The sequence below is a fragment of the Protopterus annectens genome, chromosome 4.part1 (assembly GCF_019279795.1).
Source record: "Protopterus annectens isolate FY-2018-M chromosome 4.part1, PAN1.0, whole genome shotgun sequence".
In the NCBI taxonomy this organism is placed as follows: Eukaryota; Metazoa; Chordata; order Ceratodontiformes; family Protopteridae; genus Protopterus; species Protopterus annectens.
In genome coordinates, this window is record NC_056734.1 from 742724450 (window position 1) to 742789380 (window position 64931).

General features: G+C 36.9%; 1 long non-coding RNA gene across 1 annotated transcript; it reads right to left on the reverse strand.

The window, feature by feature from the left end:
* Positions 1-5605: 5605 nt before the first annotated feature.
* LOC122801409 lies at positions 5606-44495 on the reverse strand. Its single transcript, XR_006364709.1, has 2 exons — positions 44151-44495; positions 5606-5752 (listed from the first exon to the last, which is right to left on the reverse strand). It is a non-coding gene; the product is annotated as an uncharacterized LOC122801409 (long non-coding RNA).
* Positions 44496-64931: the final 20436 nt, after the last annotated feature.

Sequence of the window (64931 nt, forward strand, 5' to 3'; positions counted from 1 at the left end):
AATGACTGCTAAAATCCTATATAAGGTGCATAGCAACAGGGCTCTCAACCCAACCCCTTTTAATGTCTCTTATGTGTACTTGAAGTCTTGTTTTGAATGCTGTTTTACTCTCTCCTATATAAAATTTGTTGCTGGGACATTTTAATGCATAAATTATCCCTTCTGCATCACTCACAGCCATATTTATGGCTCACTACAAGTTTCTCTCCATTAATTTTACCAAAACTGTTCACTACAAATTTACAACTAGAACACTTTCCACAGTGTATTATCCCACTTTATCTGGGGGGGTGCATAGCTACCATGCACCACCATGTCTTCTATTCTTCTTCCTTTTTTATATGAAATACACGGAGTAATACATATAATACATAATACATCAGCAAAACCCTTTAAATTCACAAAAAAAAGAATAAAAATCTTAATAAAGTAACTATTTTTGTACTCAATAAGTTATATGTAGTAACAAAATATCATGGAGTTTTACATAATACATCAGTAAAATCCTTTAAATTCACAAAAAAATACAATGAAATCTTAATAAATCCACTATTTGTGTACTCAATAAGTTATATGTAGTAACAAAATATATCTGTTTTCTTTGACTATTCTCTCTTCCTAGTCGGTTCTTATACATGGTGCAGATTTTAATGTACTGTTTAACTCCTTGAAGGCTGTCAATGGAAGCACTACAGATTTTATTACAATAAATTTAATTGGAATAAATCTTGGATACCTAGCCTGGTGGTTTGTGTTTTGAATAGTAAGTTGAGTTTCATTCTTTAAAAGATGCACATCTAGTGATAAACCTAGATATAAAGCAGGATTGAAAAATCTGAAATCTGAAACAGAATCTTCCTCAACCAACATTTTTCAAGTACTTAATTGGTTTTCCCATATCTCCATGTGACTGTGCACCTATTGAAAATTCTTTAGCTTTTAATATTTAACTGCTATGTAGTCCATGCTAATACAATTAATCTGCTCCATATGCATAAAGATAAATGCTCCCCTACTGCATTTTATCTTAGGATAGGTATACCACCCCTTACAGAGCCCAACTACATATCTGTACATCACTTACATCTTAGTTCAACTACATTACACTACTTGAAATACAAAAGAAGGGTGAAAAATATCCTTTCCTTACAATTCTTCAAATCTTTATGTAGATGTTTACATTACCAAATTTACCAAACATCTCACCTATCTAGCATAAATCTTTCTAAATAAGTAATTTACCAAACTTTATTACTCTTGCAAATACCTTTATCCATTAAATGCAACATAAAATAAAACTATTCACCTTAACAAACACCCAGTACTGTTTCCATTGCATGTTTATGTTTTACCTCAGTCACATTCACAACCACCCCATTCTCACCAGCAGTTCACCTCACTCCTCCCAGTCTGTTTTTCTTCTTCACAAATAGCACTATTCCCTTATGAATCCTACAGAACAAGAAACAAACTTCCAAAAACCTACAGTTTCATACAGATTATTCTAATCCTTATGTTGAGAAACAATAATGAGTCAAATCCAGGTCTCTTATCACTATTCTATTTACTTTTAAATATTGAAAGCTTCTAAACTACACAAAGTCAGCACCCTGTTTTGATGCTATAACCCCAACATTGCAACCACAAGCAAATCATGGATAAAACATGAAAACCCACTTGTTGCCACATTTTAACTACTACTTAAATGCCAGACCAGGCCAGAGAAAAAGTAGTAACTCTTTTTTTGTGATACAAAAGCAATATAATATATGCCAATATATATGCCAAAGTCACATTTCAAGCTAATGCTTCTTCAGATACCCTCTCAAACTGGCTTCTCATCCAAAATCCAACCAATAGCAACAGACAACATTATGTTGCGGCAGCTTACCTCTCTTCTCAGTCAATACCAGAAAAATTCCAAAATATTATACAAGATATTAAACTCCTACTAGGAAAACAAAAACAACTAGTACAACAACCCACATGCCCTAACCTGATATACAACAAACATTCACTCCTAGAACTAATTGTTTCTAACAACCTCTCTCTCTGAACTTTGATATAAAAATTATACTTCAATCTAGCAATGACCATTGCCAGATAAGTTTTTCCCTTCATACCACCCTTGAAAAATGTATACAAAACTTAATAATTTTGCCTAAAGACAGATGCTGGTAGAAACAAATTAAAATACACCCATTCCAAATTGGACTTCTCATTCATCTTAAACATTAATGACCACAGTCACTCACTAATAGATTAAGATATCTCAAAAACTCAGTTTCAATAATATCTACATTTTATAACCAAAATCAAATCAGTAGATAACCACTAAACCCAAATTACTTCTACAAGCCCAAGATAAAGTCTGGCATCTATGGAAATCCAATTCAGCTTTAGCAACAGACAAATATACACCAGACCCAAAATCATTCCAAATGGCACAAAAGCTAACATATGAAAAAAATGACAAGCCTTCTAATTAACTCTCTTAAACATTTCTGGATGCTAGTTGAGTAACAGACAGGAAAATAGAAACAGTCACACAAAAATAAGACAAGTATGTTTTCACCTTCTTATTTTCTCTCTAAATGTATGAACCTAACCACACACCCCTCCTCTGCCCCCAACACCTCTGATCCCCATCCATCTGAACCTTCTCTCTGCATTTCTCAATTTTAATTTAAGCATAAAAAAGTCAAACACATACAAACTCTCTTTCAAAAAATAGAAGCATGACAACCCCCTGTTTCTAAGGGCCCCTGTCCATGATTTATATATCACTGTACTAATTATCTTTCACTTGCTCTCTAGCATATACTCAGTCTCTGCCTAACTCAAAATACTATGCCAGATATCTGGAAACAGTTATAGTAAATGTATTCACTGAAAAAACAAACCCTGCCAAAGCGTCTAAGTACAGACCCATTTCTATTCTCTCCACACTAAGAAAAATTTAGATAAAATTATACACTTACAGCTGACACAATACTTAAGCACATACAACTTCCTCTCCCATAAACAACATGGCTTCTGATCAGGTCAAAGTACAATAACAGCCATTTGGTCACTCACTGATTAAAGTCATTAAGACACAGACAAAGGCATGTACACTAGTGCCATCCTTATTGACCATACTAAAGTTCTTGATATTGAGGACCATATCATACCCCTACAGTACCTTGTTGAAAGTGGCAACAGTCAAGATTTCCTAGCATGGTTTCAAAATGATCTGTCCATCTGTCACTTCTGTGTCAAAGTTCATTCCACCCTTTCACCCTCAGCTAGCTTTCAAAATGGAGTTAGACAAGTAGCCATATGTGACCCTTCTATTTTCCATCAATATAAACAATTTACCATTTCACCTGCCTCACCTTCCTTACTCTTCTACACAGATGACATGGTCCTACTTTGTACAAATCACTCCCTCATCACCCCCCTCCCAAAAAAATGAAGTCTGACTCTCTTTTGTTTTTTGTTAATTGTCTGGATCAACAACAAAAACTTTTGAGTCTTTTCCAGCAAAATAAATAACATGATTTTTGGGACCAAGTAAAATATAATCAAAACTTCACATCTATTACAAATTGTTGGTAATAAAAACACCTCATTAGGAGAGAGTATGTCATTCAACTCCCAATGCATTTTCTTGCCCCACTCCCCTACATACATCACTCTTAATCTTGGCAATACAAGGAAACATTTCACTCATTGCTCTTTTAGGCCACTAAAATATCCATTTTCTTATCAAAGCAGCAAGAAGAGAAATACCAAAGCTTCCCCTCCACATTTGGTATATGGTCTACCCTGATGATTCTGCATCAAAAAGAAACTTGGCACATATCCAGTCTCCAGTAATATATGTATATTTATAATACTTTCCTTAAAAAATGGGCACCACCACAAAAAATTTGAAACAGGCAATTGAATCTCAGTAAATCAAAGAAATTACCTACTCTTAGGGTCACAGCTATTCAGTCTCTTTAATAACAAACAATTCCAATATTTAACATCCAAACATATTAGCCAAACACCCTCATACAACTTCAGAATAAAAAAACAGAGAACCCCCTTATTATTACCACCTCCACTGTATAGACTACTGCTTTTTTAATATTGAAATCCAAACACTAGGACACTATCCCCCATATCAAGGGCACATTATCCTACACAACATTCTCTACACAACCAAAGACCCATCTCCCCATACTCAGCAAATCCCAATGTCATCCTACTGGATAGATCACCTCCTTTTACCAATTTTATACTAAACTACACATCAATTCCCTGTACACCTCTATCCACTATCTCAATCTATCTTTAATTCTCCTGCTTATCCCTCCATGTCTATTACTTCTTGTAATTCATAAGCCTTACCTTGTTCTCACTTTGAAAATACATGTATACTCCATACAATGCTGTGTACCTTTCAGTAACTGTACTAATTTGTACTAATTATCTCTAGAGTCTTATTTTTCATTGATATAAATCTCACCTGTTTGACACTTCCTTATTAATTTCTCAGGACAAGGATGGAATTGGTTATTTGTGATCGGTGCTCTACCCCTGTTATCAAATCATAAATTAAATTAAATGTAGTTTAATTAAATGATAACATTTGAGGAACCTATATAATAAAATACCCAGTTTGAAAATGCAGATATTCTTTGATTATGTCACACTGATTATTATTACATTATTTGATGATGCAAATTCACAACAAAGGAAGATGAGCATGTTCATGTTAAGCATTACTTCCAGGTGTGCTCTGAGCCATGAGGAGTAACTCAGAAATGGTGGATGTGATTCTTCATTGTGTTATCTATGAAATTAATTTCTACATTTCAACATGAGGAAAAAACATGCAATTTGAATGCTCCACATACATTACATTAATAATTTGAACTATCTATATATTGGTTTGATGACATATGACTCAAACAACAAATATGCCTGCATTCTTAGACTTTAAACAGAGACAGTTTAGAAAAAAGCCAATGAATATCCAGTGAGACAATGGAATACTTATAGTGTAATCTTGGCTAACCTATTATAATGTAACATCATGTTTCGTGTCTGCACTGACTCCATTTCCTGTTGACTTATTTCACACTGCCATTATGTTTTCAATCAGAATTAAAATATTGGCATGCACTTTGAAACTTGGACATTCAGCAAAAGGGAATACTTAAATAGTACCTACAAATAGGTTAATATACTTGTATGGTCTTATACATATACTCCTATGTTACTTATTTCATTACCGAAAAAATATAAAAAGATGGTGTACATGTTTTAGAAATCCACTTTCAACTGCTTAGCTGACAAAACAGTTGTGTTTGGACGTTGCTAATACTTCTACAATCATATTTTTGTTGGCCTTTGATGGATCCCAGAATGCATATTTTTGAAGCAATAAATGTCTTCTGTATAATACTTAATCTGATTATGTTTTTTAAGGATTTTGAGGGCTTACAAGAAGATTAAAGGAAGATGGTTAAAAAAATTTATTATTAGATGTGAGATAATATTGTAAATTATGGGTATAAAATCTTACCTTTACAGTCCACATCTCCATGTCGTAAGGAGCCAGGAATCATGCTTCCATTCTTGGTCGAACACCAACAGTGCCCAGTGCTACCATGGCACTGCTTTGGTTGATAATCACCATTCTCATCACACTGAGGTACAAAGGTTCCAGGAAATTTGTCTAATCTGCCTGGTACCTTTTGACACTTTCCTTCATTGTCTTAGAAAAAGAAAAATGTGTTTGAATAAGTAGGGTTAATTTACTTTAAAACTAAAACAAAAGTTAAAACATGAGCAAGTTTGTATAATATGTATCTTTGCATATGTCAGAGACTGCTCCATACTCCCCCTTCTCATTCAGTGCTTTCAGGGACTAGTTACCATAGACTGTGGGTAAGAAAAATTCTATAAATTCCTCCACCACCCCATTTCCCTACTCAATGCTGTTGTTCTCTATTTTCCACTGACCACTCTTTGGAGATAACTTGTTTCTACAATTCTAGCCTCAGTGATAGATTTACAAGGGCTGGAACTGTAAACAGAAGAGACAGAACAGATTCATTAAAGTTAAACTTAATCAAATCCTGAATCACTGACATCTAGAAATGTGACAACTGATGCTGCATCCAATCCACTGGTATCAGTATGCATTTCATATTAACATAATCCATGCAGCAGGCTCTCAGCTGTGCGCTTTCCATTATTAAAAAACAGCTGGTTGTGCTACAGTTTCTACCACTGAGTGATTCTTGGACATAACTGTCAAGGGACACTAGCTATGTCAGTAGATGTACAGAGTTTAACAGAAGTAAATATTAAACCACAAAGTTTAGCAATTTGTATAATTATCTACCTTTCTATAAACCAGCAATGAATATCAGAAGCAGTAAATGACACAGAAGTCATTTGATTTCCTTCAAAATAAACAGTCAGCCATCAGCAGGGTAATTTTATTCAACTGAATACTTAGCTGAAGCAACAACATCAAGCACATTAGAACAAAACACAAACCACCAGGCCAGGAATCGAAGATTTATTCCAATAAAATCTCTAGTACTTCAGCTCACAACCTTCAAGGAGTAAAACCATACATAAAACTGCACTCTATATATATATATATATATATATATATATATATATATATATATTAAATCACACCATCATTATTCAATTAACACTAATTAAATCATTTAAGAAAACTCCACCCTATTTAATAAGAAATTTTCAGTTGCACTCTGTATTCAGTCCATGAGGAATTAAAGGGCCATATTTCAATATAAAAATTTACTCTGTTCAAAAGCCTATCTTTTATATTCACATTACCCTATTGACTACCATGTATTTGTTCTAACACAATGCCTTGCAACACCCCAACTTCACGATCATGATGCATTTTAAGGTGCATAGCAACAGGGCTCTCAACCCAACCCCTTTTAATGTCTCTTATGTGTACTTGAAGTCTTGTTTTGAATGCTGTTTTACTCTCTCCTATATAAAATTTGTTGCTGGGACATTTTAATGCATAAATTATCCCTTCTGCATCACTCACAGCCATATTTATGGCTCACTACAAGTTTCTCTCCATTAATTTTACCAAAACTGTTCACTACAAATTTACAACTAGAACACTTTCCACAGTGTATTATCCCACTTTATCTGGGGGGGTGCATAGCTACCATGCACCACCATGTCTTCTATTCTTCTTCCTTTTTATATGAAATACACGGAGTAATACATATAATACATAATACATTAGCAAAACCCTTTAAATTCACAAAAAAAAGAATAAAAATCTTAATAAAGTAACTATTTTTGTACTCAATAAGTTATATGTAGTAACAAAATATCATGGAGTTTTACATAATACATCAGTAAAATCCTTTAAATTCACAAAAATACAATGAAATCTTAATAAATCCACTATTTGTGTACTCAATAAGTTATATGTAGTAACAAAATATATCTGTTTTCTTTGACTATTCTCTCTTCCTAGTCGGTTCTTATACATGGTGCAGATTTTAATGTACTGTTTAACTCCTTGAAGGCTGTCAATGGAAGCACTACAGATTTTATTACAATAAATTTAATTGGAATAAATCTTGGATACCTAGCCTGGTGGTTTGTGTTTTGAATAGTAAGTTGAGTTTCATTCTTTAAAAGATGCACATCTAGTGATAAACCTAGATATAAAGCAGGATTGAAAAATCTGAAATCTGAAACAGAATCTTCCTCAACCAACATTTTTCAAGTACTTAATTGGTTTTCCCATATCTCCATGTGACTGTGCACCTATTGAAAATTCTTTAGCTTTTAATATTTAACTGCTATGTAGTCCATGCTAATACAATTAATCTGTTCCATATGCATAAAGATAAATGCTCCCCTACTGCATTCTATCTTAGGATAGGTATACCACCCCTTACAGAGCCCAACTACATATCTGTACATCACTTACATCTTAGTTCAACTACATTACGCTACTTGAAATACAAAAGAAGGGTGAAAAATATCCTTTCCTTACAATTCTTCAAATCTTTATGTAGATGTTTACATTACCAAATTTACCAAACATCTCACCTATCTAGCATAAATCTTTCTAAATAAGTAATTTACCAAACTTTATTACTCTTGCAAATACCTTTATCCATTAAATGCAACATAAAATAAAACTATTCACCTTAACAAACACCCAGTACTGTTTCCATTGCATGTTTATGTTTTACCTCAGTCACATTCACAACCACCCCATTCTCACCAGCAGTTCACCTCACTCCTCCCAGTCTGTTTTTCTTCTTCACAAATAGCACTATTCCCTTATGAATCCTACAGAACAAGAAACAAACTTCCACAAACCTACAGTTTCATACCCATTATTCTAATCCTTATGTTGAGAAACAATATTGAGTCAAACCTAGGTCTCTTATCACTATCCTGTTGACTTATAAATATTGAAAGCTTCCAAACTACACAAAGTCAGCACCCTATTTGGATGCTATAACCCCAGTTTTGCAACCGCAATTAAATCATGGATAAAACATGAAAACCCACTTCTTGCCATATTTTAACTACTACTTAAATGCCAGTCTAGGCCAAAGAAAAAGTGGTAACTCTTTTTTTTGATACAAAAGCAATATAATTGCCTGAGTCACATTTCAAGCTAATGGTTCTTCAGATTCTCTCTGAAATTGGCTTCTCATCCAAAATCAAGCCAATAACAACAAACCTCATTATGTTGCGGCAGCTTACTTCTCAGTCAATACCAGAAAAATTCCAAAATATTATACAAAATATTAACCTCCTACTAGGAAAACAAAACCAACTAGTACAACAATCCACATGCCCTAACCTGATACACAACAAACACTCACTCCTAGAACTAATTATTTCTGACAACCTCTCTCTGAACTGTGATATGAAAATTCTACTTCAATCTAGCAAAGAGAATTGCCCAGTAAGTTTTTTTCCCTTCATATCACCTATCACCCTTGACACATTTCTACAAAACTTAACGATTTTTCCTTAAGACAGATGCCGCTATAAACAAATTAAGATGCACCCATTCCAAATTGGACTTCTCGTTCATCTTAAACATTAATGACCACAGTCACTCAATAATATATTAAAATGCATCAAAAACTCCTACTTTTCAATAATAATCTACATTTTATAACCAAAATCAAATCAGTAGATAACCACTAAACCCAAATTACTTCTAAAAGTCCAAGATAAAGCCTGGCATCCATGGAAATCCAATTCAGCTTTAGCAACAGACAAATATACACCAGACCCAAAATCATTCCAAATGACACAAAAGACAGCATATGAAAAAACGACAAACCTTCTCATTAACTCTACTAAATATTTCTGGATGCTAGTTGAGTAACAGACAGGAAAATAGAAACAATCACACAAAAATAAGGCAAGTATGATTTCACCTTCTTATTTTCTCTCTAAATGTATGAACCTAACCACACACCCCTCCTCTGCCCCCAACACCTCTGATCCCCATCCATCTGAACCTTCTCTCTGCATTTCTCAATTTTAATTTAAGCATAAAAAGTGAAACACAAACAAACTCTCTTTCAAATAATAGAAGCATGACAGCCCCCTGTTTGTAATGGCCCCTGTCCATGGTTTATATATCACTGCACTGATTATCCTTCACTTGTTCTGTATCATATACTCAGTCTCTGCCTAACTCAAAATACTATGCCAGATATCTGGAAACAGTTATAGTAAATGTATTCACTGAAAAAACAAACCCTGCCAAAGCGTCTAAGTACAGACCCATTTCTATTCTCTCCACACTAAGAAAAATTTAGATAAAATTATACACTTACAGCTGACACAATACTTAAGCACATACAACTTCCTCTCCCATAAACAACATGGCTTCTGATCAGGTCAAAGTACAATAACAGCCATTTGGTCACTCACTGATTAAAGTCATTAAAACACAGATAAAAGCATACTTACTAGTGCCATCTTTATTGACCATACTGAAGTTCTTGATGTTGAGGACCATATGATACCCCTACAGTACCTTGCTGAAAGTGGCAACAGTCAAGATTTCCTAGCATGGTTTCAAAATTATCTGTCCAACTGTCACTTCTGTGTCAAAGTTCATTCCACCCTCTCACCCTCAGCTAGCTTTCAAAAAGGAGTTAGACAAGTAGCCATATGTGCCCCCTTCTAGTTTCCATTAATATAAACAATTTACCCTTTCACCTGCCTCATATCCCTTACTCTACTACACAGATGACATGGTCCTACTTTGTACAAATCGCTCCCTCATCACACCCCCCCCCCAAAAAAATGAAGTCTGACTTTCTTTTGTTTTTTGCTAATTGTCTGGCTCAACAACAAAAACTTTCTAGTCCTTTCCTGTAAAACAGATAACATGATTTTTGGGACCAAGCAAAATGTCATCAAAACTTCACATCTATTACAAATTGTTGGTAATAAAAACACCTCATTAGGAAAGAGTATGTCATTCAACTCCCAATGCATTTTCTTGCCCCACTCCCCTACATACATCACTCTTAATCTTGGCAATACAAGGGAACATTTCACTGATTGCTCTTTTGGGCCAATAAAATATCCCCTTTCTTATCAAAGCAGCAAGAAAAGCAATATCAAAGCTTCCCTTCCACATTTTCAATATGGTCTACCGCCAGATGCTTCTGCATCAAAAAGAAACTTGGCACATATCCAGTCTCCAGCAATACAAGTAGATTTATAATACTTTCTCTAATAAAATGGGCACCACTACAAAAATTAGAAAGAGGCAATTGAATCTCAGTAAATCAAATAAATTACTCTTAGGGTCACAGCTATTGTCTCCTTGATACCAAACAATTCCAACATTTAACATCCAAATGTATTAGGCAAACACCCTCATACAACTTCAGATTTAAAAAAACAGAGAACCCCCTTATTATTACCACCTCCACTGTATAGACTACTGTTTTTTATATTGAAATCCAAACACTAAGACACTATCCTCCATATCAAGGGCACATTATCCTATGTAACATTCTCTACACAACCAAAGACCCATCTCCAGATACTCAGCAAATCCCAATGTCATCCTACTGGATAGATCACTTCCTTCTACCAATTTTCTACTAAACTACACATCAATTCCCTGTAAACCTCTATCCACTATCTCAATATATCTTTAATTCTCCTGCTTATCCCTTCATGTCTATTACTTCTTGTAATTCATATGCCTTACCTTGTTCTCACTTTGAAAATACATGTATACTCCATACAGTGCTGTGTACCTTTCAATAACTACTAATTTGTACTAATTATCTCTACAGAGTCTTATTTTTCATTGATATAAAGCTCACCTATTTGCCACTTCCTTATTAATTTCTCAGGACAAGGATGGAATTGGCCATTTATGATCAGTGCTCTACCCTAGTTAACAAATCTTAAATTAAATTAAATATAATTTAATTACATTATAACATTGTGAGGAACCTATATAATAAAATACCTAGTTTGAAACTACAGATATTCTTTGATTATGTCACAGTGATTATTATTACATTATTTGATGATGTAAATTCACAACAGAGGAAGATAAGCATTTTTATGTTAAGCATTAATTCCAGGTGTGCTCTGAACCATGAGGAGTAACTCAGAAATGATGGATGTGATTCTTCATTGTGTTATTTATGAAATTAATTTCTACATTTGAACATGATAAAAAGACATGCAATTTGAATGCTCCACATACATTACATTAATAATTTTAACTATCCATACATTGGTTTGATGACATATGACTCAAACAACAAATGTGCTTGCATTCTTAGACTTTAAACAGAAACAGTTTAGAGACAATGGAATACTTGTGTAATCTTAGCAAACCTATTATAATGTAATGCTTCGTGTCTGCACTGACTCCATTTCCTGTTGACTTATTTCACACTGCTGCTATGTTTTAAATCAGAATTAAAATATTGGCAGGTGCTTTGAAACTTGGACGTTCTACAAAAGGGAATACTTAAATAGTACTACAAATAGGTTAGTATACTTGTATTGTCATATACATATACTCCTATGTTACTTATTTCATTACTGAAAAAAATATAAAAAGATGGTGTACGTTTTAGAAATGCACTTTCAGCTTCTTAGCTTACAAAACAGTTGTGTTTGGGTGTTGTTTATACTTGTATGATCTTATTTTTGTTGCCCTTTGATGGATCCCAGATTACATATTTTTGAAGCAATAAATGTCTTCTCTACAATATTTAATCTGATTATGTTTTTAATGATTTTGAGGGCTTACAAGAGGAGTAAAGAAAGATGGTATAAAAAATGAGAACTGCATTTGATGTGAAGCTTAGATGTGAGAATAATATTGTAAATTATGGGACTTTCTCCCCTTATAAGTTAGACAATAAAGACAAAAATAATTACCCTCATCAGAGCATATGGGTTCATGACCTTTGGTCTTAGAAGTCTTAGCCTGGGACTCATGAACAATTGTGTAGTTTTTCCACAATGCCTACGCAATGTCCCTTTTAAACAGAGTCTTAGGAAGAGATGCTCCAAGCATTTAGAATAAAAATATTCTATTACATGCAATTTTAAAGAAAATACACACACACACACACAAACACACACACACACACACACACACAATAAAACAACATACACTAATTGTCTAATGCACGTGGTGCTAATGAAACCCTACGTTAACAATGCAAGCACAGAGCAATGGTCTAATATAAAGAATTCTAAGGGACACAATATTAGCATAAATATATTTGACAGTGGTATTCTGTTTGTCCAGCATTAAAATAGTCCATCTTTATGTTGCAAAATTAAAAAAGAGAGATAGAGTAGAGAATATAAGATGAAATATTAGGAAAGTGGAAGAACTGATGAGAAAGAAAAGTGAGATTTTAGTGAAACTGGAAGAAAAAGGGAGACATTTATAGAGATGGACATGAGAGAGTACAGTTGTGAATCTTGAGAAAATCTGTTGGGAAGAATCTGTCTAAAACAAAATCAGCTAGACTGGTTGTAAATTAAGTTCATAGGTATTGAAAAAATAAAGCTTTAGAAAAATTGCTTATTAAATATGTATATATTTAAAGATGAACATGGTGTGTTAAAGGACACAGCTGCTGCTCATATTCCTGCATGTGTCACAACTTTGTTCTCCAAATTCAGATCAACAATTATGTTAAGGTAGAATAGGAAATAAACAGATATCTGAAAGGAAAATGTCATAACTCTTGTGAAGTATTGATATCTAGCTGCTCCTGTGACAGATAATGAAACCCCGATCATTGCACTCTACAGAGATGCTAAATAAATTTTTAATCAAGTAATCAATAATACAGCACACAATTTGTCCTGTCAGCAATGCTGTTTAAGTTTTGGGTCTAACATTAGAAGCAAAGAAAATGCATTACTGCTTATATCACTATCTGTTTTAAAAGAGTGCTATATAACAACTTGGTGGTGTAATTTGCAAGAGATTTTACCAAAATGATTTTTTTTCTTGTATAATCAAGTACTTAGAGGCATTAAAAATTGCTGCCTAAAATAGGAACATTTAATAGTGCTTACCTCACAAATTAAGGAGGGCTGCAGAGGAAAATCCTAGTCTAAATTTATGTATCCCGATCCTGTCACCAAGACTATTGTTTAACTTGTAATTATATCTTATTCCATAGGCTGAGAATATGTTGATTTAGTGACCTGTGTCTAAGTGAGTCTTCTTATTTGTTGGAGAAGTTTAAGGTCCCTAGTGTGGATGTTTATAGAGCCACCAGTTTTGCAAAGAAAGAAAAGGTCAAATCAGATCTGGTCATTTGTCGCTAAAAGAGCAAGACACAGGTCACCTCAGAACAGCCTGTAGAGAGTTGGGCTTATCTACTGGGACAGCTGAATGATTTAATGACTTTGATTTTATCGGTAATTTTATCATTGAAGCCTTTCTAGTTGAGAATATGCCTTGATACGAAAGGGGGCAAATTCAAAGATTGGTCCAATATAAGAGAAGAGTTTAAAGGCAGGATGATGTCCTTGGATCCTGAAGACATTCCCTAGAAAAATAATTTGGTTAGATAGAATGATTTCTTGAATATGGTGGCAGCAGGATGATTGAATGAAAATGAACTGTCCATGTAAATGCCCAGGTCATTTATGACTGTGTTATGTCTGAAGTGGAATACCATTTGAAACATGAGGTGGGAACAGCTTTTTAATGAAATGCTTCATTTGTTTGTATTTAGCTTGAGAGCATTTTCAGTATACTAATATGTGTATATTCCAGCCCTTTTTAGAGCTGTTCAATATGAATAACATTGCCCAGGCTGCAGCCATCATCAAACTTAGTTAACCACTCTTCTGGGATATTGGAATGTGTGTCTGCAAAAGAAATGCTAAAAATGAGACGTACCAGCAGGATCCCCATGGTACCACACAGGTTACAATTTTACATTCAAGAAGTGTGTCAAAGCAACTTTCACAACCTGGGTTCTGTTGGATAGCCAGTTTGTGATGCAGTGGCCAAAACAGGGGTTTGCATTCAGTTTTCTAATTTTTAACAATGCCAGCAAGAAGGATAGTGTCAAAAGCCTCAGTCAAATCAAAATAAGTTATATGCAGAGTGAACATTGTCCACAGCCTAGATAACCTTTTCAAAGAAGCTTACTAGGATCAGGTGAGATGACCCACTCTTCAGCAAATCAGACTAATTGGAATCTAGTTCCATTAAGTTGCCTGTGTCTGCATAAAAGAATTCTACTATGATATGTATGACAGCTTTGTATATAAGGCTGATGAGGCTAATGGGCCTGTAACTGCTTGGATTTGTATGGGATCACCCTTTTGTAGGGGAGTCACAGTCATCATTCTCAAAGCATCAGGCAGAAACCCTCTGGATAGGCTAAGTCTGAAACGTTTATGTAGAGGCTCAGATAGCATATACTTAGCACTGATGAAAATGCAGTCTGGTATGTTCTTGGGTCCCATGTAAATATCACTTTTAGTATCAGACAAGGATTTTAAGACTTGTTCCATTGTGATTTAAGGGGGAACTACATTCTGAGTTATACTGGGGTCAACAATGTGGGTAGGAAGGATAAAGTTAGCACTAAAAATATGAGCTAATGTATTGTCTATATCTCTAGGACTGGAATATGTCAAATCATTATAGAAGAGCTCAGTGAATTGTTTGGCATTATTCCTTAATTCCTGACATAATTGAATAAAGCATTGAAGTTTCCTTAGGTATCTATGGAAACCTTAAAATCACACCCTGCTTTACATTCTCTAATAGGACTCTTACATTTCTTGTTGGCATGTTTCTGTGTGGTCCTGAGTTATATAATTAGGAATTTGTTGCAACCTTTCATCATTTTCTGCCTTTTGTTAAGTCATTACAGCCTTCTGATGCCTCCAGGCATTTCTGAAGCTGCATCCTTCTGACAACTCTAGATGTCAAATATTTTCTGTTCATATTTGCATCAATAATTTCAAAGCCATGCTTCATGCAAACTATTGAAAGATTTTATCTTAAAGTTTACATGGTAGGCAAGAAAGCTACACTGATATTTTACCTCTGTCTAGTGCTGGGTTGGCAATATTAATTGTTGCCCAGATACTGTTTATACTCTCATAATTTTCATATTTTTCTAAATGTCAAATTAATTCAGTAACATAAAAAAATGCTTAGCTTCATATGACAGTTCGCAAATGGATAAACAAAATGCTGTTGACAGTATGTGTGTTAATTGAGTGGTTACCTACAAACTGTAAGTGTTTACAAAATATTAATTAATTTTTACTATGTCCATGACTTATACAGTTTAAACTCATTCACTCCAATGGAGCTCAAGAAGGTGCACTGTAACTTCCAATTGGCGGATCCTAAGCCTTTTGACAGAATGAAATTATGTCCTCACATTTCAAACAAATGTTCATAACTCTGGACAAAGGGGTTATGAAAGAAGTGTAACTGGCAAACTCTTCTTACTGGTAGTATTCTTTAGGTTAGTGATGTCCATGCACTGGCCCAGCAATCAAGGAGCCTCAATCCTCATCACTTACACCAGTGAGGGGCGTCTATATAGGGAAAGTATAATAAATACTTAGTAAAGTAAAATTTCCATTAAGAGCACACAGAGATCACAGTCAGTCTGGGGCTGGTTTCTCCCTTTCTCTCCACATCCCCAATAAGAATCCCCACTGGAACAGCTATAGGGTCCATATCTCAGCATAGTGGGCAAGCTAAAACCTCCAGCACCCTCTCTGTTCAACCAGTGCTTCATGTCCCTTCCCAAGTAGCTGACACAACACACTTTGAGATAAGAGTTATATACAACCACACAGACACTCCTGGGGAAGGCTGGCACAGGTTATCCAGCTGTGACCCTTTTACCCAGACTATACGGTAGTACCACTTGCCACCACCCACTAATATTTATCAGCTACTCAAAGGCCCTTATGAAAGGGTGTCCAATTATACTGTGCAATATTATTATCCAAATGGTAAGTGCAACTGAACAGTCAAGGCTTATTTGGAGTGGATTGGCCAGTATCACTAAATACATGCAATGTACTCTAGAGATTAAATTAACTCTACATAAAACAGCCATAGTTGAAAGGTTTAAAAGTATTTAATAATAAATAATAAAAAAAAAACAAGACAATACTTCTAACTACACAGTCAAGAGTTCAGATATCACAGAGAAATGTTTAAAATAATACAGTAGAAAAGTTCTGACATCAGAGAAAAAAATAATCTAATCTTCCTATTTCCTAGCTATACCTAGGTGTAGCGGTAGCATTGTTGCCTCACAGCAAGAGGTTCTCCTGTTTGATTCTTGGCTGGAGCGCCTTCCGTGTGGAGTCTGCATGTCCTCCCCGCAGTCGAGTGGTGTTCAAAAGACATGGTTGAATGGGCATGTTTTTGTTGAAGGTTGGGTGTCAGGCTGGCACCTCTGTACTATAAAAATCGACTGACAATCATTAGCGGACCGGAGTTCCACTGTGGCGACCCCTAACTGGGAAAAGCCAAAAGAAAAACAACAACCTAAGAGAAAACACAGTTCTAAAATAAACTTACATATAGAGCAAGGCAGTGCTGGTGATGTTGGATGTTCTGAAGACAAATGCTAAATGTCCTCATTCTTTCTGTCTTTAAATTGATAACACAGTACCACTGATTCATTTCAGATTACATCATTTCTTTCTGGTTCCCAGGCTAACAAAAGCTCAGAGGTTAATAGTCCTTTTGATCTTGCAGCTGGTTAGGAAGTCAGAGCAATATAAGAAATTATACATGCAAATTCTAGCAATTAACTCTGGTCTCAAAACAATAGCCAGAATGCCTCCCTCAAGACATCTCGGCTCTGAGTTTTACATCAAAGAATTTTACATGGAATGACTTATTAGCTTTCTTACAGCAGAGTGCCCTGTTGTTACATTTTTGCAGTTCAACATTTACCGCAATTTTCTTATATTAAAGAGGACAAGTATGTGGCTTACATTAATATTTACAAATGACAAAATTATCTACAAAATTCTATCCAGCTAGGCTGGCAGCCTTTACCTATTTTTGCAAGATTCTAGGTCTTAATTTGAATGTTATAAGTCATAGCAAATACAGTAACTATTATGTTTGTAGTATTTTTGTAAATAACTGACAATTATCTCAGTGACCACTCAAGTTACACACATACTGTCAGCAGCAATTTATTCATCTGGCTGAGAGCTTTCATATGAGACTAAGGAGTTCTGTCTGTGTTACTTGGTTGATGAGATATTTAAAAAATGTGAAAATTATATCTATATAAATTAATATCATAAAAACAACATTTAGTATCTATTTACCTGCATTAGGCAGAGGTCAAACATTAATACAGTTGAATTTGCCATTGTGTAAGCTTTAAGATGAAATCTTTTAAAACCTTGTACATAGCAAGGCTTTGGAATTATCAATGCAAATATGAACAAGCAATATTTGACACCTAGAGGTGTCAGTAGGATTTAACTGTACATGCACATGGAGGTGTCACTCAAATTTAATGAGTTAAGACCTAGAATCTAAAGAACACGACCAGTGTAAAAATGTGCTTGTACCAAACAGTTGTCAATTTACATTTGTTTAGTGATGATTGCTCCAGAGATATGAGCATTTGTTTGAAATGTATGGCTATAACTTGATTTTGTCAAACAAAAAAAAAAACTCAGGATGCAGTCATTGGGAGTTGAGTACAAACTATAATGCAGTTTATTGATATGGAGGTTCCATCAAAGAGGTTTATTCCTGAAGTTACCATACATTTAGGACAACAGATACTGGCTTTTCTATGCAGTTGTTTAGGTGCTGTTAAAAGTCAGAGGTGAACGTGGCAGTCTTCTCAGCTCGTTCCATTTGCAAGGGATTGTTGGGAATTTTGTCTAGACCCCCTACAAACTGAAGTAGGTCTGTCTTAGTAAAGGCCCTAAAGGTGGTCTTATTTATTGGGGTGGTACAACTGTGCTCGACAGGAAAGATGACTGACTTGTGGTCAGAGGTAACTAGAGATGAGAAGATGCAGAATGGAGTACAGGCAGTGGCTAGATTGGTGAGGACTAGGTCAGGGATATTAGACCCTTGAGTGGGTCATTTTACAATGTCTGTAGCACACTGATGTTTAACAAAGTCCAGGAAATGATAAACATATCCATTATTAGAGGTATAAGTGTTCCAGTTAATGCTAGGCAATTGAAATCTCTTAGGGATATGTTATTTGTTTTGATACTTAAACTTTCAATGGTTTTAATGTAATTTCCATTATTTTTGGTCATAAAGTGAAGGGGATCTTTAGGTAGTAAGGAAGTAATAATTGGATGCTGTAATGGTGATTAGGATCTCTAGGAGGTCTACGTTAGGGCCATGGGTAACTTTACATGAAATAATCATATTTCTGACAAATACAAAAACTTCCTCCACAGTTAACAAAGGACCTGGAGGAATGATTGGTGCTAAACCCTGGTATATAGGCTGTGTTGTCACTGCACTGACACCATGTATCAGTAACTACACAAGTATGAATGCCTTCAAATTGCAAAGCACCTCAAGTTCATGCATCTTTCTATTTATGTTCCAGACATTGAGTTGTGCCACCTTGATCTATTCCAACCTGGAGTTTGAGTTTACTCTGTAAGAATGTCCAACAGGGGGCTGTGCTTAAAAAAGGCACTGCGGGACAACAAAGGTTTTACTCAGAATTTGGAAGCCATAGCATGAGAGGTGTAAACCATCCATGGCAAAACAGGATGTTTTATTTACCATCTAATCCCAGGATGACATATACTGGATCCCCTTAGGATGATACCAACTACTTATTCGATTCTTTAAGCTTGTCTTGGTGTCTAGGCAACATTCTAGGTGAAGGCAAGATACTACTCAAGATTAGTGTCTTCCCTGCCTCTAACACATGCTTGGCAATTTTCATCATTTCTCTGCATGGGTACAGTGCCTCAAGTCATTTACGTCCCAGATGGGCAACTATTAGGTAGTAGGCATATTTTTTTGGTTTTTGAGCCCTTGTGCCATCACATATTCTGGAACCAGACAAGCAGTTTTAAGTCATGCTGTTCTTGTACAGACTGATGAGTGTGGAGTCTGTAGGCCTAGTTGCAGAGTCACCAAGGATAAAACATTTTTCTGTACATAAACAGGATTAGTGGATTGTATGTACTACTTTCCTGGTAACTTTTGGATGAGATGTTAGATGAGGTGCACATGAAGAAGAAGTTGGTGTTGCCTAGTGTTATGGAGGCTGGGATCTTTTAGAGTGTGTTCTCAGAGGGTTTGGCATTTTTTTCTTTGCAACCTCAGCATAAGTTATGGGCCTACTGGTGTGTTGTGACTGATGTGGTGTTGTGACAGTATGATGCTTACTGACGATGAGTTTATGCCAGAGGTTTGCCTCTGTCCTTCCTAAATATTAACGAATGTTATCAATTTGTAGAAATTAATGAATATAAGAAAGTTACTACATTGCCTTAGAACACTAAATGTGATCAGACTGGCCATCGTTAGAGTGAGAGCAGACTGCTGAGTCATGTTGTCAGAGGGTGGATGACCAAGCTTGTCACAGTATTCAAAGGTTGGCGGGGCACTATTAAAGTAGACTCTGAAGATTCATTAATGAAGCATTCAATGTGATACTCTTAAGTTAGGTTAGATGGTAGCTATTCCAGCAATACATAGTGAAAAGAAAGAACTATGTTAGCCACACATGGTGAATAATGGTGAGTATGGTGAATAATGGTGATTCAGCTATTGGCTACTACCTGGGTACTTGTGCTGCTTTGATCACAGATGCATACAGCTAAGAGTCAATAAATCTTGGATCTCTCTTACCAGAACCAAAGCACTAGCACTAATCCTTTTCTTCCTAGCAATGCTTCCTGAGAAGTAGAATTGTCCCGCATTTTGCTGAGTTCTGAAGACTTGCTGTAGTTTTCTCTTGCTAGGTACACTTGATAGCCATATAGCAGAAAGCCTGTCTGTACAAAGGCCCTGAAGAGGCTATCACAAAACCCCATCAGACCAGTCAGGGAAGTCTCATATTCAATGCCCAATCAAAGACCATCAGACTGAGAATAAAATCACTGACTTATAAGTACCATGGAAAAATCTGCATCAAATATTCATGTAACAATCCTAATGTGGACTTGGATTGTTATGTTATATTCACTTCTTGTACTTGAATAACTTGTTCATTTCTGCAGTATTCTGCAAATGATTTAGCTTTTTCTCATTTAACTAGTGTACAGGTTTCTTGTATATTTCAGTTACATGGGAGATCAGTTTCTTGTTTCTTTTCTCCTTTCCTTACACAGTCTTACAATTAAAAAAATGGTAATAATGTAACATTTGACAAAAATGTCAGTGGAGTAGCTGGTTTGTAAAATTACATTTTCACATTGCTGACAGAGGTTCTGAAGATTTTAAACGCAGGCAAGAGCCATACTTATCAACAACAGGTTCTGGACGGTCATTATAGGAACTTCATGGCAATTAGTATTCTTAAAAGACTGGTCTCATATAACCACTGATATTCTGAAATGTTAGAAGGATCTTTTATACTCAGGGGATTGTAGAAGGTATGATACAAGCAGTATGACCTGTTGAAATTTTTTTCTGGATTAAATCTTTAGCTGAAAGGGTCACACCAAAAAAAAAAAAAAACTTTTGTAAAATTTAAAGAAATCACTGTAAAATAATGTCTTAAAAGAAGCAAATGCGCATTCTTGAGAGGAAAGGTACAGCATATATGATGTAATAAATGCATGTTTTATGTCCTGTATAGGCTAAAGTAAAAGCCAACAAGAAGTTTTCATCTTTCTAACATCTACTGACTGGAATTCATATTTTCGTTTATTTAAACGGATGACTAAATACACATTTGCAAATCTTGATCCAGCTAGATGGAATCAGCTCTCCAATGGCATAAGATTACAAAAATGATAATTTCTATGGAAATCTGAAAGATATTTTCAACAAGAAATTAAATATCACTGCTTTTAAAATTCTGCTTAATCTTGAAGTGTACATTTTTCTCATCAACAGCTTTAAAATGCACAATAGTGAATCCAGCTTGGGAGTATTTAGTCCTTCTATAAATGATCTTGTAAATATTGTAAAGTTTCTATCTAATATATCCATACCTCTCAACTGCATAGATTTTCACAGAATGCCCAGATTTTTGCTACAAATTTTTGGTTAATTTTTCATAAAATTGTGGGGTTTTTTGGCAATTTTGTGGCAAATCATTAAAGACTGATATTAGCAATTAATGACAGACATTTGAGTTTCAGACTTCATATCATTCCGGAAATTCATGCTAATGTAAAACTTGTTATTCTATCAACTTTCTAAGTTTGTAAAAGCAATATTTAAAAATTGTCTCTATATTCGGGCCTTTGTCTCACTTTTATTTATGGCTTTGTCCAGATTTCTTGCTCTAAGAGGTTGAGAGGTATGACTATATCTGTAATCTTGTTTTAAATACTTGTATGCGATAATTATAGTTTTGTCATGTTAGTTTACTGTTACTCATCTTGTGCCTGGGTCACAGCTAAAAAGTCACTTGAACAGCCTACCTACCTAGTTAATATATTGCAATAATAAATAAACAGATACATAAAATATGACAATCTGCTGAATTATTCATATTATTTTATAGGCAACAATGAGATGCTAGCATATTGGTCAGAGCAGGAAATAGCATATCACTAGGCAAAAAAATATTGTCCCAGTCTACTGAAATGGGATGAATTATTATGCTGATAGGAAGCTAACCCTTTCTTGTGATGCGTTAACATGAAACATAAACTCTGTTTTCTCAAGGAATATCTGAAGGTAGATGCAAACTGTTCGGCTTTATACAGTGGAATAAAAAAGGCTCAGTCCTACAGTTTGCAATCATAATATGTCACAAACATTTGTTTGGTCATGTTTTACCATAAATGCAGATGTCAAATATGGAGTTATTTATTTACTTATTTCCTTATGTATTACTATAAGGAAACCTGTCCTATTAATAGCTCCACAAACAGTACAGGTTTCACCATTCCTTCTACGATCATATGAATAGAAGATTGCCAAAAGCTTTGGAAAGCATCTTGTTAATGTATTTTTACAGCACTGCTCACATTCCAGAAAGTTAACAGACCAGGACAAGAAAGTTCAGATGCTGATATTTGATGTCATGGGTAATACAGCAGTACAGGTTGAACAAATGAGAATGTATTGGAATGTTTGCCTTTAATATTTGAATAAAGATTTTTTTTTTGCCATACTATTTCAGAAGACTAGAAATGGGTATGTGTTACAGTATGACTGTTGCAGTTTTTCTGGATTAACAATTCTTCTGTGTTTTTGTTCTCCTTTTCTGTAAATGACAGTTTAAATTCATTGTAGAACATCCAGAATGAAAGGTTTGGCTACACAAAAATGAATGTTTATCTAACATGGAATAGGATATAGAAAAGGAAGCAAAAATGTGTGCTAATTGTTAAACTGATACTACTCAATCAGCTATTGCTATTGCTTCTTTCCATACACAAGAATGGCTGAGAAGGCCTGAAATGCCATAATCTAGACTGTTAGGGATTATGCTGGCCAATTCTTTGGAAATGTTACCTCTGATAAATATTTATTTATGAGTGGCATATGTCACAAATTAATGTTCTTAAGCAACCAGTAAATAATTAAGATAACATTTGGTGTGCATGATTTTCCAGAAATGACAGTTTTTGATAATAGATGTTTTGAAAACTATATGACAGAAAACAAAATGTGTAACATAACTTCTAAGCCATCCATGATGATTAAAGGTCTGCGAAATAAGACTATATAGAACAACGAATAAGGAAGATGAATCCTAAAATACAGAAAGAAAATGTTCAAAGTTCTTGTGTAACTACAGAAATTATACAAGTCCTTGTGTAATTATGCAAACAATACCAAAGTTGATGAGATATGTATATCCTTCAGAAATGGTTAGTCTGCAAAGCTGAAGACATATTTGGTATGCCTCTTCCAGATTTCAAAGCAAAAATCTAAAACCAGTTGTAAGATCAATAGACTTCTGATAAAAAATCCATGCTGAAAAGTATTGCATCTGGCGATGATGTCTTTGCATACTACTACAACTGCAAGCTTAATTGGATGACAGAAACATTTGATAGTTGATTTATTTATATGTTTTGCACAGTGGACATGCATAGTAGTTCATTTATGAGAAGGCATGCAGATCAAACAACAGCTGGATTCCTAGCAACTGCACTTTTCTGTGAACCCACTGAACAGAAGAGAAATTCATTGTGTAGTGCTGGAGGATTCTGCATGCTTGTTACAAGAAACAGGTGACATAGCTGCAGAAGCTACAGGTGAAGAGATTGGATTTGCATCGCTTCTGAGGGAAGACCACATTCTTTGAAATGATCAGATCTTCTTTATCACCCCTCACCCTAAATGCCTTCTGGCAGGAAGGTATATCCTGACTGTAATGAAGGGTTGCATTAAAAAGTAATGAATATTTCTAAAGAGAAACTATATGTTATAGTTTTAATGAAGGGCTAAGAGATTCCACAGAGCTTCTAATATAAGAAAATTTTATTGAAAACATTAGGGGTAATCATTCATCTTATTGTATTCTTATGTTGTACAGGTGAAATAATAAAGTTACAGGTTTTCGTAGTTTTGGCTTGTGTAAACCAAATATTCCTGTAGAAAGTTTACTGTTATACTCAAGTATCTAACACAAGAAGGGATGAAGTATGTATACATATATATCTTTTATACATATTAATGTGTGCATTATTTTTCTTGTAATATTGCAAAATGTTACTAGCTGACATATATGATTTACTGTTGGTGTCAAAATCAGGGACCAAAACTAAATGACAAGAAATATACAATACTATGCTTTGGCAAGAAGGGCCACTCTTCTATCTATCATGTGGACAATGCACACATGAAAGTTCATAATGTAGTCAGGGATCAGGGAACCTATGCTGACAATGAACTGTCCTTTACTCATCTTATATCCAGTATTGTAAGGATGCCTTTTTTCAGTGTACAGCTTGTATCTAAAGGCATGGTGTCTACGTTCAAGGATGTAATCATTCCACTGTACTTGTCTCTCATTTGGCTGACCATTGAATATAATGACCCTTTCAGTATACACCTGTCCAAACATATGACACCACTAGAATAAACACAATGTTTTCTCACTGAATAAATCAGGGGCCTGAATAAAAAAGCTATGCAGGCCAACTCAGAGCTTTGACCCTCTTCTTGGTATCATACAGGCTACTAAAAGATGACCTCTGCCTAGTCCTTCAGTAGATCCTATCCTGTCAGACCTGTTACACATTCACATGTCTGGTGGTAGCATAAACACCCAATCAAGGTATCCCAATCTCTACTGCAACATAAACAGGACATGGTGGAGGAATAGATATATATCACAGAAAATACCACTCCTCTGGAACTGCTTTCCACTCTGCATAAAGCAAAGTGTGAAATTTAGATTACTTTTTTATGGGAAACTGTAAACTCAGCTACAGCTTAGCACCCACATCCATTGTGGAAAAAGGCAATAAGAAATGGTCTAGCATATCCTTGTTCTGCCTGCTGTGGGTTACTCATATTAAAAATATAAGGGCTGGAAACCTACAATAGAATGTAAGGCAAGGCTTCTAGTAACCCTGACAGATCAATAGCCTAGTAAGTGATTATGAACCTAGCATTTCCCGGAAAAAACAACTCTGTATCACCATCATAGGATGCAGATCTGCACTCCTCAAAATCTGAGTTCTCCCAGCCAGTCTTGTAAAGATACCTTCTGTTCCTCAGTCTAGACCCAAACCAACTAACCTAGTAAGACAGATTATGATCAGAAAGACAAATGGAAGTGCTATGCATTAACAAAGAGAAAAGCCAAGATAAACAACCTTGAACTGAGACTGTCTGTGTCAATGAAATAAGTGGAAGATAAACTTTCACCTTTTAAGTAGCTATCTGTCCTTATAAGATCAAAGAGGTCAAAATCCCTTGGACCATTTGCAGCTGAAAGACGTGCCCTAACGAGGTGCTGCTCTGTTTTGAAATTCTGTTCATGAAAGCAAGAATTTTGACTTGACTCATGCAATAGTTGTGACATGCCTTTGAAACAGTCTGTGTACCTATCGCTTTGATGTTAACAAGTAGAATGTGACATAGCCATCCATGAAAGAACAAGAAGACAAGTGTATGTGAGAAGTGACATTATGTAATTAATTTTACTTTGCTTGCAGGTTTACCACAAACTGAATAACAGCAAACCGAATGAGTTGTACTTTTATTTACAAAAAAGATAAATAAATAAATAATATTTTACTGTTAAGCCATTCTATTCTTTTATAGTCTCACTGACTTCCAAAATTCATAATGCTCTGATATTTAATAATTTATTTTTTTCTTACAATTCAGCAACATTCAATTTTAAAATTAGGTTTGGTAACAAACCAATTTGTCCAGGGACATCTTCAGATGGGGGTTGGGTAGAAGTAGGGATGGGATTAAGAGGGTAGGGGAAGGAAGTTAATTGGGAGGGAATTAAATCATTAAATGACTGGGAGAAAATGAGGTAAGTGTAGGAGGGACTTAATTGATGTTATGGGAATGTAACTGAGAAAGGAAGTATGTTTGGAGGAGGGATGTACGGGATGGAAAAAACTTTTGGAGGAGTAATGTTACTATTTGGATTTAGCTTCAGTTTGTCTGGCATTGATGGTTTAGTAAGACAAGTGGTGGGGAAATGGCCAATTTTCATTTTGACAACAGGGCAGTGGTATGAGCCCCTGGTGTTGTCTGACGAGGTGTGTCATGTTGGCTTTGAATGATCGGATGTGGTACAGCATTCCGGGGTACATTTGGATGGGAAAGTATATGGTAGGGCATTGTGAGATTTTGTTAAATTGTATTTAGGCTTGGGAGCAAGTTAAGGCACTTCAGTTGGTCAAGGTAGATTTTGTATAGTGGCACAGGTGGCAGAGTTCTGTGACTTTATTAAACTTGGGACAGTGGGTCATACATTTGAAGGGGTGAGGTAGGTTTGGTAGTGGGAAGACTGACAGACTATGTCTCTTGACAAGATAAGTTTTGTTGAGAGGGTTGGTGCTGGTAGATGGAGGTTCATTGGGTTACAATCTGGGAGGTATTGCCTTATAGATGTATTGAGTTCATTGTGAGGGTAGTGCATTAGTCAGTAAATACTATGTTAATTATCAGATGTTTTGCTTTATAATAGTGGGTACAGTGTTTGGATTATTATTAAATTGATCTGCTTGAAAAGGAAATCTCATTTTGGTCATTATTATACAAGAAGATGTGCCAATTGGGCAGGATGGCATGCAGTTGGGCTTGCTTTGTTTTGGATGGCATTGGGCTTTTTAGTGTTTTGGTGGTACATTTGGCAGGTATTAACTTGGAAATATTTACAAAGCTACCATTGATAATTAGGATACGTGAGGAATGGATATGTTTTATCTGCAGACATTTTACAGGGGTATGGGTATTACTTTTGGTGTTGGAGAGGGATCATCGGTTTAATTTCATCTGCTTAGGCAACTGGTTGCTGTGGGTATTTATATGATAGGGCTTTGGGATATTGATGACAGGGATCCAGTTTGGTTCTGAGAGGATGGAGTACACCAAATGATGTTTGGCTTCAACCTGTTTAATGTATGGCTAGGTCTGTATGGAAGGTTTTGCTGGAAATTGTTGGTGTGAAGTAGGGGGGGGACAGCTTGGTCAGGCTGGTGGGTGGAAAAGAGGGGCCGGCTTGTCCCTCTTCTCTTCCCCCAGTGGTGTTGGATGTTCATTTCAATGAGCTGGGAAATTAAAGTGAGCGGTTGAATAGTGCTTGATAAGTAAAAGTAAGCAAGTGGAGGTAAGTCCACTGCTTATTTGGTGATATGGTTAATTCAATAAGTGGGAAATGAAAGTGAACAATGGGATGCTACTTGATAAGGAAAATTAAACAATTTAGGGTAAAGACACTGCTTATTTTGTCAAGGTGAGCAAGGACACGCTGCCCTAGTTAACAGTTATATAGATGTTTATAATGGACTAGTCAGGGTGAGCGATGTCACACTGCCCTAGTTAACAGTTATATGGATGTTTATAATGTGATTAATAAATTAAAATATTAGTTCATAAATTAAGTTTATAGAAGTTCAATAAAGGTTGTCAAATATTATTTGGTGTGATGTGTGTTTATTGAAGAGAACCAGGACAAATGTTTTTACTTTTTCTGCCATTATACCATGTTAAGTATGTAGTTCTAGCTGAAAATGAACTGTATGTGTAAATTGTTTATTTTTGGCTGTAACAAAAAAAAGCATTCATGAAATGTTATACCTAAGCTGTTTTAACAATAATGAAATGGCGACTTTCTTACTAGAAGTGACTGAATACTGTGTTAATCTGAATGAAATCACCAGTAACTGCCTCCAACATTTATTAGTTTTTGGGGCCCACTTAAATATTTAGTGGAAATCGAAAATTAAAAAGGAGGACATGATAACATGATAACTTTCCCCAGAATTGCTAGCCTCCTTAGAAATACTGCATGGTATATAGATTCAGTGACTTTACTGCTATTCATTTAGGAGAAGCTGCAGTTCCATTTGTTTACATTATCCTGTTTCACATCATTTCAATAGGTTCTTTATTACAGGTATTGGACTAGACAGGTTTACTGAAGTGTTAATGCTCCAAGATAATGCACAAAGGGATGCAACTCAAAGTATATGTCAATAGGGAAACTACCAGGTGAATGTTGATTGAGCATATATTTCATGCACAAAAACTTGAATATTTGTGGTTGCCAGCTGGAACATACTTGGAGATGTTGTAGTTTTCTATCGGAAAAAAGAAATCTTTTACTACCTCTGTTGCCTATGTTGTCAGTGGAACATCCAACAAACTGTGAAAGTAAAATCATTTCATTCAACATCTAGAAAATCATATGTATGTTAGTTTTCAAAAGCATCCTTCACTGGGTTTCTGACTGATATGGGAATTTCTGAAGGTTAGATTACATCTGATTTTTTGACAGAAGTTTCTAAAAGCTGATTTGCAGTTGACTAAAATTAATTTATTTTCATTAATTTGTAATTGTTGAGGTGTCTTGGATGCTCCTTTGTAGATCAATTGAGAACAGATAGTTTTTGTATGTGTTTGCTCAGTCATGCAGTTTAACCCTTCTTTTTATCAATGCAGTTTCTCTACAACTTTTACATCTGACTCACCATTGGTCAAGGATATTTTGTTTAAAAACTGGAACTTCTTAAGGGATGAAAATGCTTTCATTAACATCTTGGGTGAAAAAAAACAGTCTGTATTTTTAGAAAGAGTTATAATTTGAAGAACTTATTTGAGCACTAGGATGCCCTATTGGTGGGGGGATATATGTATAAATGTGGAGGTTGTAAGTTTTGCCCTTACAGTTTGGAGGTGAATGAATACATTACTAACAACATCAGAGTTAAGATACCAGGGAGATGTTGCTGTCTTACTGAACGAGTGGTTTATTGTGCAATTTGCTCTAACTGTTCCTGTTTCTATGTCAGCAAGACAGACCGTAAGCTTAAAAACAGGATCAGTGAGCATGTTAGAAGTATAAGGGACAAGAGCAATTTTAATGCTCTAGCCAAACACATTATGGGCAATAGTGGTCACTGCTTTAAATTTATTATTTTAGAGGCTCAGAAACCTATGGTGAGGGGAACGGCATGGCCTTATTTAATAGAAAAGGCTGAATTAGTCTAGCAATTATGACTTGATGCCCTACACTGGCCGGGCTTAAATGACAGTGTATCTATCAGCAGCCTGTTGAAATTAAAAACATTGAAGAAGTAGTGTGGCTTTTTAACATAATTTTGGATTTTACTTTATGACAGCTTAATCCATTTTTAGTGATTGCAGATTTTTTTTGTATTATTTATGTATCTGATATATATTTATGGTCTGTAGAGATGAATCTATTTCTGGTGTGTGAATTTTTTCTTGATAGATGTAATTTTTGTCAGTAGGACATTTATTTAAAATTTTGATAACATTTGCTTTTTGAATGTAATGTCTATTAAGTATGATTTATGGTCTTGATTTATTTATGTTATGACTCTCATTTGGCTGACCATTGAATATAATGACCCTTTCAGTATACACCTGTCCAAACATATGACACCACTAGAATAAACACAATGTTTTCTCACTGAATAAATCAGGGGCCTGAATAAAAAAGCTATGCAGGCCAACTCAGAGCTTTGACCCTCTTCTTGGTATCATACAGGCTACTAAAAGATGACCTCTGCCTAGTCCTTCAGTAGATCCTATCCTGTCAGACCTGTTACACATTCACATGTCTGGTGGTAGCATAAGCACCCAATCAAGGTATCCCAATCTCTACTGCAACATAAACAGGACATGGTGGAGGAATAGATATATATCACAGAAAATACCACTCCTCTGGAACTGCTTTCCACTCTGCATAAAGCAAAGTGTGAAATTTAGATTACTTTTTTATGGGAAACTGTAAACTCAGCTACAGCTTAGCACCCACATCCATTGTGGAAAAAGGCAATAAGAAATGTTCTAGCATATCCTTGTTCTGCCTGCTGTGGGTTACTCATATTAAAAATATAAGGGCTGGAAATCTACAATAGAATGTAAGGCAAGGCTTCTAGTAACCCTGACAGATCAATAGCCTAGTAAGTGATTATGAACCTAGCATTTCCCGGAAAAAACAACTCTGTATCACCATCATAGGATGCAGATCTGCACTCCTCAAAATTTGAGTTCTCCCAGCCAGTCTTGTAAAGATACCTTCTGTTCCTTAGTCTAGACCCAAACCAACTAACCTAGTAAGACAGATTATGATCAGAAAGACAAATGGAAGTGCTATGCATTAACAAAGAGAAAAGCCAAGATAAACAACCTTGAACTGAGACTGTCTGTGTCAATGAAATAAGTGGAAGATAAACTTTCACCTTTTAAGTAGCTATCTGTCCTTACAAGATCAAAGAGGTCAAAAATCCCTTGGACCATTTGCAGCTGAAAGACGTACCCTAACGAGGTGCTGCTCTGTTGTGAAATTCTGTTCATGAAAGCAAGAATTTTGACTTGACTCATGCAATAGTTGTGACATGCCTTTGAAACAGTCTGTGTACCTATCGCTTTGATGTTAACAAGTAGAATGTGACATAGCCATCCAAGAAAAGAACAAGAAGACAAGTGTATGTGAGAAGTGACATTATGTAATTAATTTTACTTTGCTTGCAGGTTTACCACAAACTGAATAACAGCAAACTGAATGAGTTGTACTTTTATTTACAAAAAAGATAAATAAATAAATAACATTTTACTGTTAAGCCATTCTATTCTTTTATAGTCTCACTGACTTCCAAAATTCATAATGCTCTGATATTTAATAATTTATTTTTTTCTTACAATTCAGCAACATTCAATTTTAAAATTAGGTTTGGTAACAAACCAATTTGTCCAGGGACATCTTCAGATGGGGGTTGGGTAGAAGTAGGGATGGGATTAAGAGGGTAGGGGAAGGAAGTTAATTGGGAGGAAATGAAATCATTAAATGACTGGGAGAAAATGAGGTAAGTGTAGGAGGGACTTAATTGATGTTATGGGAATGTAACTGAGAAAGGAAGTATGTTTGGAGGAGGGATGTACGGGATGGAAAAAACTTTTGGAGGAGTAATGTTACTATTTGGATTTAGCTTCAGTTTGTCTGGCATTGATGGTTAAGTAAGACAAGTGGTGGGGAAATGGCCAATTTTCATTTTGACAACAGGGCAGTGGTATGAGCCCCTGGTGTTGTCTGACGAAGTGTGTCATGTTGGCTTTGAATGATCGGATGTGGTACAGCATTCCGGGGTACATTTGGATGGGAAGGTATATGGTAGGGCATTGTGAGATTTTGTTAAATTGTATTTAGGCTTGGGAGCAAGTTAAGGCACTTCAGTTGGTCAAGGTAGATTTTGTATAGTGGCACAGGTGGCAGAGTTCTGTGACTTTATTAAACCTGGGACAGTGGGTCATACATTTGAAGGGTTGAGGTAGGTTTGGTAGTGGGAAGACTGACAGACTATGTCTCTTGACAAGATAAGTTTTGTTGAGAGGGTTGGTGCTGGTAGATGGAGGTTCATTGGGTTACAGTCTGGGAGGTATTGCCTTATAGATGTATTGAGTTCATTGTGAGGGTAGTGCATTAGTCAGTAAATACTATGTTAATTATCGGATGTTTTGCTTTATAATAGTGGGTACAGTGTTTGGATTATTATTAAATTGATCTGCTTGAAAAGGAAATCTCATTTTGGTCATTATTATACAAGAAGATGTGCCAATTGGGCAGGATGGCATGCAGTTGGGCTTGCTTTGTTTTGGATGGCATTGGGCTTTTTAGTGTTTTGGTGGTACATTTGGCAGGTATTAACTTGGAAATATTTACAAAGCTACCATTGATAATTAGGATACGTGAGGAATGGATATGTTTAATCTGCAGACATTTTACAGGGGTATGGGTATTACTTTTGGTGTTGGAGAGGGATCATCGGTTTAATTTCATCTGCTTAGGCAACTGGTTGCTCTGGGTATTTATATGATAGGGCTTTGGGATATTGATGACAGGGATCCAGTTTGGTTCTGAGAGGATGGAGTACACCCAATGATGTTTGGCTTCAACCTGTTTAATGTATGGCTAGGTCTGTATGGAAGGTTTTGCTGGAAATTGTTGGTGTGAAGTAGGGGGGGACAGCTTGGTCAGGATGGTGGGTGGAAAAGAGGGGCCGGCTTGTCCCTCTTCTCTTCCCCCAGTGGTGTTGGATGTTCATTTCAATGAGCTGGGAAATTAAAGTGAGCAGTTGAATGGTGCTTGATAAGTAAAAGTAAGCAAGTGGAGGTAAGTCCACTGCTTATTTGGTGATATGGTTAATTCAATAAGTGGGAAATGAAAGTGAACAATGGGACGCTACTTGATAAGGAAAATTAAACAAGTTAGGGTAAAGACATTGCTTATTTTGTCAAGGTGAGCAAGGACACGCTGCCCTAGTTAACAGTTATATAGATGTTTATAATGGACTAGTCAGGGTGAGCGATGTCACACTGCCCTAGTTAACAGTTATATGGATGTTTATAATGTGATTAATAAATTAAAATATTAGTTCATAAATTAAGTTTATAGAAGTTCAATAAAGGTTGTCAAATATTATTTGGTGTGATGTGTGTTTATTGAAGAGAACCAGGACAAATGTTTTTACTTTTTCTGCCATTATACCATGTTAAGTATGTAGTTCTAGCTGAAAATGAACTGTATGTGTAAATTCTTTATTTTTGGCTGTAACAAAAAAAAGCATTCATGAAATGTTATACCTAAGCTGTTTTAACAATAATGAAATGGCGACTTTCTTACTAGAAGTGACTGAATGCTGTGTTAATCTGAATGAAGTCACCAGTAACTGCCTCGAACATTTATTCGTTTTTGGGGTCCACTTAAATATTTAGTGGAAATTGAAAATTAAAAAGGAGGACATGATAACATGATAACTTTCCCCAGAATTGCTAGCCTCCTTAGAAATACTGCATGGTATATAGATTCAGTGACTTTACTGCTATTCTTTTAGGAGAAGCTGCAGTTCCATTTGTTTACATTATCCTGTTTCACATCGTTTCAATAGGTTCTTTATTACAGGTATTGGACTAGACAGGTTTACTGAAGTGTTAATGCTCCAAGATAATGCACAAAGGGATGCAACTCAAAGTATATGTCAATAGGGAAACTACCAGGTAAATGCTGATTGAGCATATATTTCATGCACAAAAACTTGAATATTTGTGGTTGCCAGCTGGAACATACTTGGAGATGTTGTAGTTTTCGATTTGAAAAAAGAAATCTTTTACTACCTCTGTTGCCTATGTTGTCAGTGGAACATCCAACAAACTGTGAAAGTAAAATCATTTTATTCAACATCTAGAAAATCATCTGCATGTTAGTTTTCAAAAGCATCCTTCACTGGGTTTCTGACTGATATGGGAATTTCTGAAGGTTAGATTACATCTGATTTTTTGACAGAAGTTTCTAAAAGCTGATTTGCAGTTGACTAAAATTAATTTATTTTCATTAATTTGTAATTGTTGAGGTGTCTTGGATGCTCCTTTGTAGATCAGTTGAGAACAGATAGTTTTTGTATGTGTTTGCTCAGTCATGCAGTTTAACCCTTCTTTTTATCAATGCAGTTTCTCTACAACTTTTACATCTGACTCACCATTGGTCAAGGATATTTTGTTTAAAAACTGGAACTTCTTAAGGGATGAAAATGCTTTCATTAACATCTTGGGTGAAAAAAAACAGTCTGTGTTTTTAGAAAGAGTTACAGTTTGAATAACTTATTTGAGCACTAGGATGCCCCATTGGTGGGGGGATATATGTATAAATGTGGAGGTTGTAAGTTTTGCCCTTACATTTTGGAGGTGAATGAATACATTACTAACAACATCAGAGTAAAGATACCAGGGAGATGTTGCTGTCTTACTGAACGAGTGGTTTATTGTGCAATTTGCTCTAACTGTTCCTGTTTCTATGTCAGCAAGACAGACCGTAAGCTTAAAAACAGGATCAGTGAGCATGTTAGAAGTATAAGGGACAAGAGCAATTTTAATGCTCTAGCCAAACACATTATGGGCAATAGTGGACACTGCTTGAAATTTATTATTTTAGAGGCTCAGAAACCTATGATGAGGGGGAACGGCATGGCCTTATTTAATAGAAAAGGCTGAATTAGTCTAGCAATTATGACTTGATGCCCTACACTGGCCGGGCTTAAATGACAGTGTATCTATCAGCAGCCTGTTGAAATTAAAAGCATTGAAGAAGTAGTGTGGCTTTTTAACATAATTTTGGATTTTACTTTATGACAGCTTAATCCATTTTTAGTGATTGCAGATTTTTTTTGTATTATTTATGTATCTGATATATATTTATGGTCTGTAGAGATGAATCTATTTCTGGTGTGTGAATTTTTTCTTGATAGATGTCATTTTTGTCAGTAGGACATTTATTTAAAATTTTGATAACATTTGCTTTTTGAATGTAATGTCTATTTAAATGTGATAGAAGAAGTGATGTCACTGTTTCTTGGTCTCTGATTTATTTAATGTTATTTCTCACTTGTAATTTTGTATCTGACGAAGTTCCTGATTTAGCACCTTTGGGACAAAAGCGCTTATACTTGTGTATATTAAAGAATATTTTTTAACTTTACAGCCATTTCCTGCCTCTGGTGACTTTACACTTTTGTTGGATTGTTTTGTGTTTGCTTTGGCATTTTTTATGGTTTCTGGATGTCACAGCAGGTGGAGGCTGAGCAGAATAGCATGCCAACTAGTTCAATGGCTACAAATGGACTTTTACAGGGGAATGACTCCTTGGATGAGCTTACTATGCTGATTCAACAACTTACACAATGCATGGACCATTTGGAACAGGTTTCTCTATCACAAATATCTCTACATCCAAGTCCTGGGACATCTACTCAAAACATGGTGTCTGTTAGCAACTCTCATGATGCTTGGGTGGTTTATTCAGCATCTCAACTGATTTCTAGACCGACGCTTCACCCCATTGAGGTTAGTAACAATGTTAATGGCTCTGAGATAAATGTGAATGCTGTTACTCCTTTATTGACTGACTGACTGACTGACTGAAAATTAATCTTAGTTTTGGCCAAAATGCAACAGTTAACACTGTGATCTCTCAGAACTTGATCGTATTTTATTGAAAATCAGTAAGTTGCAAATGGATAATGCCTATTTTAGAGAATGCATAAGGCTGAAGTTAGTGCCTAAGGGCCTTCGCATGTGGCGTTATCTGACTGGTTTAATCGCCAATTCGAATTTTCATAAGGAACTTTTAAGCCTTTTTGGTTTGGAATACATGGACATGGCTGTTAAACATAATGATGTTGAAATTGATAAGCTAAACCAAGTAGCTACTAACTTGGATAAACGTATCACACTTGATCCCAGTTTTATTAACAATAAATTTGATTATTGTTGCATTTTCCGCTTGATTGACGAGCAACTTGCTGTCATCAAGAACAAAAAGATGAAAAATTGGCAAGGGATGAGAGGGACTACAGTAACAACATGGCCTATCCTCCCCAATCCTCACCTCAGGAATGGCATGCTAAGAGGACTCCTCACCAGTCTAGCATGGAGAATTGTGGGGCTGATGAATATCATGACCAAGAATTAGAGGACTATTTTTTAGATGAAGAGAACTTTCCACAGCTTCGACATTCAGAATGGATTATGAACCAATGGGGGGTAATAACACTCTGGGGAGACAACAATATTTTCCCCAAAGAGGTGTATGGGCTGAGGCAACAGAGGGAAGAACAACCACTTCTGGAGAGGGAGAAGGTGACTCTTTCTGGACTTCTGCCCATGGGATTAACTCCTACAGGGTCACCTAATGGGGAGCATGACATGACTCTTCCACTTGTTTGTGTTTGGTTGAATAGTACTAAGGAATTTAAAGTGTTTATTTTTCTAACATTTCATTGAATGTTACCATTTGTGACTTACTGGCAAAGGGTTTTACCTTCATTCCTAGTAAGCATATGAATCTTGTACATACACTCTTAGATCTAAAACTATTTGTTAGAAAACTTAATTTGAATGTTCTTTTTTTGGGTGTTGGACATGTTCACGACCCCTTTACCATCTCTAGTACCTATAACCCCTCAATTCACCCTATATTAGCTACTTTTGAAAGGTTGTGTGAGCTGGATATCAGATCTTTAAATACAATGAATAATAAATATAAGAAAATATTAGGTTGAATCCCATTAAAAATTTAAATAATGATGAAGAGATGGAATTGCAATTTTTGAAACAGACCTCTGGTATTAGGATCATGAAACCAGATAAGGAGGGTGGGGTTGTTATTATGAACACTTCTGATTATGTGAATAAAATGAAAGCAATTTTAGATACTATAACTTACAGTAAGAGTTCTTTGAGTGAAATGAATGGTGCTTATCATAAAATCAAAAGCTTCTTACAAGATGTATTCATAGATGGGCTTATTACTATTCAAGAATTACATTATTTATCTGTTGAATTTCCCAGAACTCCAATGATTTTTGGGTTGCCCAAGATTCATAAGAGTGTTGAACAACCCCCCCCCCCATGCATCCGATTGTTGATGCCAAGGGTTCAATTACACACCCTCTGGCAAAATTCTTGGATATTGAGCTGAAAACAAACGCCACAATGAAGGTCACTTATGTATTGATTCATGGGATTTTCTTAAGAAAATTAACAGCATTGCTTTTGATAGTGAATTCTTATTCATTACAATTGATGTGGTTAATTTATACTCTGTAATTCCACATGAACTGGGTGAAGAGTAGTTTTGTGACTATCTTCTATCTAGAGGGGTCCCCCAAGTGAGAATTAACATGTATGAACAGATTCTTGACATTGTACTTAAGAATAATTTTATCTTATTCGACAACAACTACTACCTGCAAAAGCAGGGTGTGGCAACGGGTTCCGCATGCAGGGTTCTCTGCAAATATTGCCATGCCTGAATAGGAGAAACGCCATCTTAGAACATCACAATTTTTTAGCTTTTGTCACACTTATGTACGTTATTTGGACAATATTTTTATTTTATGGAAGGGGTCAAGAGAGCAAGTGACCCCATTTTTTAATTACATCAATACAACATCATTCCTTAAGTTCACCTATAGTACTAAAGTGAATGACATTGCTTATTTAGGTATTCCCTTGATTAAGGACCTGGAACACCAAAGATTTGTGGCTGAGGTCTTCTGCAAGGAGGCATATTCCAACAGCTTCCTTCACTTTGATAGTTGCCATCCGTTTTCACAGAAGCGTGCAGTTGTAAAAGGTCAATTTGTCCATGCTGCACGCATGGTGACTTTATGGGAGGCTTTTGTTGTCGAATGTACAAGGCTCAAGGAATTGTTTTTCAGAAGAGGGTACCCCCTTAAGTTGATTAATAACATCATGTGTGAGGTTATGAATAAAAAGATGAGATGGGCACTTTTCACCTATTTTAGGGGAACAGTTGACCACCATAAATGAGTCTGAATCCCCTGTTTTGGTTGAGTCTTTTGAACCTTGTTGTAATAATTCACCTAATTCTACCCCTGTGAGTTCAGTGTGTACTGAGGGTGAATATTCTACAGATCTGCAGTTTAACCCTTCTTTTTATCATTGCAGTTTCTCTACAACTTTTACATCTGATGCCCCATTGGTCAAGGATATTTTGTTTAAAAACTGGAACTTGTTAAGGGGTGAAAATGCATTCATTAACACCTTGCATGAAAAAACAGTCTGTGTTTTTCGAAAGGGTTACAATTTGAAGAACTTATTTGAGCACCAGGATGCCCCATTGGTGGGGGGATATATGTATAAATGTGGAGGTTGTAAGTTTTGCCCTTATATTTTGGAGGTGAATGAATACGTTATTAACAACATCAGAGTAAATATACCAGGAAGTTGTTGCTGTCTTACTGAATGAGTGGTTTATTGTGCAATTTGCTCTCACTGTTCCTGTTTCCATGTCAGTAAGACAGACCGTAAGCTTAAAAACAGGATCAGTGAGCATGTTAGAAGTATAAGGGACAAGAGCAATGTTAATGCTCTAGCCAAACACATTATGGGCAATAGTGGACACTGTTTTAAATTTATTATTTTAGAGGCTCAGAAACCTATGGTGGGGGGAGTGGCATGGCCTTATTTATTAGAAAAGGCTGAATTAGTCTGGCAATTACGGCTTGATGCCCTATATTGGCCGGGCTTAAATGACAGTGTATCTATCAGCAGCCTGTTGAAATTAAAAGCATTGAAGCTGTAGTGTGGCTTTTTTAGTATAAGTTTGGATTTTACTTTATGACAGCTTAATCCATTTTTAGTGATTGCATGAATTTTTATGTATTATTTATGTATCTGATATATATTTATCGTATGTTGGGGTGTAGATTAATCTATTTCTGGTGTGTGAATTTTCTCTCGATAGATGTCATTTCTGTCAGTAGGACATTTATTTAAAAATTCAATAACATTCGCTTTTTGAATGTGTCTATTTAAATGTGATAGAGGAAGTGATGTCACTGTTTCTTGGTCTCTGATTTATTTAATGTTATTTCTCACTTGTAATTTTGTATCTGATGAAGTTCCTGATTAAGCACTTTTGGAACGAAAGCACTTATACTTGTGTATATTAAAGAAGATTTTTGGATTTTACAGCCGTTTCCTGCCTCTGGGGACTTTACACTTTTGTTGGTTTGCTCAGTCATGTCTCTTTGTTGATCCACATTTGGAACTGTTAGTACATGAACTTTGTATCAGTGTATATTATTTTGTTGAACAACTAGAAATCAATAAGAAAATCTTGCATTAAATTTTCCCTAACATATGTATCCCTCCCACTATAGTTATTCAAGCAATGCTTGGAAAATTATTTCCATGATTTTTAGTATCAAAGGAACATGAATTAACTGACATAAATGTTAAAGGGCTTCATTCCAAATCTATAAGAGTCATATGTTTTGTGGATGAGATTTAATTACATTATTTATTCAAAAATGGAATAATTCTTATCAGACTAAATTATGTGGATTTTTTCAGTTATGAAAATCATATAGGAATGTTAAGCATTCCATAACAAAATCAGACAACACAATAAGAAGTATCTCCTATAGCTTAAATATATCCTGACAGGATTTTTTTAATGTTGGTATAATTGCAGATAGTTGGGTACATGGGATCATCATTAGTGGTCATGGCAACATCACAAATGTTTAGGAAAAAGTCAGGTCATGGTCTTCACTTTATGTATGAATACCTGCTTATCATTAAGTTTGCTGTTATCATTACTGGGTCACTTAAATAGAATTTGACAGTAAGTCACTTTGTAATTCATTATTTTAGCTTCTTTTATTTTCTAGACATACTTTTGGCTTATTTGTTCTTAAGTAAACTATTTGGTCATGGCATAAGTTCATATGTTTATACTAGGCTAATGACCACTATGGTCTTTGAGAGCCTATCAGTGCAACTCAAATGTATTCCGCAAGTTTATAATAGCAATTTCTTTGTTTTATGGGTTAGTACTAGGCAGTCTGTCTGCAGACTATTACACATACAGCCAATAACCAGACAGTGACTCAAGATGAGAATCAAACCGAGTACCTTGCATCTGTGAAGAAAATGCCTTAACCATTTTGTCCTGCTTTATTGGTTACTATTTCAACAGGGTACAAAGCCATGGATGGCACAGTGGTGCAGCAGTAGCATTATCACCTCACAGCCCAGAGGTTCTCTGGTTCAATTCTCCTCTGGGGTGCCTTCTGTGCAGAGTCTGCATGTCCTCCCTGCATTTATGTTGGTTTCCTCCCACGTTACAAAGACATGCATCTGGAGCCTTTCTCCTCCTTTGAAAATTGGTTTTGTTTCAAGTCAGACTTTCCTGGTTAATAAACGTTAAATAAATAAATTTCATGGTTTGCGTTTTTCAATGGGTCAGCTGAATTATGCACACTCATGGAAATTAGTATGAAAAAATACTATGTTTCAGCATTGTGCTATCCTAGGAAATATAAAATAAATATGTTTTTTCTTGTAGTAGTAAGTTAGACAACATAACAACCCTACTGATATAACTCTGTCTAAACTGTAAAACACACTAACTCTTTTACTGAAACTCTAACCCAGACCTTTATGCTCTAACTCTAAAACTCTATCTCTGGTCCTCAGATGCAAATTCTGGCCTTAACCTCCACCTGAAAACCGTAACATTGACCTTAAACTATATTCCTATCCTTAAGCCAATGTCTCTGTTATTGACCTTTCCCTTAGAACTGTATTTCTAAGACTGAAATGTTGCGGGAGCAAATTATTGTAACTTAGAGATTTTTTTTTTATTTTAGCTGGGATATAGACAGTGCATTACCTAGACACAGTAAACCCTTACTAAGTTTAATGCTATAGCAACCAAACAAGCAATTACTACAAAAACGTAAACCAACTGTAACTAAAGTACTGAATGCTGTAAAGAAATAAAACAATTGGAGGAATGATCTTAAAGAGAAGGAGCAAATTACACAAAAAAATGAATTTGTGGGAACAATACATACAAAATAATATTCAAGATGAGGAGTGAAATTTTAGGAAGGCAGGACTTGAGCAATTTAGGTAATGGAGTGAATTATAATTGTTAAAAAATAACATATATGTATAATTTATGAAGTTGAAAAATGTAACTGCTTGTTTTCTTATTTATTAATGTATGTATATCCACATCATTATTAAATATATGTCAATTTAATAAAGGTTTAAAAAATATATTTCTATCACTAACCTTAAAACTGTATTCCTAGTCCTAAGTTAAAAGCATTAAATGTAACCTTAAAACCCAAAGACAAAGTAAATGTTGCATTATTTTTTCAAGTGTGCTTTGTTATTGGACTGAGTGGTATGAGAGGGAAACTTCAAGCAATGTGAATTGTGACTGCATCTCTTAAAACTACAGACCATATTCATCCTCATAAGGAAATATAAAAAATAACACAGCAATTTGGGGATATGACTTCTGTTGTTTCAGGCCATTTCAGCAAGTTGTGCTCATTAACATGACTGACCACATTTTCATTTATCCAACTGATTACTTATAAGAATTGATACTTAATTACTTAGATATTTGGCTTTCACTTGAAAACTGTTGTCTGTTGCTTAGAAGGTAAAAGACTGGGGGTACGAATGATATGCAAAATGTGTAGCATACACAGTGGGTAAAAGTAGGATATACAGCATATTTTGTAAGTCTACATGATGGCAGCTATTTATTTTGACATTTTCACCACAAATTAAACTTATTAAGCAGTCTAGTCAGTCACTGTCAGTACTTTACTTTATATATATATATATATATATATATATATATATATTTTTTTTTTTTTTTTTTTAAGTACACATTTTCTTTTCCTTTGGCAGTCACTGCAATCTTTCTTATCCTCTACTGACTTCTAGAATAAAACTCTACCTCCACAAAGAACCTATCCAGCTCTGGTTCAAAACTCAGATTAATGCCTTTATCTCCCTATCTCTGCACTATATAATCTCTCACAACCTGTAACCAATTCTGCAATACAAAATCATTGCCTTCATTAGGGCTGTAAAGTGCTGTAACTGCTATATCCTTCCCCTGCTAGAGACACCACTGTACCATCCATTCATCCCATACCAATATTTAGTACTCTTTCTATACCCCTTTCTCTCTTAATCTCCCCAACTCCTCATTCCACATCTGACCTTGGAACCCTATCTACCATTCCTTCAAAGCTAGACACCATCTTCTGGTAGGCTCAAGAAGAACACCCACACTGCCACCCACCCGTATAAATGCCCTATGGATGTCTGACAACCCTACTACCATCCTGATTTCCAGTCATCTTCCTCCATATCTCTCCGATATTAAAACACCACTCTTAACCCACAATTGTTCTCATCCTTAGTAACTACCACACACTGCTTGTACCTTCCATTTTTAAAGAAACATTGTCCTCTTCTCATAACATGACCCTCTTTTATGTCACCTAAGAGGTTGCATGTGTCCATTTCACTAAAATAATTCTTGTATTTTAATACTATTTTTCTATTAGTGCATTTTATGGGTCTATTCCAGATGAAGAAATATGAACTGTGTTTTTTCTGCTTCTCATTGGTACAGAACATTTAGTAATTTGATAAACAATGCTTCTGATAATTGTCTAGCTAAACAAATTAAAAAACATGTTTAAGCATTCATCAGGAATGGTCACTTACACTGAAAGCAAGTCCTTTGGAATTGGGGACAAAGATTTATAATAAATAAGGTATGTGTTCTTAAAGCTAGGCCATACATTTTAAATGTCTTGTTCTTAAATAAAAGTAGTCATTCTATTACTTAAGTATTAGAAAATTTGTACTCTATACTAAAATATTTATTTGTAATTTTACTCGAGATGCTGACATCTCATATAAGGCAAAGTTATGTATTCTATCTCATAAGAAAAAAACTGTCTGCCTTAAAGTTGTACCAAGATACCAAGAACTAAAAATATTTCCAGGACTATCTTATCAGAATTTTCAGAATATTACTATGTTTGCCTGTCTTAAGTGATAATTTAATAAAGGTGTTTTTAAAAAGTTACAAAAAACAGATTCATTGTTGGATGAGAAAAAAATAAATATATAACTTCTAAGATTCATTTTGGAAACAATTGTGATTTCAAGCTTCAGAAGTCAGGATTTTGTCCACTGCCTGTTTTTACTCAATGCTTTTTATTAAGAGTCCAAAGCAGGATGCACCAAAGAGGTGTGCACCATGAGATATCACACAGGATGCATCCAATTACTAAACCAGGCTGTACTTTATAGGACAGCTCGCCTCTGTTCTGACTGTAATAAACATAGCTGACTGGTCCTGTACAGCAATAGGGCATGTGAAAGTATTGTTGAAGATGGGTTATATTTCACTTTGTAATGTGCATAATCACATAAAGTAACAGTTACATGTGGCACAAAATTGCACTGTACAGACATATAATATGTGTACTTCTGCAGAATGCATCCAAAACAGTCTCTTTGGTAGGTCCCCTCCAAATAACATTTTATGTGGACATTGTGACTTTACTTGTTACTCCCTGAAATATTTCTCATGTAGACAAATGCTTGTCCACTCTCTGTACCTGTGCCATATTCTCCAGGCAGTGTGAGAACCTGTTTTAGTAATTCTGTTTGCAACCACCTACAAGTGGTCTTATAGCTTATAAGCAACATATTTTTTTATGAATATCTTGTCAGTGTTCACAGATGTCCCTACATTTCACAGTTCTTCTAACTCATATGTGCATCACCTACCAAACATATTAGTTATGCAATGCCTGCTGCAGGCTTCAGGTGACACAAAAGCACATCTTTAATATATCAGTGATACAGTAACAGTTTAATGTTTCTCTCACAGAACAGAAAAGTTCTTGTTAGTGCTTGCATATATCACACTCACCTAACTCCTGCACTTCCTAACCTCTGCAAAAGTTATAACACTCAACATGCTAATATCATGATCCATAATACGTACAACATACTGAACTCCCTTACAGAGCAGAAGAACTGTGTTGTTGCGACTGCTCAGTTCACGCACTCATTGACCCTCCTGACAACTTCATTTGCCAAGTCCAGATGTCCATATTCCCTCCCTGCACCTCAACAGACCTCTATAATGGTCCTGTGTCTGAATTCTGAAGAGCCATTCACATGTTTAAAAATAATTTGTAAAAATAATGTTTTTAATCACAAATGAATAGTTTAATATTTACAATCTTTTATTAGCAGTTCAAACCACATTATATTTTGTGAATCATTGCATACTAAAGCGTTATGGAGAATACTGCAGTTCACAACACATCTACATTTTTAAACAACAAAATGTTTTACTTACCAATATGGGCAGCAGTAAATGCACAGTCTGTAAACAGAAAAATGGTGCAAACATATAAAAACTTCATTCTTAGGCTTCCCACTTTTGCCAGTTTCATCAATTAAAAATCTAAGGTAGAATATATAATTCAAAGGGAATTTGTATATTACTATAAAAGTATAATATGAATTTCTTAATGGAACTAATTGGTCTGTGACAAACTGCAGTAAAATGCTGGAGTCTTTTATACTGACTGCAAAAAAAAATGTTTTGAGGTTGAGACATAATTTGTACTTTGATGTGCACATCTGCAGAGCTCAGCAGATTTAAACTCCTAACCAATCCACATGTAAGATATAAATCAAATCTTACAGATAAAGACATATTAACAAACATGAGCAGCCTGAATGAGGGTCTGTTCGTTACATTCTAAAACAAATATTTGATTATTGTGCAATACAGTTTCTCAACAATCACAGTATACTATGTACAAATGTAGCACAGAGGTTTAAGGCTATGAGTTAAGAGCTTTACCATGCAGCCTAGGATGGTTCTGTTATTCAATAAGCATGTCACTTAAAGAGGCCGATACTCCTACGTTACCCCTGAAAAATATCAGTCATGATTAATAGATTCACCAGGTTAACAAATTGCTGTGCTTTTTTTGAAGACTTATCAGTGTTATCTTTTCTTTCTTTCTTTCTTTCTTTCTTTCTTTCTTCTTTGTCAGTAATGCATTAGTTAAATAGAAAATATGCTGTCTGTGCCTTCGTTTGTATACACTTTTTTATCTGCTGAATAAAGGGAAACATTTGAAAAAGATAATCTACAATAAGCATCTAGGAATGCAGTATTAAGAATGCATTTTGATGAGATATACGGTTTTGCATTCCCTTTTTGTGTCTGTACTAGACAGAGGCTTGCAGCTGCTTTGTGACCAAAAAAGGGAGTCTATGCAAACACATCTCTGGGCAAACATAAAATCAAAAACCTATAAAACTCTGAATGTAGAACATCCTAAAAATTTAATTAGCTTAGATGTATCAGTGCACCTTCATCAAGATGGGCCAGAATCTCAACACCACAGACAAACTAATGCAATTTGCAAGGTGAATGCTGGCTAAATGTATTTAGTTGCTGACCATGACTATAGGTTACAAGCAGTCATCAGGGGTTCTGTCATCTACCGGTAGCTCATCAGTCCTGTGCTAATAATTTCTTTTGATGCTGCTTGCTGTTTTCTTTGAAAAAAATAACAAATGCGTATATGTAGATATGTATACATGCATAAATATATACAGTATATATATATATATATATATATATATATATATATATATATATATATATATATATATATATGGGTCTACTTCACGTGGTTGAAACTGTACTTTTTCCCAGGGCAAGTAAACACTTGCCCACCATGGGGAAGTATGCCTTTTTCACTACTGCAGTGCGAGCTCGGAATTGGTATGCATAATTAGGGAGGTGTGGGGGGCATTGCCCCACACCTAGGTGGGTTTCAAATAGTTCAGTTTGTTGTAATATAGCTTTGGGCAAGTGTTTACTTGCCTTGGTAAAAAGTACGGTGTTCGGCATTTTTGGTTTCGGTATTGTCGTCTTGACTAAATTAGTTTTGGTTTTATGGTCTTTCGACCATGTGAAGTAGATCCATATATCAGCAAGACTGTTATAGAAGTAAGGAGGAGTCTAGTAAGAGCGATAACAGAGATGGGGAATAAAAAATGGCAAGAAGCTTAGAGTCTCAATTTAGAAAGGAAAAAATGGAGAAATATTTCTATATATAGGCTGTGAGAGGCAGGCTGATAATAATTCTAAGTTAGTTCAGAGGGTCAAGTAATGTCTATGAGTATTCAACACACTCACTCCTGTCTTCTTGGATCTGGTTCCCCCAGCCTCTACTCATAAATTATTTCAACCAGCAACTCTCTTAAACAGAGTATTTATGCCATCTGTGGAAAGAAACATTTATTCTCTTACATGGTTACAAAAGGATCAAAGGGAAAAGACCACAGCTATACAGATGTGGGTATGAAGTTCAAATCTGAACCAGTGAAGCACTGTTTCACAAAAAGGGAGTTCATTCACAAAGTGATAGTCCCTCATTAGATATGATAAAGGAGAGTCGAGATAAATGCAGGGATTAGAAGTAAGACAAAGGCCGGTCCAGGTGTCGAAGGCGGGTACTGCAGTGGACAGACTCAACTTTCATGGTGCTCTGTACAGCTGGATTACTTATGTTATTAGTAAAGACTGAGGCAACCTTGCATTGTTCTGAAGATCGTTTGTTAATAACCGAATGTAGGGAGTTCAGGATTTACACTAGTTTAAAAAACACAAAACTCCTATGTTGCTTTCTGTATTCTGCCTCATCAGTAAATGTCACCAGCTACCTTCTTTTAGTGATTGGCACCAGCTATTCTGTGCATACAGCATCAATAGGTTAGCACCTGCACAAAATACCAGTTAGATACTCTATGAAAAGCATATAACCTCTTAGTTACCCACTCAGCACAAGGCAGCAGTTTCCTACTTCTAGTTCATGGCATGAATTAGCTACTCCACCACAAAGCATTAGCTTGTTCCTCCTAGATTATGGCACCAGTTAACTATTCCCAGTAAAAATAACAGATTTGTTTGAAGACAGTTTGAAGACTGCTGGAGCAGGGCTCAGTTTTGAGCTTTTTTTCTGGTTAATTGGGTAACTTGTTTAAATCAGTTGTTCGTTTTCTATTGTTTTATATACATAAAAAAATTGCATTCTATTCATCTCCTTTTACTGTACTTGTGTTTCTTCCTACTTTATTACTAGTGGCACTGACTACACCTCGGATCTGAGATATATAACAATAAGTATCCTTTTCTGTGCATTTAAAGAGTTTTTTGATTGTATCTTCTTTATTTTCTGAAAACAAAACAAAAATGTACTTGTTTTCTGCCTTTCTAAGCTAGTATAGTCCAGTTTTCAGGTTAAGTGCTGAATTCAGGGCTGTGTTCAAATCTCTGTGTTTGCCCATACCTTACCTGGATAGAAGGAAGTTTCTCTGTTCACCTGTGAGAGAGGGGAGCTTTGAGCAGCCCATCTGTCCCTGGAAGTGTGGTTTCAGCCCAGAAATTAGTAGTTTATTGGCCATTTTGGGCCAATTTCTTTCTCTTTCATTTCCCTGCTATAAATACTGCATTTGCCCAGTTTTGCACACCAGGCAGCGCCGGTTAGCTAGGGTATAACTATTCCCAGCTCCACAAAGTCTCCTCTTCAATTTTTCCCTTGGAACTAGACAAACTTTCAACTTAAGCACTCAAGCCATTCATTTCTCAGCCCAGCACCTGCTCAAAACTCATAGCAAGCACTTATAAACCCTAGCACTAGACCCTCCTATACTGTACAGAAGGACAAGGCTCTCTATTCAACCTTACCAGCCATTCAGTAAAACAGTTCACTGTACCTGTCCAGACATTTCCAAAGGGCAGTTTTAGGCATACTCTCCAGTCCAACTGGTGAATCTGGGCATTTTGAGGCAATGTTACAACTGCTACATGTACACAGACAACCCTCTCCTCCTACCACCAAACACTAATACATGTGAGAGATGCAATTATACAGCCAAACTGGAAGCTAAGCTCTCCCAACCCAAGGCTGGATCAGACAGTCAAGAGCAGAAGGGAAATACTTGCATCACACCACCAGTCTCACATAGACCAATTAAACCAGCACCAGCAAAAAACACACATAAATACACAAAAACATACTTGGAGGCTCTAATAAAAATCTGCAAAAGCAACAGAGACCTCCAAAGCAGACAACCTTCATCCCTCAACACAAATCATGAAACATATACTTCACAAAACCAGTGTGTCATGCAATCACAGCCCTTAAGGCAAAATAACATACCCAACATACTAGTAATACTCTATAGTCAGGCACACTGACATCCCACTCACTAGGCTGAATAAGGAGAAGGTTACTGTTAGCTGCCTGTTGGGTGCCAGGATCCACCACATAACACAAGCACTCAGGTCACTCCAGAACAAGTACAAATATGACTCTGTCATTGTCCATGTTGGTGTGAATGATCTGAGCTGTACCTCCCTGGACTACATGAAAAGAGACATGGAAGAGCTCTCTGACCTTGTAGCCCAGGTCAGTATGACCCTGACCCTGAGTAGCATCCTACTCTCACCAAGAATGATACCACAGTATAAAGAAAAAATTATCAATTTCAACAATTGGCTAAGTTTCTAGTGTAATTCAAAGGGGGATCCAGTGTCTGTCAGCCTGGGATGACATTCTCGACAAGCCACGCTGCTTAGCTAGAGACAGCTTGCACCTGTCACCCTTAAGCTTTTGAATACTGGCCAAGGCTCTTGCCACCCGCATAGTGCCTTTTTTAGGCAAGGCTCAAAAGACAAACCCACCATCATAAATAGCACAAGTAACAAAAAACTGAGGGTGATGCTACTCAATGCCAGAAGTCTAAAACTCAAAATGCATGCACTCGAGGCACTCCTCAGTATGGAGAAAATTGATATATGTGCAGTAACAGAAACCTGATTTAAGGCTCCAGAGAGCACCACAGCACTACCAGGCTACAACTCATACCATACATTTTGGCCACAGAACCCAGACCAAAATACAAAAGGTGGGGGTGTATCCATATTCATCAAGGATACCCACACCTCCAGGTTAGTGGCACAGCATGATGTTTCAGAGATCATCCACATGCAACTAACAACGGGCAAAACTGCAATTAAATTATAGCTTGCTACTGATCACCCACCATGTGCCAGGACCCCCATTCTGCATTTCTGGAAACACTGGGAAATATAAAGGTCCTACCAAACACCCTAATATTGGGTGATTTCAATTACTCAAACATTAATTGGGGGAACTGCTCAAGTAATAACTCCCTTGCCCAACATTTCCTAGAATTTATAAACTCAAACGCCCTGGATCAACCGGTCAACACTCCCACCAGAGATGACAACATATTGGACCTGGTCATCACCAACATGGGTGACCGGTGCTCCACACCAGAGGTCAACCCCTCACTAGTTAGATCTGGCGATAAACAAATCACTTTGGAGATCCACATTCCGCCCCCACCCCCGGACAAGGAAACCAATGTGAAAAACTTTTCAAAAGCAAACCACGTTACTTAAGACCGAGGTGGAAAGTTTCAAAGCCCCCATGCTAAATAATAACATTGTCCAAGCTGCAAAATCCTTTACTAATGCATTCTATGGGCACCTACAAGAATGCATGGATCATGCTATCCCAAGCAAAACCAAGACTCACTCCTCCAAGAAAAGGAAACCAGTCTGGTGGATTCCTGCCATAAACAAGCTATACAATAGAAGGAGGAAACTAGTACAGCAAAGAGTAAAATCCCAAGAAGGGAAGACATCCCTGATCAGTATCAACAAGAAACTACAATCCCTCATAAAATCATCCAAGGCGAGTTTCAAAAGAAAAATTGCCAAGGACTACAAAGATAACCACAATGCATTCTTTAGCTATGTCAAGAATCTAAGTGGCAATGCTCAGATATCCTCAGTTAATGCAGAATGGTACAAAATACACTGAACTGATCGATATTGCCAATATCCTGGCAGACAGGTTCAGCGCAAAGTTCAACCCCCTCTCACCCCCAAAAGGGCCCATAACCATACCAGAAGAATGTAGAGCTCCTGAAATCACAGACACTCAGCTTAAAACAGCCCTCTCCAAAGCCAAAAACACAGCATCAATGGGACCGGACAGAGTCCCAGGCTGTGTCCTACATGAGCTCAAAGGCAAACTAACCCCTCACCTAAAGACACTGTTCAGACTCACCCTCTCCACAGGTTACATACCCATAGAGTGGCGCACAGCAACAGCTTTTCCGCTCCACAGAGGTGGAGCCGCAACAGACCCTGGGAACTATCACCCTATAAGCCTGACTAGCTTGGTCTGCAGGGCTATGGAGTGCATCATCATGGAACTCATTAACAGAGACATTGGGAACCACCAAACACTGGACCCTACCCAGTTTGGCTTTGTTAAGGGCAGATCATGCCTCCTAAACCTGTTGGACTTCTTTGAGACAGTTACCAAGGCTATAGACCAGGGAAAGGTTGTTCACACAGCCTATCTAGACCTCACAAAGGCCAATGACACCATTCCCCATTCTGGTATTATAGACAAGCTCACCAGCCTGAACATAAACCCCTACATCACAAGATGGGTTGCCAACTGGCTCAAGGACAGAACCCACATGGTAAGAGTTGTGGGAGCTAGGTCTGACTCTAAACTGGTTACAAGTGGTATTCCCCAGGGCTCAGTCCTAGGACCCCTCCTGTTCGGCATATACTTCTCAGAGGTACAGGCAAGCACAGGAGGACTATGGCTGACCAAGTTCATATTAGACTGCAAACTTGGGGCTATAATTGACTCTCTGGTTGACACAGAGATCCTCCAAAAGGGTCTCACTGAGACGGACACCTGGGGTCAATATCATGGCCTCAAGCTAAATGCCAAAAACTGCATAATCATCCCCTTTGGAAAACACAAAGTACCCACAAACTACCACATAGGTGGTGGTCCCCTAAAGTCATAATAAGGGATCTGGGGACCCAAGTAGATAGTAAACTCTCCTTTGATAATCACATTGCTAAAGTGGTTAGAAAATCCTTCTACGTGGCACTCCTTATCACAAAAGGGTTCGCATCCAGATCAAAAGAGGTCATTGTGGCCCTCTACTCATCGTTCATCAGACCCATCATAGACTACAACACCCCATTTGGGATGTATCTTACAAGACACCTGCAACAGCTGGAAAGACCACAGAAGTACCTCACCAAGAGGATCATTGGCCTCAAACAAATTCCCTATGCAGCTCAACTGAAGAAACTCCAGCTGTACTCGGTTGCATGCCACCTACTCAGAGGTGATCTCTGCCTGACATACAAGGCCATGTCCAACCCAGAACTGATCGACATGCTCCATCTAAAGAAAAGCTTATCCCCTCGAGCCACACACTCTAGGGATCTAAACCTCACCACAACAATAAATAGGATGTGCTGGAGGTATAGATTCCTGTCACGGAGACTTCCCATGCTTTGGAACAAGATTCCAATCTACATTAGGCAGAGCTCCTCGCTAACCCTCTTCAAGAGAAGCCTTGATGAGTGGATGGGAAACAGAAAGTTTGCTCCGGGGATCACTTCAGTGGCTCTGCTGGACAGAGGCACAGGGAACTAATCTAAGGGGGCGGCGAAAGCCAACACATTCTGGCTAGGCTTATAAATGCCTTCAGGCAGATAGCCTAGTGCCTAGCTATGAACCTATGAATCTATTAACTACTCCCATCATACAGCACAGCAAACTGCATCACATGCACAGGCTATAAAATGCTACTGTATATGGACAGCTGTTCATTTGACAATTATGCTTACTTAGAAGAATACTTTACCAGCTAAGAATACGTGTTCTTTAATGCCTTTGGTCCTACATGATGGGATATGGGGTACGGTCAAAAGAAGAACATTTCTCTTCCTTTCCTATACTGAATCTGGTGCAGTTCTGAAATCATGTTTTTTGTCTTCTGTTATAATTTACATAGTGCCAGCCAATATTTTACATCCAGTCAGAAATGGTAGTAACATTTTTGAGTGAAACATTTCTAGGCTTTACACTATAAAGTGATGCACTAAATATACAGTGTTTTCTTTTATTCCTTACCCAGACATTTCATCCATGCTGCTTTGATTTATACTGCATGTTGACCCTTATCATGCTACATTGAATTGGATTCCATCAGTCTGTTCTCTCTCTCACTGTCTAAAAATTAATTTAATTAGACCATATCCTACATCAAAAGTTCACCAGAAGATAAAAGATATTAGATCCAAAAGACTATTTAGGAGGATAGATAGATTTTTCAATTGCCCCATAGTGGCAGTCTGATTAAGTGGCATGCTCAAAATCACATGTAGGCTAATGGAGCCAAACCCAGGACTACTGTAAACATGAATATAACAGCTCATAACCTTAATCCTCTGCACTAATTGTCAGGCAAATTGATTTTTTTTTCTATGATTAGCATGTTTGGAATCAAACTTGTATCCTTCCCATCCAAAGTCAGCAACTTTACTCATTATGCCATGAGACCAACCCCCGTGACACTTTGTCCATTATCATCATTCAGAGTAAAGAACTAGAGAGAGACAAAGGTAACAGAGTGGGATGAGACCAAGGAGAATTTGGACTTCAGGCTAGAGATGGCCTCCCTAACAAGGATTGATATCAGAATATAGACAAAGAGAAAAGGATAGGGGAATCTTAACATAAAGACCTGCTCTGACAGAGTTTTTAGCTGAATCTAGAATGGAAGCTGCTGTTAGAAAGGTATAATAAGTAGGGAATATAAAATATTGCATGATAACTGTAAGAATCAATTAGAGGAGGTTAGAAAAGATTGGGAAGAGAGAGACTGGAAAAGCTATATACAAGGGAACAATGTATGTTTCCCAAATATGCAACAAAGGCCTGAATGTTTAGGTGTCTGCTTGGGGTTTGCATAGGTATTCTTATAACTCAAGCAGATTTCAAAGATTTTTTCCACAGATAGCAAATGTTGGAGGTCTGATAGGGAGGAAAGAGGTGACTGAAAACATATATTTTGGGAGTGCAATGATTTGGCGGATTTTAAAAATTCTTTGCAGAGTATGCAAGGAATATTGGGTGAGAAAAGAGCTGTAACTAAGGAAATGATTATTTTGAGCTGAGGCACAGGTTCTTTATTGTCTAGATATAGTAAGGTGTTGTTATGTTTAATTCTGTTGGCTGCCAAAAAAGCAACTACTAAAATGGACATTAAAGTCTAAACCAACTGCATTTGAAGTATTGAATACTATAAAGAGACAAACTAACTGGAAGAGGGATCTTTAGAAAAGGGAAGGAGCAAATAACAGACAAAATGGAAATTGTGAGAACAACTCATTCAGAATAATGTTCAGGGGGAGGAGGAGTGAGGAGTGAAGTTTAAGGGAAGGCAGAAAATGAGCAAATTATCTAATGTTGAACTAAAGATATTTATAAAGAAAGAAAAGATATGTGATACATAATGTATATACAAGGAAACAAATGATAATATGGTTTATTTTCTTTTCTGTTAATGTATATTTGCCTATATCTTAAGTGATAATAGGAGTTTAAAAAAAGCATGCATGTGACTAATGTTTTTTATCTGTTTGACTTATCAGAAACACATGTTGCCAGTTTCCTAATCTTAATGCATGCATATTCATGCATCATAGGTTTTCCTGTGTGTTTATGAATCACTGCGTTTTTGAAAATGTATCTACAAGCACTGCACCTGTGAGGAAAAAATACAGGCAGTTAGAATAACACGAAAAATAAATGATCACCAAAGCAAGGCATCCCAGGGTCAGTACAGTCTTTATTATTCCTTGACTAGCTAGCTTTGTTTACTGACTGACAAATATTAGAGATGAGGACAGGTTTTTATACAATCTTGAAAGATACAGCCCTGCCTCTTTAGATATACACTGTGTCCAAATCAGGTTATACATCCATTTAAAACTGCTTAAGACTGTTTTAAAAGTTACTGCGATAGCAGGTTTCTTCCCTTTTTAGTGACAAGTACAGAGTCAGCATTCCTTTCTTCAGCTTGCTTTGTCATCATATGTTCTTACTGAGTAATTGTCTCTCATAACATTTCTAATGAGAAAGACTATTTATTATTGTTACAGCTGCAGTTTATATTTACATTATTACTGTTGTTGAATAATTCAGAACTAATGAAAGTTTGCAACTTACACGTGGGCCAGCAGAGTAATCCAGGCTGCAGAGAGCTGAATAAGCGACTTTTCTTGATACTAAGTATATTTTTTGTTGCTTTCCACATCTGAATACCTAGCGACTGTATTTCGCCTGCCTTTCTGTTACATTGAAGCTGTTTTTACTGCATTTAACTTAATATTGCACTTGGAATCCTTGTTTGTTACTATTTGACTGTATTTGTAGCAAATTCTTCTGTGTAAGCTGTAGTAGCTGATTCATAGCATTTATAAGTGTTTGCTGTACCTGTTTCTGCCTGTTTTGTGAAAAAAAAAGAAAAAAAGAAAAAAAAATATCTCTTGTTTTTCCTGCTTTACTAGTTTAGTCCAGTTTCAGAGTTGCTGATTCCTGGGCTTTGGTTGTAGTTCCTGTGTACTGTTTCCTTGCCTTATTTGGGGGAAGGGAAGCTACCTTGCTTTCCTGCTTTACTAGTTTAGTCCAGTTTCAGAGTTGCTGATTCCTGGGCTTTGGTTGTAGTTCCTGTGTACTGTTTCCTTGCCTTATTTGGGGAAGGGAAGCTACCTTGCTTACCAGTGGGAGTGGGAAGCATTGAGCTGCCTATTGTCCAGTATTGTGAGGTTTCAGCCAGTAACTACTAGTTTATTGGTCGTTTGGGCCAGTTTCTAGCTTTTCCAGCCCCTGGTATAAAACTTTCAGCTTGTACCTACTCAGCACAGACTCCACGTGGGCCAGCAGAGTAATCCAGGCTGCAGAGAGCTGAATAAGCGACTTTTCTTGATACTAAGTATATTTTTGTTGCTTTCCACATCTGAATACCTAGCAACTGTATTTTGCCTGCCTTTCTGTTACATTGAAGCTGTTTTACTGCATTTAACTTAATATTGCACTTGGAATCCTTGTTTGTTACTATTTGACTGTATTTGTAGCAAATTCTTCTGTGTAAGCTGTAGTAGCTGATTCATAGCATTTATAAGTGTTTGCTGTATCTGTTTCTGCTTGTTTTCTGAAAAAAAAAAAAAAAAAAAAATATCTCTTGTTTTTCCTGCTTTACTAGTTTAGTCCAGTTTCAGAGTTGCTGATTCCTGGGCTTTGGTTGTAGTTCCTGTGTACTGTTTCCTTGCCTTATTTGGGGAAGGAAGCTACCTTGCTTTCCTGCTTTACTAGTTTAGTCCAGTTTCAGAGTTGCTGATTCCTGGGCTTTGGTTGTAGTTCCTGTGTACTGTTTCCTTGCCTTATTTGGGGGAAGGGAAGCTACCTTGCTTACCAGTGGGAGTGGGAAGCATTGAGCTGCCTTTGTCCAGTTTTGTGAGGTTTCAGCCAGTAACTAGTAGTTTATTGGTCGTTTTGGGCCAGTTTCTAGCTTTTCCAGCCCCTGGTATAAAAAGCTAGCAGCGTTAAGCGATTTAAGCGATTTAGCGAGCTGCCACTGTTGCACACTAGGGCAGTGCGGTTAAGCAGGTTTAAACTATTGGGCTACCTAAAGTCCACTCTTCAAATTTTCCCTTAAAACTACCTTCCTCGAACTATACTACTGATCAAATCAGCGTATCCTATAACTAAAAGATCAACTCTACTTGACTCCAAGTAGACTATTCTCTATCTATTAAACCTAGCACTTGCTCCTACAGTACTTATTACCTTGATCGGCACTCTTGTCATAGATAGTACCCCAAAAGGCAACCCCCATTTCTCGGTCACCCGTCCCCGGAATCTTTTTTAAAGTTTTTCGTCTACCCTTCTAGCATGTCGAGGGATCAGTTGCTAGTGTCCTCTCCTGCTCAGCTGGTGAACCTGGGAATATTGACGCAATGTTTCAATTGCCTCATGTACCTGAACAACCCTTTCCTCCTCCCACAAAACACAAATACATGCGAGAGATGCAACTATCTGGCCAAACTGGAGGCTGAGCTCTCTCAACATAGGACTGGCAAGACCAGTCAGGAGGAGAAGGTTACCACACACACTATAGACCCAGTCTCACATAGTACCATTACAACCTCAAATCATACACATAAACACACAAAGACATACTCGGAGGCTCTGATCAAAATCTACCAAAACAGCAGAGGCCACCAAAGCAGACACCCAAACAACCACCACCTCAGAACACAACACCCGCAACACATAGACCTCACAGTCAGAGTGTCAAACAGTCACAGCCCTTAAGGCCAAACACAATGCCAGACACACTAGTCATTGGTGACTCCATAGTCAGACACACTGATGTCCCGCTCACCAGACTGAGTAAGGAGAAGGTCACAGTAAGCTGCCTGTCGGGCACTAGAATCCGCCACATAGCGCCAAGCACTCAGGTCTCTCAACAGCAGGTACAAATATGACTCAGTCATTGTCACGCTGGTGTAAGCGACCTGAGGCACCTCCTTGGACTACATGAAAAGAGACATTGAGGAGCTCTCTGATTATGTAGCCCAGGCAGGTATGACCCTGACCTTGAGCAGTATCCTACCTTCACCAAGAATGATGCCACAATACAGAGATAAGATGATCAGCTTTAACAATTGGCTTAAACACTGGTGTCATTCAAAGGGGATCCAGTATCTGTCTGCCTGGGATGACATGCTGGACAAGCCAGCTGCTTCGCCAAGGGCGGCTTGCACCTGTCACCCTGGGATTCGGATATTGGCAAAGGCTCTTGCCACCCCATAGTGCCTTTTTAGGCAAGGCTCAAATTCTAAACCTACCACCCTAGAACACAAAAAGGAAAAAAACTAAGGGTAATGCTGCTCAATGCCAGAAGTCTAAATCTCAAAATGCTGCCTTTTCGAGGCCCTTCTCAGTATGGAGAACATCGATGTCTGTGCTGTGACAGAAACCTGGTTCAAGGCTCCTGAGAGCACCCCAGCTATCAGGTTTTACCTCATATCATGCGTTCGGCCCCAAAATCCGGACAATACCAAGAAAGGAGGGTATCCATATTCATCAAGGACACCCACACCTCAAGACTGGTGTAGCATACGATGCATCGGAGACCATCCAGGTGCAATTAACCATAGGCAAGACTGCTCTGCAAATTGTAGCATGTTACAGGCCACCCTCACAAACTCAGGAAACTCACATGGCCTTCCTGAAAACACTAGAGGGATAAATGTATCACCAAACACCATCATACTAGGTGACTTCAATTACCCTAATATAGACTGGGAACACTACTCAAGCCCAAACACCCTAGCCCAAAAGTTCCTGGAATTCATAAACTCAAATGCCATGGAACAACTAGTCACCATCCCACAAGAGGAGATAACATACTTGATCTCATCATCACGAACATGGGAGCACAATGTTCAACACGGAGTATACCCCTCACTGGTGAGATCAGATCACAAACTAATCTCGCTGGAGGTCCTCATCCCACCCACCTGAAATAAAAAGACCACAGTAAAGAACTTCTCAAAAGCCGACTTCACACTTCTAAAGACTAGTGTGGTCTCCTTTCAGGCCCCGAGCGTGGAAAACAATACTCAAGCAGCTGAATCACTTACAAGCCTTCTACCAGCACCTGCAGGACTGCATGGATAAGGCAATCCCAAGCAAAACAAAGACTCTTTGTACCAAAGGCAAGCGTCCAGTCTGGTGGACCCCAGCCATAAACAAACTCTACAACAAAGGAGGAAGCTACTACAAGATAGAGCAAAATCCTTAAAGGTAAGACACCCTTGATCACTATAAGTAAAAACTAAGAGCTCTCATAAAATCATCCAAAGCAAATTTCGAGAGAAAAATAGCTAAAGACTCAAAGACAATCATAAGGCCTTCTTTAGCTATGTTAGAAACCTAGGAGGAAACTCCCAGATATGCTCAGAACTAGTTCAAAATGATGTGAAGATTACTGATCCTACAGACATTGCCAACATACTGGCTGACAGGTTCAGTGCAAACTTCTCCCCTCCCCAAAGGAGATATCTATACCAAATGAGTGCAGCCCCCAAACATCTCCAGCCCAAGTGAGAACTGCTCTCTCCAAAGCAAAAACACAGCATCCATGGGACCCGATGGTGTCCCCGGCTGTGTGCTCCACGAACTCAATGAGGAATTAAACCCACAGCTAGGACAGCTGTTTAATCAAAGTCTTACCTCTGGATCATTGCCCAGGGTGGCGCACTGCAACTGTGGTCCCACTTCACAAAGGCGGTGCCTCCACAGACCCTGGAAATTACCGGCCCATTAGCTTGACAAGCCTTATCTGCAAAGCCATGGAGAGGATCATAATGGACCTCATAAATAAAGACATAGGAATTTGCAGACTTTGGATCCAACCCAGTTTGGCTTTGTCAAAGGCAGATCATGCCTTTTAAACTTGGTTGACTTTTTGAAACAGTCACCAAAGCCATTGATGAGGAAAGGCAGTCCATACAGCCTACCTCGATCTGGCTAAGGCCTTCGATACAATACCCCACTCGGGTATCATTGAAAAACTCATCAGCTTAAATGTTAACCCATACATCACAAGATGGGTTGCAAACTGGCTGAGTGACAGAACCCACAGGGTCAGAGTTGCTGGCGCCATGTCAGACTCAAAGCCTGTCACAAGTGGTGTCCCACAGGGCTCAGTCCTGGGCCCACTCTTGTTTGGCATCTACTTTTCGAAGTACAAGCAAACACAGCAGTGTTATGGCTGACAAAGTTTGCAGATGACTGCAAACTGAAGCCATAGTAGAAAACACATCTGACACAGATATCCTTCAGAAGGGTCTCACAGAAGCGGATAACTGGTGCCAGAGCCACGGCCTAAAGTTAAATGCCAAAAAATGCATAGTCATACCCTCCGGGAAAAACAAGGTTACCCCTAGCTACCAAATAGGTGGCAATCCACTGAGCACAGAAGAAGTTATCAGGGACCTGGGGACCCAGGTTGATAGTAGTCTGTCATTCGACACCCATGTAGCTAAAGTAGTTAGGAAGTCCTTCTACATTGCCCACCTTATCATGAAGGGATTCACATCTAGATCAAGGGAGGTCATAGTCTCCCTTTACTCATCACTCATCAGACCAATGATTGAGTACAATGCCCCATTGAATGTATCTGACCCGACACTTGCAGCAGCTGGAGAGGCCACAAAGTTCCTCACCAAAAGGATAAAGGGTCTCAAAAATCTGTCCTATGCTGCCCGACTGAAAGAACTCCAGCTCTATTCAGTAAACACGCTTGCTCAGAGGTGACCTTTGCCTAACATACAAGGCCATGTCAAACCCAGATTTGATGAATATGCTTCACCTCAAAAATCTAGATCCATCAGAGCCACAAGGCGGAGACTTAAACCTCGACACGGCTATTAATAGGGGCGTGCTGGAGGGATAGATTCATCACCCAAAGACTCCTATGGTGTGGAACAAAATCCCGGTACATGTGAGGCAGAGCACCTCGCTGGCCTTGTTCAAGAGAAATCTTGACCAATGGATGGGAGATCGCAGATATACCCCAGGAATTACCTCAGTGTCACTGCTCGACAGAGGCACAGCAAAATAATGGGTATAGTTCCCCATACTAAAGGGGTGGCGTAAGCCACAAAACAATGGGCTAGGCTTATAAATGCCCTCGGGCAGATAGCCTAGTATGAACCTATGAACCTATGAACCTATATGTAATTTATGCCTGCTTAAAGTGGAATTATTTATGTAATACAGTGTTTAGGTTTAGCTTTTCTAAATGTCCAGCACGTTTCATTATTAAAAACATTCAAAACATTGTTCACTGGTATTTCAGATAACATAAATAATACTACAAGAATTTTTCTCAATAAATGGGTGATTATTTGTTCCTTCTCCTTGTAAACAAACATCAGCAGTCCCAGTTGTACGAGCAAGCCTCAAGAAAGGGTATTTCCTTGGGATAGAGTCATTCTTTGGAATACAGTCTTGGTTTTTGAGATTCAACATTTCTAGCAGGGTAGATGGAATAGTTCACATGGAACTCCTACTGTTTGCATCTTGTGGTATCTCAGCACAGACCCAACATTGTTTAGCATTCAAAGTTTCTGAGTACATTTGCAGTGATTTGGTAAAGGTATTGAAGTCCATCTTTCCTTGTATGGATGAGTAAAAATTTGTCAGGATCACAATTAATATCAGGATTTTCATGGTTTGATATTTGCTGGAAGAGAAAATAATTGTGTTCTTATTAGTTGTATCTGATATTATGTCCCTTTATATTAGTTATTACATTTATAACTTATTCAGTTTTCTCCCCTCCATTTTAATCTTTTAATATGACCTTTATGAATCTAACCATTTTTAGGTGGCTGATTTGTATATAGCTGGATTTGTAAAGCCACTAACCCCACTTTGGGAACAGTGTAGGGTACTATCCATTTTGAATCCCATTTACTTGTGTTTCCAAACTGACAGACCATTATAAGATTTCCTTATTCCAATGGAACTGCCCTCGATTCCCAAATCTCATTTTGTTTATACAGTTCTAGATTATGGGCTTGTCCAGCTTCCCAGACTCTCCCTTTTGCCCAAATGATTGGGTCTTGGAACTGGTCCCTCAATTTTGTTACTTCTAATGGTATCCCATAAGAAATTTCTCCTGCTTGTAAATTCATAGGTCAACCCATCATTAGTTCATGTGGAGTTAACCCACATCCCTGAGAATTTCGCATCTTAATCAAAATGTTGGATAAATGTTTTACCCGATGATTCCCATACTCAGAAATCATTTTCTTTAATCCTTCCTTCAGAGTTCTATTAGCTCTTTCGACTTTTCCAGAACTCTGAGAATGGCAAGGAATATGAAACCTTTGCTTGATTCTCCACATTTTACACATTTGTTTTGTCACTTTTCCAGTAAAGTGAGTCCCTTGATCACTATGTATTTCTCGGGGCACTCCCCATGTTGGAATGATCCTTTCACTAGCAAAGTAAGTAAGAAACAAAACAATCTTGGTGCTGTTGAAAGAGGTCCTACAAAATCCATTTGTACCCTTTCCCAGGGTCCCAATGCTTGTAGGAATCTATATTGTTTTTTCCTATTTCGTTTTCCCACATTGTGCATGGTACATGTGACACATCTATCTACCTGATTTTGGATGTCTGTTGTCATTCCTTCCCATTTAAATCTAGAACTAACAATTTGTTGTAATCTTTCCCTTCCTGTATGACCTGGGAAATTATGATAATAAGTTAACAACATTTTTCCTTTTTCAGGCTCAATTGTTTGTACCCTATGTAAAGGACCTTTTTTGAATTATCCTGATACTGACCAAGGTTCTGGAAATCTAACCCATTTCCCTTCACTTCCTTTTATTATTTCAAATTCTTCTATTTTCTCTTTCTTAATGATGTCTGGCTGTTCATTTAGAACTTTTACTAAGCCTCCTAACTGCTGATTATCTTTGTTTGTTTTTGCAATTAAGGTCATATGAGCACCTTGTTTAAATTCAGGACCCCATAATGGCTTCATTTCATTTGTTCCTGTCACTGTTAATTTACATGCAGTAGGTGTTATGATGATCCCATCACACTGGATTTGGGTAATTTTACCTACCTCACTTTCCACTCTATGGTCATACGCTGTACACTGATCTCTACAAAAGTAAGCTGTATAATGTAAAGGTAAAGGATTTAGAGGTAAGTCCATTTATATTTGACACTTATTCAGAATATTGTGTACCATTTCCCTTATTTGTTTTTCTTCCATGTCATTTGCTTGTTTGGAGTCAGGGGCCCCTTCTTTTGCTAGCTGATCTACTATTTTATTAGCGTGACTGTGTACCTCATTTTTGCTGTGAGCTTTGACCTTATTTATACTCACTGTAGAAGGATTGTCATCTTTTATTAAACTCCAAATTGCTGTCAACACTTCCTGGTGACTGATTGGTTTACCACCAGCTGTAATCAAACCTCTCCTTGCCCAAATGGGAAGAGATGATGTTAAGACTTGGACTACATATTCACTCTCTGTATAAATGTTTACAGGTCTGGGCAATAACAAGGCTTGTTTAACTGCTTTTAGTTTGGCTCTTTGTGCTGAGCATCCCCCTGGGAGACTACCCTTCTTAATGGTCTTTGGTCTCTGCATTGTATATTGCCCATTCTGTCATAAAACACCCTATTTCAGTGCTCCAAAATCTGGATCCATCTATGTACAATTCTAGTGCTCCTTCAATAGTGTTTTGCCCCATTTTCCAAGTCAGGACATTCATGAGATTCCCCTTGGTAATTAAACCATTTTAGTAAAAACTTAATTTGAGGGATCTCTACTCTGATTCCTCCTTACTGACTGCAGTGGTTCTACCAAGTCGTGCATTATTCATGCCCTTTGGATTTCTTTCTAACATGTATTTTACTGGAGTATGTTTGGTCTGTAGCACAATTGGAGAGCCCTGAATCATATGGCATGTTACTTCAGTACACCATTCTGCTATAATGGCTTGCTTCTCACATTCTCTCATTCCTTTCTCAACTGGTCTCATAGCTCGGGAATAATAACCCAAAACCTGATATTGAGATCCACTTTTTTGTAACACTATGGCCATCATAGTTAGACCATCGTGTCCAAACTGTTTGATGAACTTTTTATTTCTTTTTGAGACACCCAAAGCAGGTGCAGATTAGAAAAAGCTGCTAGTGACTCATCATTCTAACTGAGAAGTTCATCTCCTTTTTTTATTTCCTTTAAGCATATTAGTTGAGGGTTTTGTTTTTCCTGTATAATCTGGTATCCATTCCCTTGAGAATCCAAAGATTCCAAGGGCTTGCCTTAACCCTGTGACAGTAACTGGAATTGGTAACTGTCTAATTAGTTGCTTTTTGTCTTCACTAATGTTTCTTTGTCCTGCTGATACTGTGACTCCCAAGAAAGTAACAGAATCTTTCATAAACTGACTCTTTTTAGGGTTCAGTTTTAATCCTGATTGTCTTTTTGCTTGGAAAATTTCTGTTAATGCATTTAAGTGCTGCTTTTCAGTTTCTGTTCCTACAAGTATGTCATCCACATATTGAATAATAGAAGGTCTACATTCTAGTGGTTTTAGTCTTTCCTGCATTACATGATGAAAAACTATTGGAGCATTATGAAAGCCCTGAGGCATTCTTGTCCAAGTATGTTGTTGGCCTTCTACAGTAAAAGCAAATTTCCATTGTGAGTCTTTATCTAGAGTAATACTCCAGAAACCATTACTCACATCTGATGTGGAGAAACTTTTTAATTTTTCCTGAATCTGAGCAATAAGATCAGGCATGCTTTCTACTATTGGCAAAGAATGAGGTATGACCTTATTAAGTTCTCTGTAATTAACAGAAAGACAATAACTTCCATCTGGCTTCTGTACAGGCCAGTATGGACTGTTAGATGGTGAATTAACTTTTCTCACTACACCTTGAGCTTCTAAAGTGTTCACAGTATACAGTATTGCCTGTTCTGCCTCTTTCTTTACTGGATATTGTCTTATAGGTTTCTTGAGACAGCCTCTTACTTTAAGAACAAAGTCAGGGACCTGTCCACAATCATTCCCATGTTTAGCAAAATATCCTGATAGTAATAAATTAGCTGAGCCAACTCTTGATTTGGTGTTTTTAATAACTCAACTAAATCATACTGTCCTGGGTCTTTGACACTATATTTGCCTAATGTTTCAGAGATGACTATTACTTCACTTAATGGTCCCTTAATCAATTCTCTGTTACACAAACATAAAATGTAACCTCTTTGTTTTAAGATATAATTTCCAGTCATGTTTTGTAGATGAGGACCTGATACCCATACATGCTGGAAGGTGTCTTCCCCATCTTTGTTTTTACAGGGAAACTTACTTGAGCTTGAGAGATTTTTCCTTCCAACCCTTGCAAGTTTATAGATTTTGTTCCTGGGAATGTTCTTGTAGTAATGCTAACTGCAGTTCCTGTACGTTATTAAATATGTGTCTACGTGGTTTCTTACCCAAATCTGAGCATGTGGCCTTAGTGTTCTTTTTCTTTAGTTTCATTATGTAAAGCTTTAGTTTTATTATGTTCATCTGCTGTCTCTTACTTGTCTGTTTGATCCTTTTACACTTTCCTGTAAGTGGGAATATTTTTTTTACAAAGCTTCTATAGTCCTATGTTGTTCTAATGTACACAAAAACTATTGTAAGAGAGCTAGAATAAATGTTTTTTTTAACAAAATCTATTTTATTTTGATTTGGTTTTCCCTACTCTGTAAACTCATAAATCAAAGAAGGCAGCTTAAAAATAGAACTTCTCTTTTTTCCCCTTAACATTTGTTGCTTTTGACTGACCCATTCATGAATAATATTTAATAAACATTGTGTATCTCCTCTCTGTGAATTATTACCACCTGCACTATTTGCTTTGTTTATAACTTCTTCAAATCTGGGAAAATTAGGAGATAAAATAACCTTTATGCCTTAGATTTCTCTGAGGTATTTTTAGAAACTGACATCTCCCTTCGGAGAATGAAACAAAACTGTCAGATTTTTTTCCTGAGGCATTTCCTCAGTAACACTTTCAGATTTATTTTGAGACTTTTTTTTCCTTTAAATGGTTTAGCAAATCTTAATAAATATCTGTTTCTAGATCTGGTTACAAGTACTTTTTCTGGTATAAAATCCTGGTTTAAATCTCTACTACTGTTACTTTTAAAATTCATTTTTTCAGATCTAGTTTCTGGTTGTAACAACTCTGATGCCTTAGTCCTACCATATTTAAAAATCTTATTACCATGCAAATTCCTCTAACTGCATGCCTCATAAATTACAGATTACACACGTAGCTATAGGAGAACAAAGCTTTAGTGCATTCTACAAACAGAAAGACTAGAGTCTTACCCTATTGTGGTAGTGTGGAAATTCCTCTGGGAAATTCAGCTGTGCAGCTTTTAATTCCACCTACTTTTTCTGCGGATGAGACTCCACGGAGGAGAACTGATCCAACTTTGAGGATTCTGGTTCTTCCTTCCACATAGGAGAACTGATCCAACCTTGAGGATTCTTTTTGTTCTTCCTTCATCCGCTGACTTCTTA